This window comes from Pleuronectes platessa, chromosome 19 (assembly GCF_947347685.1).
Source record: "Pleuronectes platessa chromosome 19, fPlePla1.1, whole genome shotgun sequence".
NCBI lineage: Eukaryota > Metazoa > Chordata > Actinopteri > Pleuronectiformes > Pleuronectidae > Pleuronectes > Pleuronectes platessa.
In genome coordinates, this window is record NC_070644.1 from 1,713,874 (window position 1) to 1,785,962 (window position 72,089).

Consider the following 72,089-nt stretch of genomic DNA (forward strand, 5'->3'; position numbering starts at 1 on the left):
CTTGCTTCATTCAATATTCAAGGCACACGACAAATTAATTAACACATGTAAATGACCGAAACGGGGGTTTCCCAAATTTCCTCAGTGGTGAAAATTCCATGCTACACCAAAGCCATCAAGATATATCTGCATATCATTAATTAGCCTTACAATTTCAACATCCAATTAGCGTGACTGCAAAGATATAAGATAAACAGAGAAAAAGTTTTGGCCTCATACATTACATACCCATAACACCACATGAAGTATCGATGGATGTTTCAGCTGGAGGTTAAAATAATTTGGTAAATATGTTATCTTCATCTCTTTATGCTTCAGTTACACCAAGGTAAAATTTACTTTTCAAGATGACCTTTTCACAAATTATTGATAAAACACAAGTAAGAACCATTACATATAGCCATCTTGTTTTGCTAATAATCTCACTTCTGATGAGTAAAGGAAATTATACAGTAACCATCTATATGTCTACATAGATCGTAAAGTAAGGCTTTTATTGGCAAAAGCCTTGGTATGTTTAGTAATGGACAGGTATTAATCTGCTATGTTAAAAAGTTAAGGACTACTAAAGTTCTTCTTCTATTCTTATATGAACTATGTGTAATGTGAAGTGCGTCTTTCTAATTCTCTGTGAATGATAATTTTTACTCAACTCAGTTTCTTCTTCTTACAACTCATGTATTATTTTATTTTAAAGTGCCATGCTAACACATTCATGTTCTGATAAAAATGAAGGCAGTACACTTCAAAACTCAATTCTAGCATCTTTATGGTACGTTTTTGATATCATTGTTTTCTAAATGAGAACAGTATAGTGGCAGACAGGGGCTTGATGTGCCAATTTAAAATTAGAATCACACACAAATAAATAAATCATTTGTTTTACAAACCACAAATACTGGATAAATTGAAAAGAAATGATATCTCAATATTAAAGTCTTTGAATCTTCTAATTAATTAAGAAACTAAACCTGGAAACCATGTATCTGAGCAAATTGTCATCTCCATCCATTCATCCAAACTACAAAGCAATTTAGTTTCGAGATACTGAATGAGGTGGACCAGATGATATTTCCATCTGTAGAACCTAACTGTGCAAATTGAGAATGTCACTGCTCAGGTGAGTATCTGGCCTTAGTTGAATATAATGCAAAAGCATCTTTTTCTGCAACAGAAATTACTGCCGACAAAAACTCAACAGAAAAATATCCAGACTATGAGAAAATATTTGTGATTAAGCCTTAAAAATACTCTAAAACTGGAACCTGTTATTTTCATTCATTGTTTATTTTGTAAAACCTTTACCAGTGGTCTAATGCCACAGCCTGGTGAACTAAAAAAAACAAAAGCCTTGAAGGGGAAATGGTGTGACTCAGGTTCTGTGTCCTCACTGAAAAACCAGAGGAATGTCCTCACCCTCCATCATTATAAAAGGGCACTTTGAAAGACAACCATTAAAAGCTTCATCGTTGCCGTGAATGTGAAGCTAATTGGACTAACCCTGTGAGAGGAGCTGCTGAGTTCTCCAGGCCTATTCATTTGAAGAGTCACAGCTGGCTACTCATGTGTGCCTCTACCCATCCTGCATTTCACTTATGCCTTTGACTCTGCTGAGTAGAAAGCCACACAAACAATATGGAAAAGGAGGGACCCTATAATTAGCGTGGAGATGATCTCATAGTTTCCATGCCAAATATCCATGTAAAAAAAAGGGGGGCAAATTTAAAGTTGCATTTCAGGACAAAAAGCAAACATAACAAACCAGAGCAGAGACCTTAGCAAGACCAGACACCAGCATACTTGTTAAAAATGTCAAGTTGAATGTTTTAATTTAAAAAGACGCATATGATTGAAAACAAAAAAAGCATATTCTCTCTTGTACGTTTGCCCCTCAGTAAGCTAGAGAGCACGAACTGCTGCATGCTCATAGGAAAGCGCTCCCTACCTTTTAATTGGACCACCTCACCAGATTAGGCCTCATTAGGCTGAAAAACTGGAGTGCAGCTAAAGTCGTTGCAGGCCTCCAGCGCATCCAACTTTAATTGCGTCTGTAATGGCCTCGGCCCAGGCCTTTGAAATCCCATTCCTGTGGGTAATCAGCCATGTTTGTCTGAGAACCCAAAGCCTTCCTTACTTACTCCTCAGTCTGAAGCATTTATCTGTAACTCTCACTGTAACTTTAGTCAAATCATCCTTATCACTCACAAGACAGCTCTTCTGAGAGGTCTCATTTTCTTTCCAAGTTTGGAGCAATCCATTTTGACTTGATTGAAAAAGAAAACACATCATATATGTTTCATATACTGTAGCACACAACTCAGCAGGATATTAGTGCACTCAAACATTTCATCTCAACCCTCCTTCACTCGTACAGTAGTTTTCAAAGTAAAGACATGATTTGCACAGCAATGAACATTTAGAGTATACAGCACATGTCACTGCTGCTAAATCTCTTGTGGAACAGTCTTTCAAAACACAATTATAAACACTGTTAAACCTTAAATGCATAAATGACGAACTTTCATCAACATCTGAAGAAAAGCATGTACATAATAATGAAAAGAAAGTATTTTTTCTTATGGTGAGACAGCCTTGATTTTCTTAGCCCTGTATTTCTGTAGTTGATTTGCAACCACACTGTATCACACCTGAATAAATGTGTACAAATGTAAGATCATTTTCCCAAAAGCCTTAAGTATTGAGATCACAGGCTTTGGTAAATAAAGCATAAAACAATAACATACAAAATAGAGCTAATGTTACCTTGGAGTTCGCTGGCTTCAGATTACTGACATATGAATTCATGTAAATTTGAGGCTTAATATTTGACCTGACGATGTGAAAAGCCAGAACATGAAAGCTTTGACAATTCATCCTTAGGGGAACACGGGTGTCTGATCTAGATTTCATGTTAATCCATCCATGTAAAAGCAAATATTCCAAAATTAGACTCCAGTTTGTACCTTCCAGTAATTGTTTAATTATTGATTGGGATGAATAACCTACTATGTTCCAGCTTCATCTCTCTCAATTCAGCTTCATATTGTTTTGAACTCGTTAAAAAATTCAATGTTCAACTGAAAGATAGTAAATCCATCTAAAATCCAATGACACACTTTGGAAAAGGATTGTTGATAATATTATCATAAATAATAATATAGAATTTGGTGTTTTATTAATTAACATGTTTCAAATAGTAGTGGCCAACACAAACAAATAAAGCCAGCTGAGTAAAATACAATGAGGGGGGAAATAAATACCTGGAGCCTACTACAGTGATAATTAACTATTTCAGATATAAAGAGCTGTCTCTAATGAAGACATTTTTCTGTCCATCATGTTCGTAAATAAAGGCCCCAGCCACAATGTGAGAATTTCCAATATAAACAAACTATAACATATTGTTATTTTAATGAGGTGATTCTGGGTAAAAAGGCTACTTCTGTCTATGGTAAGAAAAGCAGTTACCAAAACCTACGTTTTTTTAATTAATATAAGATCCGGAGTTCATGTCTGACAGCCTTGCTTGTGTATGGAGGGAAACATAAAGTAGTTGGAATCACACCTCAAGAATCAAAATAATACAAAAACTGTTCCAAGTACAAGTGTGGTCTGTTATTTTGGATTAAAAAAATTCACCTCCTACAGGAGTCACATTGAGTTATAAGGCTTCAATGTCTCCCCCATTTGCAATGATAGTTCTTGACACTCACAGTTCACAATAAACAACAGCCAAAAGAATAAATAATTTCCAACTGCCAAGAGCACACAGTACGTGTCCAGATTCACAGTCCACCTACACAGACAAGTTGCTGTTGGAAAGTTGAAGCCTAAACCAGTCCAGACTGTGAAGTAAATGTCCATCAGGATGGAGGAAGGTCTGTCAACGGCAGGATACACAGTGTGAAGGAGGGTGAAGAAGTGACGGAGGAGGAAGGTGGAGGAGAAGGCACACATTTGGTTTTTCCATTGCCTCTCTCAGCACACCTGTCAACAGTGGACAGAGATCATTATAAACCAGGAAATAAAACAAAAATCGTGACATCCTGAAACATCCGCAATATGTTTCCATTCCTCTGACTGTATCATATCCTTTCAGCCACTCTGTTATTAGTAACACATGTGCCAGTGCATTTACATCCAGCAACATGGCTGTAACAACTATATCATGTTGTAGTTTAAGTGTCTCCCCAATATCAAATTAGGCATTCCCATTTTTCAAATCTATTTTGGGAAATGTATCCCTTCATTCTAATGGAAACAAGGTGAGAGAGACTCACAGTAAATGGTCCAGCTGGTCAGGAGTCAAACAGGCGACCAGCTGCTAATGTGCTCCAACCATTCGGTCAAAGGCTAGCTCCATATTCAAATCAAATCAAATCAAATTTGATCTGTATAGCCCATATTCAAAAATCACGATTTGTCTCATAGGACTTTAACAAGCTGTGACATCCTCTGCCCTTAGCCCTCAACAAGAGTAAGGAAAAACGACCCAAAAAATAGTGCTTCCAGGATTTCTGACACCTTTAAGTAATCATCTCGTTGCTCTGGATAGCTGTTATCTTGATGTTGTTTATCTCAACATTTATCTTTTACATAAAAGTATTAGATGGAAACACAATCCTTCTGGACAGCTTTATCAAATCAATGTTGCTCCTGACTAAGAAAAGGAATGTTTCTATTTTACGTTTTGTTGTTTAAGTCCCCAGTGAATTAGATTGATATAGATATGCCTAATAGTACACACAACCTCTCACCTTCTGATCAGACATCATGCTGTTGCTCTGCAGTGAAGTTGGGTGTCCACTGTGTCCTCCTGGTCGGTCATGCTCACAGAAGATAGTCCCATTGACGTAGTGAAAATGATCACCTGGGACCAGGCGGTTCCTACAAGTCGCACAGGTAAAACACTAGAAGAAAAAAAATTGTAATTATATGGTATCAAGTTACTATCAACATTAAAACACTGATAACAATGTTAATGATGTGGTAATATCAAGTGTCACCCTCACTTTAAGGTGGTAAACGTTGCCTTGAACTCGCATCACCATCTCACTGGCAGGTATAGACAGTCCACAAGCACTACAGGCCCCACTGTGTCCGAACAGCCTGCAAACCAGAAAAGCAGAAAGCCAATTCAACCATTTGAAAACCTGTACATCAACAACATTCATCAGCCACTCATAACTTCAATCCAACCGTAACCTCCCAAACCCCTTCAACTCTAAAAATAAGTTGTGCCATTTCCCCGGCCTTTGACTGAAAAAAAGCCATCACACCTTCCGACAGCATTAAAATTCTGCCTCATTGAGTCCTAACCAGATCACTCATGTATCTGTGACACAAAGCGGCCTCCCACTGGTACCTGAAATAACAAGCCAACACAGGCCTTTGGGTTGTTTTCTCACAGTGCTGTTCTGTTTATAGTTTGACTTCCTTGTAACGTGTAACTCGCTGCCTGAAGTACACACACAAGCGTGATATACAGAGGTTTTTCAGTACAGGCTACACAAAGACACGCTTCTTTCTCAGGTTTAATGATCCAGTTTCTTTGTTTCCTTAACAGCTGTATGTCATGGTTCATGTATGTCATGGTTCATGTGTTGCCATAGCAACCTCGCCCATGTGGATTTGCTGTTGTGTGGTGCCTTGAGGCCATACACATTATTGACATGGCCCACTCTGTACAGCACATCACACATGTCGTGCAGATGATGGCAATTAAAAAAATAGAGGGTAATGTTTACTGTGCAGTTTAACTTGCTGGGTAAGAATTAGTGACATCAAACACAGCTGATGGGAATGTCATTCTATGTTTTTAGATACTTTGGCATAAAAAAAACAACCTTTTTAACAAGAAGTTCAAAACAGAGAACATGTTTAACAAATACCAACAAGTCCAAACTTGTCTGTGTTCTTTGAATGCAGCAGCACACGTCAGCATTTCAGCACCTGAGCTGCAGGAGGCTGATGACTTTAATTAGAAGCTTCTGTCATCATTACAGCTTCCTGTGAAACAAATGCACTGTGTCACTTACTTACACTCACAGCCTGTCCTTCAGTGAGGGCACAGGGTAATGATTTTTTCATCTTAATCCAAACATTTAATTAGTGCCCCTGAGACCTGAGATACATATCTACCTACCAATTCTGTGGGCCGATTTGAAAAGGTCTTCTTCTATGTGTTTGGATATACTACAGCAGTAGTAACTGGGTCAACATTGTTGGCAGATACTTTTCATAATTTGCTGTGTCAGTTAAGTTTTCATAGCAGTGCTCACATGACCAAGTAGTGTCTCTTATTACAGATTGTGCTGTAATTTCAGTTGACAGTGAGAGCTTTATTTCACAAGTCAGGTCCTAACAGCCACTGTATTTTTACTGGACTGACATACAAAGTCTGCTGTGTCTTGAGTTCCACCTCAGCCTCTAGCTGTAGCTTTCCACGTTCAACTTTTTGCCCTAGAGATGTGGGCACCCACAGTATCCCTATCTGTGTAAGTCTGATCATAGACACTTCTAACTACTGGCAGACTAAGTTCTAAGAACAAAACACAGACACATGGTAACCCACATGACGCAATTTTATTCCTGGACCGGTCTTGATGAATCTTTTTTCGTTTCCCACTTCCCCGCTCAGTTTATCAAGAATAGTGAAATAAAAAATGGAGTTACTTAACTTGACCGATTAGGCAAATCAGAGGGATCGACAACATTTTTAATTTCAACTGTAGTTGCCAGTTAGTGTACAGTGTAACTAAATTAAAGTAAAGCAGGTAGAATCATTAGTTCGTGCACAGATAATTTTGACATGCAGTAAATGAGGAAAGGCGGAACAGGTTTTTAGCTGAATGAGGTTGTTCATGCCCGGTGGTGTTGTGTCCATTGTGTTCCAGTTATATATCCCAAATATAAACTGTCACCCACCTTTTCGTTTTTTAAGGTTGAGCTTTTTGGATCAAGGTTTCATGAATATATCGAATCTTAAATGAATGTAATGCAAGTTAGTCTCACAAACATATAGACTAATTTATTTTAATTCCGTTAAGTCCGTCACCCTACCCCTAGAGGAAGATCAAAAGGAATATTCAGTAAGACTTTGCAGCTCCTTGTTGGCACTACAACACACTGCACTGTTCTTATTAGGGCCTAAGGTCACTTGTATTTGTCAGGATTTTTTTTCACAATGACCATTTCCTTTGACTACAAACATCTAATCAGTTAATGTTTAAATCTTCATCATTTGAGAAGGAAAAGAAAAAATCCCTTATTTGCGTTTTCAAAACCAAATGTTTTGTATGATCAAAGCAACATTGACCTTTGACCACCAAATACCAAGCAGTTCATTGAGTCCAAGTGAAAGTCTTTACCAAATTTGAGGAAATTCCCTTGAAATATCATGTTCACAAAAACAGGAGGTCACCGTGACTTTAACCTTTGACAAGTCAAAATCTAATCAGTTCTCAGTTGAATCCAAGTGAACTTCTGTTGCAAATGTGAAGAAATTCCCTGCATGTGTTCCTGAGATGTCCTTGGCCTTTGACAACAACATTTCAATCCTCGAGTCCAACTAAACATTTTTATGACATTTCCTCAAAGCTTTCTTGAGATGTATCATGTTCATAAAAATGGAATGGGTGGACGGACAGGCAACTTGGAATATTATGCTATTAGCCAATATTTTCTGTTTACCTGGATTTAAAATGACTGTGTTTTGATACATGAGCTTTTGCATCTCACCGGCAGTCCATATGAAAGATTGTACTGTTTACTCATGACTCTGTCAATTGCCTTAGTTTCATTAGAGCAACCTGTTGCCAAAAAAATACAATTTGTAAGATCTTTTGAACTTTTCGTATGTGTATTAGTTTATAGTGTGAATATTATCAATATACCTCAAATAATACTTAAAATAACCTTTCCAACTCACACACCTAGCAGTTTCACAGAAAGACTCCATCTCATCAACAAAATCGTTCTCAAGATATTTTAACACTTTAGTTGCCATTTTGAAATACCTCCAACACGAACATTTTTTACAGGATAGTAGATAAGAAAGTATTAAGATTGTATATAACCATGCTCGTATTCTAGATCAATTTAAACATATGCGGATGGATTTAAGAAGTTTCTGTTTCAATCCATTATGCTCTGCTACTTATCTTAGTTACTAAAACTAAAGTCTTAGTTTCACGATGTAATCATTTACTGCTGCGGCGGTGCTCAAAGTTCTGAGTGACTTCTGCTGGGTGACTTCTGGGTTTTCCGCCAATCTAAAGACTCTTGAGCTAATATTTTGAGGGGATGCAAAAAAGATAGTTTTAGATAAAGACTTTTTTAAAACTCTAAATCATATTACATTTACTGTTACTGTAGATACAAATGTAGAGCAGGGAATTTATATAATGATTCCCTCTAAAATAAATCACAAACGTATTTATGGAAATTCCCTACGTAGGGGTAGGTGACAACCAAGTTAAAGCCTCATGTCCCATAGCAATTACACTATTTTTTGGGGCGAATAAGTGAGATTACTGAGTTAAAGTCTTACGAGTGGATGCTCTGGGCCTCTTACTTTGATCCAGAGATCTTGTAGATGTGATGTGACAGGGAGAGACTTACAATATAAGGACCCTATGATTGATAAAAAAGGGAAGGGATACTGTGGTTCACATTCAGACAGAGGGAAGCACCCATTCTTGTGTTTGTCAAATGAAAGTAAAATAAGACGATGTTACTTTGGTCATAGACCACTGCTTAAGGCATTAAATGAGATGGTAGCTATATAACTTATTTTCCCTGAAGCCACCTCAGAGTGGATTCATTTCACAAGCTCTCTATCCAGTCTATTGCTAATATTTTTGGTAAGTTCTTAAACAGTGTGTTTGGATTAGCACACTGGTCTATAATATTTTAATTCACACAGATTCTTATCATGTTATATATTAAGATTAAGATTAAGATGCATTTATTTATCCCAAACACATGCACAGACATGCACAGGCACACTCATGCAGGTAGGGAAATTTAACCTCTGCTTTTGACCCATCTGGTGCAGGACACACAGAGCAGTGAGCGACCATGTACGGCGCCCGGGGAGCAGATATTGGGGGAGTAAGGTGCCTTGCTCAGGGGCACTAGACAGGGTAGGGAGAATCCTCTTGGATTTTTGGACAGATCAATCCAGGTTCGTCTTTTTGTTGTTTCTCCGTGGAGTCGAACCAGAGACGAACCAGAGACCTTTTCTGCCCATAGTCCAAGTTTCTGCCACTAGTCCAGTAGTTACCTTATGAATAACTGGTAGAACCTGAACAGGTTAGCAAACATAAACACACGTCAGTGGTTTCCCCCTCAGTCCCTCCAGTCCACAAGCCAATGACAAAACATTAATTTGTGAATTTAGTGTTGTATCAATGTTTGTGACTGGGCGAAAAGCCTATTCAGACTATTAACGACTCACTTTAAATGAGTTGACCTGAGTTACATTACTTGTCCTTACAACCTAAACAGTTTCTCAGTAGGGCTCACCTGATGTAGTCATTCTTACAGAGGATCATTCCTCCTTTGCTGTAACAGGTGCTGCTGTACTCTCCCAGCTGAGCGTGGCAGCATGAGCACTTGAGGCAGCGCGTGTGCCAGTATCGCTCCATGGAGAAAAGCAGGAAGCGGTCAGCGATTCGATTTCCACATCCTGCACACGTCCTGCCTGCTGTTCCGATGCCGATGCCCATTACAGCAACAGCAGGCGCATCCACTCTATTGTTCACCATAGCGACCTGAGGACATGGCAGCAGGTAAAGAGAAAGTAGATCACTAGTCAATAAAAAAACGGAGGCAAGACAACGAAAATATGAGCAAAATATATATGATGAAAAAACGTAAAATAATATAGAATCTTTCAATGAAAAACTTCAGATTGATCTGAAACTAATGTCACACAACTAAAGCATATGCACGAAGTTGCAACCTGAGATCAGCCAGCCTGTCCTTGTTAGCTGTCCCTAGGTCAAAGCTGACTACCCAAGGTAACCAGGCTTTCTCTATCAGGGCCCCAAGGCTCTGGAACTCCCTGCTTGACAAGATTAGGCTCGCCAACTTACTACCGATCTTTAAATCACTGCTCAAAACATATTTTTACAAGAAGGCCTTTTTTTAACATGCGATTTGTAATTCTGCTACTCCTCTGTCGTTTTTAACTCATTTATTCCGTTTATCTTACCTTTATTGCAACCACATTTTATGTAATTTCTTAAATAGGACAGGATTTAACTCTGCTGCTTATGAGAGTAGGTATTCAGTTTATTTTCAAAAAGGCATAGAGATAATGATGTTTGAGCTACTGAGCGATCAGATTTCCCTTTAGCCTCAGCAAACCCTCTGGTTCGGCTTTTAACGTTATTATGATTGAAAGGCTGAAACACGCTGAAGATTATTATTATTATTTTTATTATAACAACCAGTCTGACAGAGGTCAAAAGTCATGGTCACACAACCGTTCCATTTCAAGTGGAATTGTGGCTAATCTGGTGATTTCTTTACAAAAACACCCTTGGTCCATTTACAGATTCAGCCCCTAATGATATCTTCTTGAAGTGATGAAGACACGCTTACACCTGGGGCTCTTCCTGTTCTTGTTATGAGAAACAGAGGTGACTAACTGGATGTGGTGTAAGTCATATTTTTTGACAGAATGTCCTCACTCCATAGGTTCATCCTACTGTCACAAGCAACAGAGAAAGAGAAATAGAGAAATAGAGAAAAAGAGAAAAAGAGAAAAAGAGAAAAAGAGAAAAAGTGAAAAAGAGAAAAAGAGAAAACTAGAAAAAGAGAACTATAAAGGACAGCTTATACTTGCATTTAATTCAAATTCCCTTCATTACCTTTACTTGGAATGGGGTTAGGGCTCGGGTTAGCCCTAACATACAGGAGACAGAAACACAGCCCTGTGTCCCCAGATTTGGCTCTTGGCAGCAGATGCCATCAACTGGAGTTGCAACTTGCTTGTTAAAAAGCCTGATGCTATTTACCTTTTGGTAATGGGAATGTGAAACCTCTGAAGGAAAACACACACGTACACACGTATATAAGCACCCTCCCATCACAGTGTTGTGTCAAACTCAAACCAAACCACACACAATCTTCTTTGGGCCCACAATGAACTCTTATCTGAACTTGATAATATGTCCCCAGAGGAAGCTCTTTGAAGTTGTGCAGGATTGGGTCCTCCAATAAAATGTTTGCCTGATGTATGACCCTTTGCTGAGGCAACACTTTCTGGAGACATAGTTCAAGTACTTCAAATAAATCCAAAGTTATGGGGAAAATAAATAGTTGGAGGTTACAGTCAAAGCAACAGTGCACATGTGCCATCATGCAACATTTACTGTATTTCTTCAGCTCTCATTTTTCCATTACAAAACTGAATGGATTTCATGCCCAGCTGGGAATAATACTTCTATTGAATCACACCTAGTACAACATAGCAGTATGTGCTACTCAGTAATGAGTCAGCTACACTGGCTCTTCAGCAGCTTCCCAAATTCATAATTAGTGCCAACAACAGCATCAAATAATTGCAGTGCCAGATTTCATTTTTCAAATGCGCAACAGTAACATCATTTGTGCTCTTGAGTGTGTTTAATTTCAGTAAGGGCTTGTTTAGCTTTAAAGCAAAGCCTTCCCACAAGTATATTTGAGACGGCAGCAGCTGGTGCGCTGTAGTGAAGCAGGCTGCCCTCAATACCCTCATTTTCTGAGTAGACACCTGGCTCTAATCAGCCAAAGGAACGCCATGTTAAGCCCAAGGCTACATTAAAACCACAAACAGCCTCATTCATGGGACCAAACCTTCCTATTAATGAAAACATATTCAAAAACTAGCAGATCTTTTGAAAGACTGGAAAAAGCGAGTTCTGTTATATAACTTACAAATTAGTTTTCAATGCTGAGGTTCCCAACAATAGAATTAACTTCTCTTTTTAGAGGCTGCAGATCATTTCAAGGTGTTTATTGTATTATCCTCTTTGCCTTCCTTTTCACTCATGCGCTCTGACACAACAGTTTTGCATTAGAGAAAAGTACAATCTTTGAAACTGTGTTTATTCTACTGTGTAATGGACCATTTGGATTGAGGCTGATGCTTTGTCTCAGTGTCATGTTTACATATAATCGATCTAAAAAATTGAGGTTTGCAGATCAAGTTCAAGAGATATTGTTAGGTTTAATATTGTTATGAAATGTACGTCTGACTTCATGATTGGTAAAGCACAAGTTATATACTTACTGTGACATATTTTAGCCAGAGCCATAAAATAATACTTAGTTTGCCAACGATCACAGTGAAAATAACAGGCCGGCATAAATGAGACAATGTGTTTCTCAAAATTTAACATGGAGTCAGATATGAACCTGAGGATTCTGGGAGCTGGTTTTTACTTGGCAGAATGGTGACAAACGGGCTGGAGTGAAATTTCAAAGGTCTAGTTGGGGACAAAAACAAGAAACTCGGTTTTATTGGGAGCTGCAGGAAACCGAGATATCCAGACACTGTTCTCCCTAGTACATTTGTGCAAAGAAGAGAGATTCCTTTGGCCCTCAGCTGTTTCACAAATTGGCAACATATAACAGTATCAGTATAACAGCCATAAGAGACACAATTTTAAGCTGAGGATATATCACCAAATCATTTTGAGAGACAACAGTGAAGCAGATGATGATCAATGGTTTTAAAAATAACCTTTGGTTATTCTGATTAGCAGCAGTTAGATGGGTATGGTATTTGGTATGTGTTTCTTTAATCTTTCGAAACACCAACAACTTCCTCTGAGTTCAGTGAAGCATGGTGCCCTTCCATCTGCATTAAGCTTGTCTTCATTACATTTTATTTGATAAAATATAATCATTATCAGATCTTTGCATGAGTGGGGCTGAAATATCCAAACAACATTACTAGCATTATTCAAACAACTAACAAAGTACTCAGCTAAAGAATGCACAGAAAGACAAGGCAACAAAGCAGCAGTGGGGCTCAATTCCGTCCGTATTGTGTAGCACAAATGATAGAGACACAGAGAGGAGCAGTAAATAACTGAAACAGCCGGTAAAAACTGTAATATCAATTACCCTTGTTCTGATGGCTCAGTACCACCCGCTTGTCAACTTGCCAAATACAGTGCTATGATAAAAATGAACATATTTATTGACGATATTACATCATTATGTCATTAGTAAAGGTGATATGCTTACAGTTCATGTTACCAAAAAAACATACAAATTATTTAGTTGTATGCTTAAACTATGACACAGGGTTAACACCTGATGACCTCGTAGACTCACTCATATTCATACTCATTAAACTTTGCCAACATGTTACTTTATTTATGAAATGTCAGGGACCATCATTCAACCAGATGTGTTAATTCAATTAGTGGCTCTTAAAGGAAACATCAGTGATTGTGGATGAAATACAGAGAACAGGGAAGGTCAGTTGTCTGCTCCATGCTTTGGAGAGAGCAGAAGTAAAGACAGCTTATAATCACATTGTTTGAAGGCAGGCGATTCATCAGTTAATTTGGCCCAGTAGGTTTATGACTACACAGCCTGACTCCAGAGCCGAGTGATGGGTCAAAACACCATGAAACAGGACTACTGAGCTGACATAGAAATACTCATCCAACTTTTGGCTCATTTTCCTGCTGTGAGACTGTGTTCACACTTTTCTGTTTTCATTTTAAAACAGTATTTTGATCCATCCAGTCAACTGTTCAACTCCATATAAGAGGTAATTTCTGTTCATTTCCAACACACCTTAAAAGCTATCACATGACCAATACATACTAGTCATGCTCATGCCAATAAACAGCAAACAGAATACTATTAATGTGGAACAAAATACTATAAATAAGGAACAGCAAAGGCAAAATTAAGAGATGGGATTTGACTGATAGAGCCAATTAGGGAGCAAATGTGATTGCTTCCTTGTTTATCTTTTTCTTTTTCTTAAGTATGTATTTTTGAGCACCCAGGTGGAGAAGCCCTAAACAGACATGTGATCCCACACTTTATTTCCTCTGTTTTCCAATGATAACAACTTAATTCTAGCTGTTATCTAATGATAAATAACTTGGTATCACAAGATAATTCTATATAAAGCCTATCATTACAGGAACTGTTGCATTCAGTGTAGCGATGAGCAAGATCTTGATCATCACATCATATTTTTCTTCAATCAAGGACTTAGACAGGCCAAGATTGCTTTATCTGCCAGGTAGAGCTGCATAATTACATTTAACTATCTTCCCCCCTCAAAAAAGAAGAAGCCAGTGATCCACAATGTGTGCAGTGCCTAAACACACTGTCTGACCTTCTCAATCTTTACTCTGTATGTCTCCCCCCAACCTTTCCAGGGCAGTATATTGACAAGCAGGGACGTGCAGAGCCTACTTCCCCTGCAGGAGAAGCAGCAGCGGCCAAAGAGTACTTCAATGTCGGCCTGCAAGTGACCCTTTCAATGTCTACCTCAGACATGCCACGTTCTGCTCTGGTTAAAGAAGTCATTTTTGAACGTCAACAAACATTTGCAAAATGCACAAAACAAAGTGAATGGCAATATTGACATCACTGACATAAGCAAGAGTTATTGGTAGATAAATATAGGCCTGATAAACGCAGAATATTTTATGACAGCTCAGTGAGAAATGGTGACACTCTTTCACGACTCTGTCTCTTTTAAACTAACACTGTGGCAGATACTGACTGTTCACTGCAGGAAGGAGCTGCAGCTGCAGTCAACTGATACAGATGTGTTGTGAACACATGGAAAGCGAAGAAGGGACGAGAAAACCAACAATGTGTTATTTAAAAAAAAACATGGGAAGTCAACAAACATCTGCAGCAGCATGAAGAGAGCAGCCACTAACTAACTAACTAACTGACTAACTTACTTACTATCTAGTTACTAATAATACTAATAATAACACTCATCATAATAATGTACCTTTGGATTTATGGTGCTGGATTAAATGTCGTGCTCGCCTCAGCTGAAGCCCGGGAAAGGGCCAGATGTTGCAAAAATAGCCGTAAACTTTGCAGCTGCTGTATTCCACGCGCCAGTGTCGGTGACTGACAGACAGTCTCTTCTCTGAGAAGTCCCTGGTGTCGCCCCTGTCTCCTGTTCGGTCTCCTCTGCTGTCTGCTGCTCAGAGCTGTTCCTGTGAGGACAACCTCTCAGCGATCAGGACGCGCTCAGGACGAAGTGGCAACCCACAGTGACGTCGCCCATTGGTTTGTGAACTGCCGTTTTGAAGCAAAGACTAGAGGCAAGTATAAAGATGGACGACATGACTGCTCCACAAAAATTAAGCCAAAGCGTATCAATCGCCATCTGGTGGTTGGCTACAAGTGCTGCAGGTCATATATGCTTATGTTATTATAACTATAATATATTTTACTTATATGCGCCTTAGTAGCACTCAAGGTCATCTTACAAGGCAGGGATAAAACAGAACAAAAAAAAACAATCTATCAAAAATATCAATAGCTTTAACAGTGAATAAAACATTATGATGGGTTTGAGACTGGATTGGAAAATGGACAGAGAGTCAATGTTACGGGTGTCTGGAGATCTAGAGGCTGGGACCAGAGTCGCTAAATGCTTTAGATCAGGGGTCCCCAACGTTTTACAGGTTAAGGACCCCCAACTGATGGAGAGATGGAGCAGGGACCCCCTTATATATTATATAATCTTGTACTTTTTATATTAAACTGGGCCTAGTGCCATGTATACACATAGCTACCCTGTTATTGTGCATTCAATACCAAGTTATTCATATAAATCACAGGTTCATATATTGATTTTTGTTATTATTAGTGTGTGTTGCTGAATATTTGCATTGCTGACTGAAAAATAACGTCTTCTGCCTCTATTTATCCGTTTGCTACAATATGTTGGATTCATGTTAATGTATATTTAAATTTGTGGAACAAAAATCGGTTGGAATTTATTTTTTTTATTTAAAAAACAAAAAAAATTGACTAATATACCGGTGGTACAGTGAGGTGGATATAATGTTATGATATGTTAATGGATGGCAGTTGGACCAAAATAAACGACTGTAGCTGCTCATTCAGTTAGATTCTGTGATTGGAGATAGGCTTTATAGCTAAGAATGAAAGTGATCTAAATAGTTGTGTTAATTTCCACATTATATTTGATTCATTGTTTTGGTTTTGGTCAATTGAGAAAACTGTATTCAACTAGAGCAGGCAGCTCAGTAAGAAACCCACTGCACACTATCAGCCCTGCGACAAAGCGAACAGAGACACAGTTGGTGACAAACTGGTGACCCTAGTGAAGCATTTCGAAACCAAAAAGTCGGAATCCTCTCACACAAGTTGGTGGAGACCGGAGTAAAACCAAACAGAGAGAGAATAATTGAGTCAGATTTGTCAAGGGAGTAGATAAACTACCCCAAATGAATTGAAATATTGCTCCATGTTTTCTAAATGTGTAAACAGGCAGATGTTGGCTAACTGTCAAATCAAATATAAGGTGATAATATATGGACATCATGTTTTTCTGCCTAGAGTAGTAAACAATAAAAACAATACTGATGGTTCAAAGAAAACTGTAGATTTTTTTGTGATGCCATAATATGAAAAATAAGTTAACGACAACCTGCCTATTTATAAACCTATACTGAATAGTTAGTTATTATATCGACATGCAGGAACTTTGAATGTATATCTTCCACACTTGATTGCAACAAAAATGTGTAAAGTGTGACCTCTGGTGGATAAACTACTAAACTACAAAGTTGATTGTCACGCTAGTGCAGACATGTGAAACAGAAACGGCTTAATCTGTGGTAGTTTAATGCACTCTGCAGTGGTCTCATATCCCAAAAAAATCCCCCCTTCATCTTTGTCAATTTTGGTCATGCTTTGGACATTGCTATATCTCTTTATTTATGTTAGACACTGTCTTTTTATGTCATCGGTTATATCTATTGCAATTTTGTTCGGCCTGGGAGAGGGATCCCTCCCATCAATGGCGGTTTTGGGCACGGGCGAACCAGGCAGCCGCCCGGGGCGGCACCTTCTCATGTCACGTGGGGGGCGAGCACTTCAGGATGATGATGAGGCACATCATCCTGCGGCGCATATCATCCTGCTGCACACATCATCGCCGCACATCATCCTGCGGCGCACATCATCCTGCGGCGCACATCATCCTGCAGTGCACATCATCCTGCAGTGCACATAATCCTGCAGCGCACATCATCCTGGGGCGCACATCGGCGCACATCGTCCTGCAGAGCACATCATCCTGCAGTGCACATCATCCTGCGGCGCACATAATCCTGCGGCGCACATAATCATGCAGCGCACATCGGCGCACATCGTCCTGCAGTGCACATCATCCTGTGGCGCACTTCATCCTGCGGCGCACATCATCCTGGGGCGCACATCGGTGCACATCGTCCTGCGGAGCACATCTTCCTGCGGCACACTTCATCGTGGCACATCATCCTGCAGCGCACTTCATCCTGCGGCGCACTTCATCGTGCGTCATCCTGCGGCGCACATCATCTGAGGGGGTCTCGCCCGGGACGCAATTCCATGTAGAACCGCCACTGCCTCCCATGTACCTCTCTCTGACGTTTCTAAATGTCCCTCCTTTTAAAAGGTTTTTTTGGTAGTTGTCCCTCTAGTTGATGGTTAAGAACAGACTGTGTTGCAGCTTCTTAAGCCCTATGAGGCAAATTGTGATTTGTTAATATGGGCTATACATATACCATTTGAGTGGTTGGTTGGTTGGTTGATGGATTGAAAATAATACAATTTTATCAAGGCAGGGCTATTCATTCTCAAATCACTGGGGGTTCATTGGCCACCCAGAATATTTGTCAACTGGTGGCTACAAATAACTTTGTAGATTATTATGAAATAAACAGCAACCAGTTTCAGACAGCAACCAGTCTATACATATAAGAAAGTTGTGGTTATAAGGCATAGATTTGGTTACAAAGTTGGCCATAAAAGCCTCAATTTGTTGCCTCTGGTATATTATTATGTCAACGTTCCCTCATAAACACTAATCTTGATTATTGCATATTTTTAGTTTTCTACCTGATTGTTGACATGCACTGAATTACTTAAAAGGAAAATTTGGAATTAGAAGATTAAGAATGAACTTTCATTTTATTTCACACAAAGCAGGAGCAAATAATTCAGTGACAACATAAACCACAAATGTAATCCAGAGAAAACATATTGAGTATATATAGGGGTATCTTAGTACCCAACTTTAAACTGTATTTTAAGGCTGTTACCTTTTGTCACTTATTGAATTGATTTGATAGTAATACCTCTGCCCCATGGCTCACTATTGAGAGGAATGTGATTGACCCAAGTCCATTAAAAACATTTGTTAACAGATCTTTCTGCTAGGGAATGTCAACTTAAATATGGACAACCACAGAAGAAGTAGTTTCCAGGAAGCTGCCCATGAAATCAAAGTGGCGTTTGAATCAGTTTGTTTCGATGAAAACAAAAGGAAGCTAGAATACAGTTTTACCCTCATTATTTTTCTGGTGAATACGGCTGAGACATGTATTAGATAGCGTTACTGCACACTCCGTACAGCAGAGGGCGAAGTGCAGTTTATAGCTAACATTAGCTACAGTCGACTAACAACTAAAGAAGACATCAGCCTTCTTATAAAAAAGTGATCAGATGTTCACAGTCTGTACACAGCTCACACGGGACGCACTGCTGTCTGTAGCTTTCTGTCCATTACAGTAACCAGGAAGAAACCTTTCGATTTCCCTTCTGCTCTACTCAGCCAATCAGTAGCTAGGATTAACTGTTCGCCCTTAGCGTTAGCACATCACGGACTAACCGTTAACTCATCGGAGTGAGGAGCAGTGGAACAACAACACAAGGCCTGTGAGTATTAGACATTGGTTAGTTTACCTTACCTCCATAGCCAGGTGTAGTGTTGTTTATAGTTAACAATGCAGCGGTGTCATCAGCTGTTTGTCAGACGCAGTCAGTAGAGGAAGATGTCGTCGGGGTGCTAAACATACCATCCCTGTCATTAAGAGAGGATGTTATACGGTGAAAAGTGCATGTGAATAATCTTTTACTAACGTACTGTTTTGTTACGCTGTCAAACATGAACTACGCAATTTGCGGTAATGCTCCACCCCCTGCCCACACCCACAAATACAGCGCCCATGTTGCTTTCAGTAAACAGTGTACAACACAACTGAGGGCACTACTGTACATTATCACTTAAATATCCAGGTAACAGTGTACAACATAACTAACTTAACCTTTTTGTCAATATTTTGACCGTCAGAGCAGAGGGCTCTTGATCCATGGACATTGCGGTATGGACAGAGGTTATTTAAACACCGTAAACATGGCAGTTTGATCCAGGATTAAACAAGAAATCATGATTTCCCCCTGGACTTAGTCATGAAATACATTTTGTTAGCACTATACCCTAAACATGAATTAATTACTACTACTTGCCCCTCCCTGGCAGTGATGTTTTATTATTATTTATATGGTGTAAATCTGAAATCACAGCAGAACTAGGAAAATGGGAAAAGTGAGTTAATAAATTGTATTTTAATATATCGTCACCCTCATAAACTAAGGGCCCAAGTAATTTTTTCAGGTTTTTCAGAAAACAATTTCTTTTGATAAGATATTGAATATATGCTATTTATTAATAATTTCACTCAAAAAGGTTATGACAATAGATGACTTTTGACATACTAATGTCAATTATGTAACATAAGAGGAATAAATGACATTTTTGAGTAAGCCTTTGTAACTTAAGCAATTTTAAACCTTCAACTCTGTCAACAATAAAGCATAACTAACAAACTAACTAAACATAATGCTGAGGAGGCATGTGCACCTCTTCAGTTCTCCCTCCAGCTCTTTGCTGGGTTCTTGACTAATGCCTTAATGTGGCAAATTATCAAAGAAATGTTGACACTCAACAGGCATGACGTGTTTCATTGACTGGAGGTCCTGGAACTTTCTCTCCTTGATTGGCAGAGCACATGGAAACATTCTTATCCTTCTATCGGCTCATTTGGCACCCGTATCCTTTGTCGCAGTGCTTCCATCGCAGAGTCCTCCGAGAAGGACAGCTTGAAATGGACTTCGCATTCACTGCTTACCTGAAGAGCCCGCAAGTGATCGCAGTCAGATCTCCAGCTTTTTGCCTGGTCTGATGCTAACGAAGTAAGATCCATTCATTTTCAGGAACTCATCAAGCTTGAGCACATTCACAAGGTAAAATGATGGCCAGATTCTTTCAGTCTGGAGTTTGATGATGTAGTCTCTCGGGGTGAAGTTATCCGTTACTATTTTGCTTTCAAAAGCACTAAGCATGCTGTCACACTCCATTTGTGTGTGCCCTGCAACAAGGTATTTCTGTGTTTGATTTGGTCTCCTTGAGTTTCTGGATGGACTTGGATCACAACTTCAAAAGACTCATCAGAGGATGGGGTATAGTCTGGATCGCTTAAGACATCATAATCAGATATATCCTCTTCATGTTGTGAATTGTGTCTGCTTGGCATCTTCAACAACATCAACAGGAGTGTTTAAGGAATTGTCTGCTCCATCTGAAACAGAGTCTTGGCCTGGTACATGCTGCTTCATCTCTTCGACTGCTTCATTGTTTTTTTCAGTGGATGAGGCCTGACCGGTGTCAGAATTGTCAAGTGCATCTCCTACCAAAAAGGAAAAACCTTTCAACCCTTTGACGTGTACGATCACAAATGTGTGATCATTCTGAAAAACAATCTTTGCCTTGTGGTCACTTGTATTAAGCTCCATCACGTATTCCCAAAGTGGAGTGCACGCACCCCTAGGGGTGGACAAGCTGTGTAAAGAGGATCCTTTGTAATCTTTTTGTTATACATATCATTTCTAGCTGTCAGATTACAATACGGTAATCAAATCTTTCTTAATTAGATCATTTATTGTTGATTAAATGTGACAAAAACTGTAGATGATATATTGTTTGAAAAGAGTTAACAGAAAGCCTATCACTTGTAACAGCCACAGATTCTGGAGCCTTTCCACTCTTTGCTAAATGCTAGCTTCATGGACCTAGCTATTTTGCGGACTAAATTGCTTACTAAAAAGACTGAATAAAAAGACTAAATATCTATGCAATATTTATAGCCTAGCCTATATTATAGTAATCATCTTATCACTTACCAATAGGGGACGAGCCCTGAATCATGGAGTAACTTCAGCGGCTAGGTCAATTTTCCTTTTTTTTGATACAGCCGCCATCTTGAAAAGTTTGTAAAATCCCCTAAGTCACATGGTCTTTTTACTTACTCAAAATAAAACTGCCTAAGTCTCACTCTTGACATAGGCCATTATTCTACAGGGGTAGAATCCCATGATCTGTTCAACTGAGGATGTAGCTGATTTTACCAGATGTGGCCAGCATCATGAGGAGATGATTTAGGCAAAAAAACAACAACATTTTTGTCAAAAAAATACTTAGGCCATTATTTTAAGAAGGTGACGATATGTAATGAAGAGTTGAGGAGGTCTAAGATTCTACTTCTCAGTGTGCTATGCGATGTCGTCATGTTTTCCTTACTCTCTGTAAATCGACAGAGTATCGACACTGCACCTGTAGTGCAGTGGAGGGGCAGGAGGGAAAGCCAGTGGGCAGAGAGACTGCACAGAGGAGCGAGACGCAGAATAGAATGCCTCTGTTCTTCAGGAAGAAGAAGCCCAGCGATGAGTCCCAAAAGAGGCTGGAATATCAGCTGTGCCGGGTAAGAATAATTTGTCTGCCAGATAACCTCCAGTCACTGCCTCACTTAGCAGCCATTTTTTGTGATTAGTTTTATGAGATTATTTTTTTTTCATCAATGAAAATCTATAACCAAAGGGTAGTGCTTATTTATAACCTTTAAATTCACATAACTATTGCCTTTATCTCTAAATAATAGGACCTATTTCAAACAAACCCAGTAATTCTGATTCCTTGCTCCTCAGTCTAAGGAGGCGGGTGCCGATGACATCCTGGATATCTCAGCTTGTGAGCTCTCAGATGTGAGTATGTGACTGTGAACAGTTGTGAGACAAGCATTACTGATGGCAGTAAAGAACAAACTGTGGTCTGAGATATGGGATCTCTTCGAGCTGTCCACTTGTGATAGGATCACCAAGGATGGATGTTAATAACAGGTCTGAATGGAGTCCGGTCAAACATGTAAAATATAAGTGGCGAACCTTCGCCTCCGGTTCCCTTCCTATCCCTGTGAGCTAAGAGGCAAAATAAAATGTTGCTTCCTGGGGCAAGGCAAACCGCAGCTTGGCTTTGAGTGGATTTGAACTTTAGTGAACTCTGACCGGTAAAATTCACATTTACTAATTTGTGACTGGGCCCTAACATTGTGCATGTATATGTGTCCTGTTGTCTCATTTATAAAACAGTTTGTGGGATTCATACTAAAAGTGTTTGTGCGCACAAAAGCCGGAAATTCAGATTTATAAAAACCTTGTGCACACACACCTGAACGCAATTTTCACTTTATAAATCAAGTCCACCTGGAAACGATCGTAGGTTGATCTGCCTCCAAATCCGCCCTCCACACGCCCACTTTCAACCATAAATGGTCAATGCAAAGCATGTCATGAATATTAAATTGAGCTGCTGGCCAATGGGTTTCCAACGCCAGTCATGACATAGTCACGGCATCAAGCGATGAGAAGAGTAAGCAAAACTTTCTGAAACTGGCATCGAGCTGTTTGTTACTGAGGTGGAGGTGAAGAGCGATCTTATGGAACAGCAGTGATGTCACTAATAAAGAAAATACACTGATACTCTGCTGCTGCTGGTGATAATACAATGTGTGAGAGTGAGTACGATAGAAAGAACGGAGCCTGAAGAAAAAAAAGATCCGATTCAAAGGTTGGGGCATAAAAAATCACCCTCTCTGAATTTGAGGGAACTTGTTGTATTGTCTGTTCGTATTTTAATCACCCAAAACTGCAGGATTATTCAATTCAGAGCCGGCTGTGATGTCTTCAATTTATAGAAGTTAACAGAATTATCATTAAATACTTGTGTTTGTACTGGGATGGTTTGGTTCCGTCGGTCGATCTGTGTGATTCTGGACTCAGTTCAGCTCAGAGATCACAGATCACAGATCAATAGAATCTATATCAGCTGATCAGACATCGCTGAACCCTTGTTTCCTCCTCATCCTTCCATTGGCGTGTATCCGTCACGTAGCATCACGCACCAGTGTCACCACAGTATTTATTTATTTAGAGCATCGGACCAATTCCCTCACATAAGTGGATCCTAACCTCCACTCTGGGATATTATTTGGAAAGTTTCTCCGTTTCTTGTAAGTGATCTCCTGTGCGCTCTGTGCGCCTGATGGCACAGTCACTTATACTGCAGTGATTTGATGATCCACCCACAGTGTTAGAAGATATTGTTAAAAAACTGTTAATGACTCGGCTCTGTAACTCCGCTGTTTAATGGAATCTGAATCTGCTGTAAGTTGTTTTATATATTTTGAATTAAAAGGTTTGTGTGAAACAGATATGTCGCACGAGCACAACTAAAGCTGTTGGTTTGAATGTTAATGATGAAGTGGATCAATAATCTGTTCCAGTTCACCACCTCACGTCTGCGTCGCCACTTTCTCCTCTCCAAAACGTCTGACGCATGGGTCAGAGTTTGTGGGGAAATATGAAAATTTCCTCGTCAAGTCAGTTTTTATAAATCCCAACGTTTGCGTGTGAAGTGGTGTACGTACGTTTCAGGCCCCGTTTTGTGCGTATGCAATGGTTATTAATGAGACCACTGGACATGGTCATGAGATAAATTTCGTTATGTTTTATTTCCTACACATGGTGTTCGAGATGTTCTTTATTTCATGCAAAGTGCCCCAACCTCAGCTGAAAACACAACAGAAGTATGAAAATGGGGAAAAGTGAGAGTAAATTAATTTTATTTTAATATATGCAATGAACAATTGAGGAGGTCTAATATTTGTCTTACTTCGCAGTGTGCATGTTGTGTTGTCATGTTTTCAAACCTGTCAAAAGGACAGCCTAGCTGATGTCTTCTCACCCTAGAGTTGCCTCTAATCACCAAAAGCTCTCTTGATATCTTTGCCAGCGTCTTTACTAGGACGAGATATTTGAGTCTCTTTTTTCTTTTTGTAGCTGTCGCGTGCTAGAAACGACAGCATGCCCTCTTGCTCGCGGTGAATCTTGAGCAGTTTCTCCTACTGTGTTCTTATAGCAGCTGTTTCAGACATTACCCAGAGCTTTGATGAGGAAGCTGGAAGGGGAAACTCAGGAGAAAGATCGGAGCCTTTGACTCAAACATTTGCGTTCTAACAGTATGATGTCACAAGGTTATTTGGAGTTCAATGCAGGTCTAAAGTAGCTGTAGGGAATGGAAAATATTGTTTATCCTTCTAAGTGTTTCACATGAATTGATTTATTTGTGACGGGAGCTGCCTCCACCACATATTGATTATCTCTTCAAAATCTTTTTCATTTAAGTTTATTGTAGAGCTGCATGCAGCACAGTGGTATGCTCAGCCCCGTTTTACCTCTCTCTCTCTTCCTTGATTAATATGAACATAGTATAAATACATATTGGATGTTTTTAATGAATGTAGAGATGTTTGATAGGGTTAAGTGGGTGTGTGACCTTATTAGTATTTGGACAGTGCATACACTGGAAAAAATCAAAAGTCACCAAAGAGCCGTTGAAGCTGACTGACAGCTGATCCAGCTGAAACAAAATGTCAAATCATATGACGGTTCATAGGAGAGAACATAATGTGATTCCTTGCATCTTAGTCCCTCCAACGTAAGATTCCATTTTATACATTATGCTTTATTTGCAGCAGAAACTCTAATAAATTCTGTATTTATTAGTGTGTGGTTAGTTCTACAGATTATGACATTTTAGGTGTGCTCTGTTGCAGGTTCCCTCAAGTGCATTTTCCATGTGCAAGGTTCTACAGAAGAAGGTAAGGATACACTGTGCAGCTGCAAAGTCACTGGCTATGTATTTGTTATTCATTGTATGTAATAAGTACTTTTACTAATATCGGTGTCAGTTTATGTGGTTGACAAGTCAGACAGACATTTCCTCTGTTTTTCTCCTACAGGTCTTTATCCTCCACAACAATGAGCTGAGGTCACTGCTGCCCAAAGGAGGCGACATCTGTTCTCTGGCCACTTTAAAGGTAGTGTAAACTAGACACAAACATGATGAGAAATTAAAGAATATGACAGTGTTGTATGATTTACAAACCCCAAATCTCCTTTTTTATAGTCAACTTTTAAGCAAACATTTAATTTAATATTTTAATACATATAGATTTATATTTAGATGAAAGAATCCCTGACCATGCCAGTCCAAGCATGAGTGACTCAGTCTGTCTGCCTCCAAAGGTTTTGGATCTGCATGAAAATAAGATCACATCACTGCCAGAAGACATTGGGAAGCTGGCTTCACTGCAGGTAACGTCATTCTTAATTTGACTCATGATACAGAGAGAATGAATGTGAACAAATGTTGCTCAATTGCTTGCGGTAATTTTGTGTCCCTTCAGATTCTGAATGTGGAGAAGAATCGTTTAAAGGTATTGCCAGATTCCATCGGGGACCTGCAGCTTCTGCAGACACTCAATTTGAAGGGTATAATTCTAACTGCTTTTTTGTCCACTAGTGAGAGTACACAAGGCCATGTATAAGGGAAATTACATTGGTTATGTTATTTTTTTGTTTAGTTTATTTTGTTATTTCAGTGTAATCCTAACTATTTTACAAAACAAAACCATACACTTTTAAACATTCCCTGAATAAAAAAGGAGCAAGAAGAAGAAACACACTTTTACCTATCCCTTACATACACTCCTGATCAAAATCTTAAGACCAGTTAAAAAATTGCATGAATTTGCATTTTGCACTGTTTTGCACTCAAAATGCAAAAAGAAGAAATGGGAACAAGAGCCCAAAAGTTGTGAGCAGGCAATTTATTGAAAACAACAATTTAACTGAAGTAGGCTGTTCATCAGTTGATCAAAAGTTTAAGACCACAGCCTTTAAAAGCCAAAATCGCGTATTTTGAAGCTCTACTTAGAACCTTCCTAAGATCCAACAGTGCAAAATGCAAATTCATGCAATTTTTTAACTAGTCTTAAGATTTTGATCAGGAGTGTATATAGAATATAACAATACCAATTGCTATCATCATAACATACTTTATCACTTTGTATATAATAGGTAACTTTCTCAGTGAGCTGCCATCATCAGTTGGCTCTTTGAGCAGCCTGCGCTCCCTGGACCTGAGTGATAACAACATTGTCCAGCTCCCCAAACCTCTGGCCCACATCCGCACGCTAGAGGTGTGTGTTCTTGGAGGCACATTTGCAGAAAGATGTAAATCTAGATATGGCTTTACACAAACTGTGTTTGTGTGTGTGTGTGTGGTGTATGTGTGTGTTTGTGTACTTTGACAGAGCTTTACACTTGATGCTGCCATGATGACCTACCCACCTGCATCTGTGTGTACAGAAGGCACAGAGAGCATTCAACGCTTCCTATGCAAAGGTGAGAATTTAAACAAGCACACACACACACACTTCATAGTCTGTGTGGTTTTTGACTTAAGATCATTATTTTCCTTAAGCTATTTTTAGTTGATAAATAACTTAGAATTACAGTTTTAAGATATATCTGTTTTACAATTTTTATTTTTTTTTCATATATAAGCAATACAATATATATATATATATATATATATATATATATATATAATATATATACACTCACTGGCCACTCTATCAGTACACCTTGCTATTAACGGTTTGGACCCCCTTTTGCCTCCAGAACTGCCTTACTTCTTCGTAGAATCGATTCAACAAGGCTTGGCGTTTAAACAATGGTACTAATGGTCCCAAAGTGTGCCAAGAAAATATCCCCCTCACCATTACACCACCATCCAGAACCGTTGATACAAGGCAGGATGGATGGAAGGCAGGATGGATCCATCGAGTCTCATCAGACCAGGCAACATTTATTTCCAATCTTCTATTGTCCAATTTTGGGCAGCCTGTCGAATTGTAGCCTCACATTCCTGTTCTTAGCTGTCAGGACTGGCACCCGGTGTTGTCTTCTGCTGCTGTAGCCCATCTGCTTCAAGGTTCGACGTGTTGTGCGTTCAGAGATGGTATTCTGCATACCTTTGTTGTGCAATAGTAGTAGTAGATTTGACGTTGGCTAATTATTAATAATCATTAGAAATGATTATTAAAATAGAAATTATTTATTAAAAATAGATAATTATTATAAAGCTATTAATTAAGAATAGTAAAATAATTAATTAGAAATGATACGGTTATCCATTAATAATGGTTAAATAATTAATGAAAACAATAAAATGATCAATTAAGAATAATACAATCTGTAATCATTGCTTATCGTAGCGGGGCACCACCCTGGTTACAGGGACCAACTAGTCAAACTATAGTTATCAGTCTCAAGTGATAAAAGTTAAATTAATAATCTCAATATTTAATATTAATGATTATATAATAAACAATGAAGCGTTTTAAGTTCGAGCACAGGCTATAGTAATCCAGCTATATTCACATACACATGTACAAATAATCACAGAAATACAAATACTATAATTACAAAAGTATTTATTAAAGGGAAATAAATTTAATGTTATTCCATGATTCTTCATTTAACAAACTCCAATATTTCAAAGATGGCAACAGCAGCCGCAGCACTTATCACAATGGTCACACATGTAATACTGAGTATCTAATGGTGTGTGTGTGTGGTCGTGTGTGTCTGCCTGTCTGTGTCTCTGTGTGTGTGTGGGCATGTGTGTCTAAAGAGAAAGGGGAGTGGCTATGGCGTAATGACGAGATCACGTGGGGACGTAGTCTGGCCAGGATCAAGATGTTACGTTCACGTACTTTCAAGATGGAGGTTTATGACCCCGGTGACGACATGAGGTCGAAGACAAGATGGCGGTCGGTCGCCTGTTACACAAAGGAACTTTAGACAAAGAGATTTCTTATCTCCTGGTTCTGGCGCCGAATGGCGTCGAGATGTATTAAGGCTCTTTAAATCTAGAATTTTCTATGCCACATGAAATATGTAAGTGTAGGTCGGGACGTGTGTAAGAAACAGGTTTAGGAGAAAAGAGAGAGAGAGAGAGAGACACATCAAAAACATCGTCTGAGACCAGCTACAGTGACGTCACCACTCAGTACACAAATTAGAGTCGTGCACCGATCTTTTAACAGGTTAAGTCTCTGCAAACTTAGTCGGACGATAACAGTGCTGCCGGAGGCTCTCTGTCACGGCGCGAGGCACTTTAAAACATTCGACAAGGTAAACAAGGAACCGGAAGTGACGCATCGTTTCCTCGTGTTACACGGCTTAAAACAGATCAGCGATCTTAAAACAAACATACAATCAAATAAATGACACGCTAAGCATTTAAACTAGTCTCTGCCCAGACAATAAAGCCTCTTACTGTGACCTTCGCGGTGTTGCTTGCGCGTGGCGCGCGGATTTTCGGAAGTCCAGTGAATGATCGTGGCCGCTCAAGCTCGGTGGCGCTGGATCCTCGGTTGCAGCGGCGTCGGCTGGGCCGAATAGGAGCGGATTCATCTTGCTCCTCTACGGGATGAAACATCGTCTCTTCTGCAGGGATGATCAGCTGTGGCGCAGTTGTGGGGATCGTGAAAAAGAAAGTCTGTGATCTCAGCCTGCGAGTGGACTTCCTGTGGCGATCTCTTTCAAGTTAAAATAAAAACAGTCTTTCAAAATAAGATTCAACTTAAGATAAAAGAAAATAACTCAGGTTGCCTCCTTTTAGAGCTGGAACGTCTGAGAGACCCGGAAAGGGCCTGGTCGAAGTCCTTAGCAGGGAGAAATGGCTGATAAAAGTTAAGGTTGCCCCCTTTAGCAACTAAATCATCTGAAGACCCGGAGGGGTCTGTTGACGTCTTCAGAGCAGGGTAAAATGGCAGCGATTTTTGGGGTGTCAGGGCTTTTAAATTACCTGAGAGGTCCTCCTCCTTGAGGAGTTGGTCATAGGACATCGGCCAATTGATTTGTCAGGAATCGATCTGAGTGGGCGGGGCTTGGAACTCAGCGGGGGTTCCAAGGCATTCCCAGAACATTTTCCACTACCAGGGGGAGATTCTTGAGCCTGCAGGAGAATGTTTTCCCGCCAAAAGTTAACAACCCTTTGTTCACCCTCGGCTCCAGTGTCTGGTGATCAGCCTCTGGGCTCTGGCCCAACACCTTGGTTATGACGAGTGGTTATTTGAGTTACTGTTACCTTTCTATCATCTCGAAAAACCACTCTGCCCATTCTCCTCTGACCTCTGACATCAACCGCGCTCACTGGATATTTTTTCTTTTTAGGACCATTCGCTGTAAACCCTAGAGATGGTTGTGCGTGAAAATCACAGTAGAAAAGCCGTTTTTGAATTACTCAGACTAGGGCTGAACGATTTGGGGAAATAATGTAATTGCGATTTTTTCCCCCCCAATATTGCGATTGCGATTTAAAATGCGATTTTTTTCGCCGCAACAAAACATAATGAATGCTTTAAATATGACCAAAACAATATTAAATACATTTAGTGTAAAATATTCTTTCCGACATTTTACATTTTTATTTAACTGCTCATTACAGAAACAAGAACAACAAATCAGGGGCTTTGCCACTGTGAATTTAAGTAATTAAACAAAGTCATTGTAAGTATAAACACAAGGCATGCACTTTTTAAACACTGTGTGCAAATTTACCATCTTAAGAATTTTTGGGGGGAAATTATAGGTGTCTTACTGGTCCCAAGTCAGTAACATTCACACAATTGAAACATAGAATTTGCATATACTACTTTGAAAATATATAAAAAAAAGATATAATATTATATATTATATTATAAATAAAAAACAGAAAATGCACAGCTCACAAAGTCAAACAGTTCAACTTCATTTATGAACAGTTTCCTAAAGCTAATGAAATGATCTCACTCTTCAGCCTTTTTACCCTGTCAAACACAAGTCACCTTACAGACAGAGTGTGTGTGGAGCCACAACACAGCAGACATGAGGCGATGTAAAGACCTTCAGCATCCCGTTCATGTCCGGGTGGTCGAGCAGCGGTATGGAGGCGCCGGGCCTCAGCAGGAACACCCCCATGCTGAACACCTCCGTCTCGCAGATGTGCATGTAGGCGCCCCCTGGAGCTCGGCTTGCTTTTCCGGGGAGCAATTTTCAAGTTCGCCGCCGTCACCGAGGTCACCAGCGAGATGAGCTCGCTCTGTGTGTCCACCCCGTCAGGCGAAGACTTGAAAATCGCTCCCCGGAAAAGCAAGCCGATCTTGTAGGTAATGGAGGTCTGCTTCGCTATCTTCTGGATCAGAGGAGTTTTGTTGTCCCGCGGCATTCTGGCTGCGGGTGAGGACAGCAGCCCAGAGTCCACGTTGTAATCGTGGACGTTGCGGTTAGAAAATCGCGTTTTATCATATCGCGATTTTATCGCAAATGCAATTAATCATTCAGCCCTAACTCAGACCAGCCCGTCTGGCACCAAGAACCGTCCCACGTTCAAAGTCACTTAAATCCCCTTTCTTCCCCATTCTGATGCTCGGTTTGAACTTCAGCAAGTCGTCTTCACCACGTCTAGATGCCTAATTGCATTGAGTTGCTGATTAGCTATTATTGGCTGACTAGCTATTTGTGTTAACAAGCAATTGAACAAGTGTGCCTAATAAAGTGGCCGGTGAGTGTATATACATAATATAATATAAAGTTTTACTTGTATAGCGCCAAATCTGACAGGTTTGACAACATACTTGTGGTGGATTCCTTGGTTGATGTTCTTTTCAGAGCTGGGAGAGGAGTACTGCCCACCATCCCAGTACCTCCTGCCAGTGCTAGAGAATGACTGTGGCAAACAGAACTGTGACCAGTGGGATGGTTTGGAGGAGGCCTGGAAGGTACATAAGTTTACATTTGTATGGCTTACTGTAGAGCTGTTAACATGGACCTATACTTCATTGCTGCTAAACTGCTTTCTGTTGTCAGACTGTTATTTGAACTTTCCTCACTTTCTGTTGCAGAACAAATTCAGTGACTACGAGAAGAGAAAGGTGTGTGACTCCAGTTGCCTCAATAACCATCAGATTTCCATCTGACAGTAGTTTTTCAGGTTGTGAACATGGGTAATTTAGCTTAGTCCCATCCTGTAAACTAAATATAGCCTAGACAAGTCCCCTTCCTCCAGCAAAATAAGCTTTTGGATACCTGATTTTATCCACCAACAAGACATGTCTCATTGCAGACATCAATGCCACACATGCTGGCAATGGTTGTATTAAGTTGACAGAGAAAACATTAAATGAAACTTCACACTTGTGCTTAAACCTGCACCAATCTTGTATATTGTGAGAGTTGACACTTGTGGTGACAGAGCCTCAGAGAATTATAAACAAATGTGCAGTTTCCTCAATCTTAACGCAGCTTTTTAGCATCTTTAAGCCCAGTTTTTGGTTTCAGTCTTGCTGCACTCATCAGCAAGGATTGCAGCATCAGGCACGTGTTTGCATTAAGAACACTGTGATAAACCTTCTACCCCATATCCCAGTATGTATTTACACCTGTAATTACAAGACACATTTTAACACCATGAGATCTGATCTCTGTTCAACTTACATTGAATTCTCATCACAACCTGTCCTCTACTGTATGCATCTAGGGTGCATTCACACCTTTTACTTTCATATGGTCAAGCTCAATAATAACTACCAAAACACCTTTTGCAAGGGAATCACTTGAGGTACCAGCTTGTACAAATGTGGTTGTGTGGTTGACAGGTTGATGCTTTTCAAGCCACATCGAGCCAGTAATGTCAAAGTGATATGAGGTCTGACAGAGATTACCAGCTTGGACATTACTGAAGATACTGTAGGGATTTGAAGTGCAAAGTTGAATTATAATGTAATAATTATATAATTCTCCTCAGAGGGTTCTTGGTTACTTATCGATACAGTGCAGACTGTAACTATTTGGAGAACAATTGTTGGGGTCTTCAGGCTCACAGAAAAACTCAAAAGTAAGAATACATAAAAAAAAACATAACTAAATTAAAACAGTCATAAAATAATTAAATTGCTCAAAGTGAAGCAAGACCAACCATTACAATAATATAACCTAGGATTAGGTTAAATCAGGGAATACTGTGCAATACAAGTACATTATAAGCTCTGATTCAAAGTAAGCTGCCATATTACCATGGTCATGGTGTTCCACAGCCTTTGAGCTCTTATTTCAAAATCTCTGTCCCCCTTAGTATTTAGCCATGAGTCTGGTACAGTAACAGGCCCCTGCCAGAGGATCTCAAAGTGCAAGCAATGTTGTATGGGGATAAAAGATGTGCAAAATACTTTAAGTGCTTTGTAAGTAATCAAAAGAACTCTAAAATCAATTCTAAAACACACTGGAAGCCAGTGTAAAGAGGCTAAAGCCGGAATGATTTGTTCCAACCCGTTTACTCTGGTTAAAGCCTGGCAGCTGAATTCTGTACAGTGTGAAGACAGTCTACAGATTTTCTATTAAAGGTTCAATGTGCAAGATTTAGGTGAAAGGGCTCTATAAGCAGACATTTTATATAGAATAATCCTTGTGATGTTTTCATTTAAATTTTGAGAATTAGTTTTTTTTCTTTACCCTAGAATGGGCCCTTTTATATTTAAATACTTTATATTTACAATAGGAAAGGGTCCTCTCTATGGAGGCCACCATGTTTTTTACAGTAGCCCAGACTGGACCAACTAAACACCTTTTTGAATTTTTATGACAACTGAAGGCTACGACAGGTTCTCTTTCGTGTTTGGAGGGTGAGGTGAGGGGTATCTAAATCTGACTGAACCTTTAAGGCATGTAAAAAGGCTGTTGCAGTATTCCATGCAAGATGAGATAAAAGCATGTCAAATAGCTTCTGTAACACAGAGCAAATTCCAACCATGTTCCTTAGTTGATTAAAAACATGTTGGTATAAGTGTTATATCATGATGATTAAAACTTTAATTAAAATCTAATTTAAGTAGACAGTTCTCCAGTTGATGACAGTACATGACTACTGGGGCAATAACAATAATTTCGGTTTTATTTGAGAAAATGTTCAGACATCCTGATTCTTACATCCACATGGCACTCCTTTAAAGAACTCATCCTACTGATTGGGCTTAGTGGACTTAACAGGAACATAGACCTGCATAAATAAATAAATTATGATTGATCCAATAATTGACGCGGGAGGTATCCCATACTTAACCATAGCAAATGAAGTAATGTGATTATTAACAGGTATGCAGAATTTCTGTCGAATATATATATATATATATATATATATAGGATTTGATTCAGTGCAGTAACAGTCCATCCCACCCATTTCCTCAGTCTATCCAATGAAATGCAATGATCGTCTGTATCATAAGCAGCACTCAAATCAAGGAGTATGAGAATAGAACACATGCCAACATCATTGGTTATTAAAAGGTCATTAGTACCTTTTAAGAAGAACAGTCTCTGTGCTCGGATGCAGATGGAAACCCGACAAGATGAATTAACAAATGCTATTTTCTTCCTCACTGAGAAGGAGCTGCTTAGCCACAGGAATATAAGGTTACTTAGAACTTGGTCTGCGATTTTAAAGAAACATGTGTTTAGGTCCAGGCTTTCCAGGAGTGGTTGAACATGAGCAGTTTTCAAATAGTCTGGGATGCAACCAAGGGATAGAGAGCTGTAAATAAAATAATCAAAGGCAATCGGGGCCCGATTGTTTCAAATACATCAATAAAAAGCTTTGTATGCATTATGTTTAGTGGACATGAGGATACCTTCACTTGAGACATTATTTTCAAAATTTCGGTCAGGTAAACTGGGATGAAATGCAAACAAGGCGTTATATTGACCCTGATGGACTCCACTTTATAAAGTGTGTTAATGATTTGTCACAATCAGCATCAGAATTCAACAGGCATATTTTGAGGTTCTGGATTTATTAATCTGTGGACTTGAATAAAAACCTGGTATTGCGTTAATTAAAGAAAGTTCTTGAGTCTTTCACCAGTGTATTGTGGTGTTGAATAAGTTCCTTCATAGCCACATACTGTAGTGGACTGGAAGACCAGTTGTCTTCCATCTCCTTTCTGCTCTCTTTACTAGCGATGAGTGCTCAATTTATTTAGGGTTCCAGTTTACCATTTCCTTCAATTTCGGTCTTAAGAGGAGAAATAATCACTGAAAGGTCTACTAAATCATTTAGGTGTGGACTTGTTAGGGTTTCTACAGTGTACTGACTCAAAATTGCACAAAACCTTGAGGCGTTTCGTTATAGGTAAAAATAATACATTTGTGGTCAGAAATGGGAATGTCCAAAATCAAATCAATTCTGACCCCTTATATGTATTACAGAAATAAGCTTTACAAAGATAAAAGAGTCAATAACATAAAAAAATAATGGCAAACAAATTGGTGGGGTCAATAATGTTGCTGGTAAAATCTCATAAAAGAATAAGAATAAGGGGGAATGTTAAATTCACACAACCTTAATGATAAAATCTCAAATGAAGAAAACTCTGGGGGGTGTTTGATTGAATTTGAATTTATTACAATTCACAAGTCCACTCCCAAGTCCATAACTCCTAAATCGGTTAAAGCAATCATAAACGGGGGGCAGAGTTCAACGAGGACGCTGCTGTCATACGGGTGTAGCCACAACACAAACAAATTTGATTTGGAAATAAGATTAAATAATTTAAAACTAAAGTTTGACAGGAGAGTGACCTAACATGAAAAATTGCCCATCTAGGGGGTTACACAGGGCAGGTGATGGTGTCCGAATTCTAACCAGATTATTTTCTGTATTCATGTGTGTCCATTTGCCAGATCTATGTGTAAAAATGTGGGTGATAGAGACGGACTGAGCTGATGCTGCTTGTTTCTTGCTTTGTCTGGCCGAGATGTTTCGAATTGTTATTAGATGGTCCAAGCTGGGTAGAGGGTGTATCTTTGTATGTTTCTTGAACAGCTGTTTGTTGTTTCAGTGGCAGTTTACACACATAATAGATCAGAGGAGATTGAGGTAGTATTTTGCTGGTTGAGCCTTTGAGCACCTGCAGTAAAAGATAACAGCAAAGCTACTTTTAAAATGGACATGTCTGAATGCAATATATCAACACTGACATGTTTCTCCATTCTTCAGGATCAGAAGCAGCAGGAGAAACTGGCCTTTGAGCGGCACCTCCTAGAGAGGCAAAACGAACATACCCAGCTTGTGCTCATGAACACCTCCCGCAAGGAGAACATACTCAACTCAGTTCGACAGGTACACTACATAATCTGTGTGCAGTTTATGAGTCATGCTCTCCTGTTCATAGTCTGTGCTGTAATAGAAATTTCCATAACAGGACACAGCATTACAAATATCTTTCTGGTGTTTTAATTCAACCGTCTGCGGACGGAGCTCAAGGGTTAGGTCACGGTGATATACTTTAACTCAATGGCCCAGAGCCTTGGAAATCCACTTAATTTATACTATACAAAACTCCTCCTCACACAGGAGAAGCACGTTATCCAATCAGCTCTCTGGGTGTCGTGGCCAGACTGATCAGACTTACTGTCTCCATCTATGTCCATGAGGCCTTCTTTGAAGTCTACAAGACAATGACATGTGGATTGTGCTCTGACTCAAGGAGAGTCTTTTGGTGTGAAAAACATCTTTCTCAGAGATCCCCTGTCTCTGGCGACTCACACCCAAAAACCCTGCAGCCTCCTGTTGCAGACACTTGAATGGCCCCCTGCTGTGAAACCTTATGTCTAGTTACATCTAGGAGTCTAGAAGCAATACACATCTAAGTAGAGGAAGTCACTAAACATCTTAGTTCCCCTACCAAACCCCCACAAGTTACAAGTCTATCTACAGAAATACATTTGTCATAACATTCTCTATATACTTGTCTGTTCTTTCATTTAACCTATCTAAATACAGAATTTCCCATCACAGTGAGATTCTTGCACAACAAACATGTCACATAATAAAAAGGGTGAAAAACCCAATGCACAACACAAAATAAGGCATACCAAAGTTTATGTTTAAACCCTTTAGTAAGCAAATCCCATGAGAAGATCAAAACCTGTATCACATTTATTCGCACCGAAGTCAATACAAATTGCACTGAATTAGGCTTTTTTTTAGGATATTCACACAATACAAACAACACATTCATTGTTTTTACACGGATATTGTTTTTGGTATGTTTTGTAGTCTATTGTGGAGTTTTTGGTTCTTCTTGTGGCAGTTCTCTGTTGGAACTACCTTAATGGCCTGATATCTGATGCTAAACCAGCTATTGACAGGGAAGAAGAACAAAAAGCTAGTCAGCTAGTCTCAATCTACCCACTGAAGTTATTACCACTTACAGAGGACTTTCTATTCAGACTTTAAACATTAGTGTATTATATGTCTGATATGTAGGAGCAGGAGCGTATGGAGCATGGAGTCAGCCAACAGCAGAGGGCTCAGGAAGCCGAGAGGCTGCTGGTGCTGGAAAAAGTGAGACAAGCTGAAGACGGCATCAGCAGCCGTATCAGCAACATGCTGATGGACAACCAGCGGTAAGACCTGACAGAAGTGGCTGTGTTTACTTACAAAAACAGGGTCCACAGATGCATCTCTGTTGACTACTTTTTATTTATTTTCTGTCTTTCCAGGCAGAAAAAGAGCACAGAGTTTCTTCAAGCCATGGAGGAAGATCGGTAAGTGGACAGATGGATATTACGGCGAAAAGATACAGAAGGAGACAATCGCACACATGGCAGCATTCAATCTCCAGGGAACCGAAAATAAAAAGCAGGGTCAGCACACTGGAAGCTTTAAAATCTTACTCTTAAATAAGACAAACTTTGAAACAACACACAGTGAAAAGATATGAAAACTTTCATATTAATAGATAGTGTGAATCTGAGCTTAGATGGCAGAACTTTTATAAGGTAGTTTGTAAGCAAAGAACTACATCACCTTACAACCACAAGTAACGTTTTTCAGTTCCAACAAATCCAACAGAGTGAGAAAGTGAGAAAAACTTTCTGTTTTTGAACCATGACCTACAGTATTTGAATCAACAAATAAACTGATGTCTTCAATCTTCATGGTAAAACTAAAAGACCAAAGCAGCACTGGGTTGCTTGAAATGTTTATTGGATAGATGAAAATTGTATTTGGTTCAGACATTAATGGCCCCCTTAGGATTAATTATGGTGATGGAAAATTTAAACTTATCCAGCATTTTGGGCTGTACCTTAAGATGAAGAACGTGGTTGTGTTATTCACATGGTTTCATGCTGATGTAAGAATTTGGCTCAGAGCATGTCACAACCTCAGACGTGCTGGTGTAGCTTTCTAAACTGGTGTTTAGGAGTATCATTGTGTATTGCTGTCTGCAACGGTGTCTATTCTGATACTTGTTTCCAAATTTGACACACACACACACACACACACACACACACACACACACACACACACACACACACACACACACACACACACTACATCAGTAGTGGTAAAGGAATTTTATTATCTTATTTCTACATTTCACAACGGTTTTCTTTTCAGCCATCTAGCACCGTGTTTACTAGTAATCTATTAATATAAAAGTGTTGACTCCCCATACAGGATCCGTATGGAGCATCTGACTGCCATCACACAGGAAGAGGCCACTTCACTGAGGAAGAGGGAGGTGGCAGGTGAGCAGCTTGTCTGTCAAACCGTCACTTATATTTGGAGCAGCTTTTTATAAGTGTGTTCATCAACACTCTAAGAAATCTTTGTTGTTGGTAATAATTGATTTCTTATAACAATTTATACACTCAGTTATAGTTACATCTAGCTAAAACGAGTGCAGTCTAATAAACCTGTATGTAGTGTGTTCACTTTCGAATGAAATCGAATAGAGACATGTTTATTCAACTGTATGATCGTATGGACAATGTATGTGTGCCGGACTGTTTTACTCTGCCTTACACAGAGCGGGGATCCTGTTATCAAACATGGACATGATAATAGAAACACTGGTTTGTATTTTTTGTACAACTCAATAGAACCACAAACTGTGTCAGTTTGTGAAGTGAGCACCCGTAATGCTCTCATCTGCACCCTGTGTGACAGGCACACAGACACCACTGGTTATTGTATCTAGGTTATGCACACAACTAGCAGTTGGATTGAATGTCAATACCATTCTCTCCCTTCTCTTTAATTTTCTCTTCATTCTCCCTCCCCCCTTTGGCTTGGTTCCGCAAATTGTCACCACTCCCTGTATCTGTCGTTTCAGCTTAAGAGCCTGCTAAAGATTTGTTTAATTGCAACTTGATTTGCAGCTGCGGCAATCATTTTACAGTGGAAAACAACCTCTTTGTTTAATCAAAAGTGTTAAAATCTAAAAAAGCTTCCTCAAAAAATCTACAAGCGGCAAACTCTTTACAAACTTTTAATGTTACCTTTTTATTCTTTGTCTCGTTGTATTTTCTCCCTATTCTTCCTTCACACAATGTTTTCTCTTCCTCCAAAATCTTAATCTGCTCATCCCTTCTCTTCTCTTTCTGTTTATGAAGTGGCCATGCAGAAGATGCTGTCATACAGCTATGCTATGAACCTCCTTCAAGAAGCCAGTGACTGCCGCAGACGGAGCCTGGTCTCTGAGGCCAATAGAAGGTCAAACACAAAAACAAACCAGATCTAATATAAGAACTGCGCAGATGAATGGTAACATGTGGACCTAACAGATCAAACATGTTGTAAACTTTCTATGTGTTTCATCGTTCCTTGTTCTTTAACAGTATGGAGAATTCGGACAAGAGGTTCGATAAGATGCTGTCCCTCCAAGCTTTGGACAAATCTAAAGCCATTGCCCACATCTTGCAAGAGGTATTTGATGCCTGACATTTTCCTGAATCTAACTTGGTGTGAGTCAGAGTTGTGCCTTGTTTCTGCAACCAGGCCCAATGACCTGTAATGAACTACACTTGTTCTCTGCAGGAGGAGATGCAGAAAGTTGCATTCCAGGCATTGCAGTTACAGAAAGATGCTGTACACGGCTCCATCCGCAACCAGGTCTGTGTGTACGGGAGGAGACGGGTGGTGTCAGGATCGAATCTGTCTGTTTAAAAGTGACAGATCAATAATATTTTACACTAATAGTGTACCTTATTATTACCCTAAAATATTAAATCCATTGTGGGGGGGGGGGGTCATTACATTTCACCTGGAAACTGCAGTGACATCAGTAGATTTAGGGAAACCGAACAACCTCATTTGGACATGATGGTGGCAAACTCTTGTCTGCTGACAATGCCTATTATTATAAATTATTTCTTGGTCTTTTTCCTTGATGCCATCAGCATCCTGCAGATATCTAATACATTTTTACTCACAGTCTTAAATTTCAGATATGCACACACAAAGCCCTGTATACTATTTCAAAAAGGTAGAGGATCATTCCTGACTCTGAATGCAGCTGCATGTCCTTTTCCCTGTAAGCTTGATGTCCGGTTCTCCACTGTTCCCAGATCAAGCTCATTGAGGGTGAATTAATGCAACTGACTAAACTGGAAATTAAACGACGCAACCTGGATGCTGAGAACCTGCAGGTGGGTTTCAACATCCCCTTTCTCTGTCTTCCCACATTTACCAGATTTTTTTCTCTTCCTTCTCTTGATTACTATATAATTTTGGTTATTTCCATGTCATTGCTCCTTTGCAACACTAATGTGTCTGCTGATGTTGAAAAATTAATGAGAAGTTAAGGGATGTCGCAAAGAAAATGTAATTTCAATTGGGTGATAATAGTAAATATGCGAATGATATCAGAGACTGTTTAATTTTTAGACTCTTTAACATCATTTTCTAATGACTGTGTGTTGTTACTTTACCTTACGGGTTGGTGTGTGTTTATGGGTGTGCAGGAGGTTCTGGTGGAACAGCGCACAGCTCTCAGTGATATGTTGCAGCAGCTGCTGAAGCAGAGGGAGCAGAGAGAGCAGGAGCTGCGGCAGATTCTGGTGAGGAAACAGCCTCAGAGGTCACTAATGTAGACTACATATCAACTCAGCTCTGATTATATGGTGCCAAATCATACCAGAGGTTATCAAAGGGAACTTTTCGGAATAGGTCAAGATTGTATTCTTGACAGCATTATTTACAGATACCTGACAATCTCTAGTGGGCAAGAACTTGGTGACAGTGGCGGGGAAAACTTCCCTTTACCAGGGAGAAATCTTAAACAGAACCCTGCTCTGTGTCTGACTCGAGCGATTGATTTGAGAGGGTCACTTTGCCTTTTATGATGATAGCTTCACTAACTAATCTCTTGTAACATTTCCTCATGCTTTTCTCCATTGCATCCTCAGTTGCTCCCAAATTTCTATTTCTTCATTTTACATGAATTTCATATTCATCTTTACCCAGTGGCCATCTGAACTAAAATGTTAATGATCCCATCTCCCCTGTTGTCTCTGCAATTCAGGGGGAGAATGGTTGAAAGAGATCAGTAATCATTGTATGTTTTCTAGGTGGAGCTGGAGCAGAAGTGTGCGTCGAACCAGCAGAACTACTGGATGATCCAATATCAGAGGCTGCTGGATGCCAAGCCCATGTCACTGCGAATGCAGGTGAAGAAAAGAGCAGAACACTACTGACACAAAGAGACATGTGAAGCATGAGCTTACTGTCGTAAAATTGTCATGTTGTTGTAGGAAGCGGGCGTTGAGAAAGAGCTGGTGAACCTGTTGTGTAAACTGGCGGCTCAACATTACCTGCCCATCCTGGCTCATCATCGAGTGACAACTGAGGCCCTTCGCCACATGAGCTCCTCTGACCTCAAGAAGGTCTGTGTGCAACATCATCAGTAACATATTTCCAGCAGTACCCACTCTGACATCAGAGATATTCGACCACATAATAGTCATCAACTTGAACTTATTTAGACATGATTAGTAACAGATCTGTCCAGCCAATGCAAGCTGTAATGGTATTTGTTCAAAGCAGATAACTTAACGTGGCTATAATCTAAATTTATTTGATAAAAATGTATCCTATGACCACAAACTGATTGTCCGTGATGAAAACCCTGCATTGAATCATCACTTAACTGTTGTTCCTTTCTCCCCTATGGAGTTTGTTTCTGAGCTCATTGTTTAGGTTTTCTTTCCTTCAACTTAACGTTAGTGGTTCACTCTAGGTTCTCTGAGCACAGTAGCCAGCTGTCTTCAAGCACAATATTCGCTTATGTTGTGATGCTAGTGTCTGCTGCAAACAGGACAAGGTTAGAGACTAGCTAGGGAGCACAGTGGAGTATTGAGCTGCGAAAGTGCCAGATATTTAAGTCAGGAGTTGACGTAGAGGAAAAACAGAGATTGAATATACTTGGACTAGTAATGTTGCTATGAATCTGCTGATATGTTAATGTGTAGCTGTTTTATATTTGTATATGTTTTATAAATTCAGAAGGTAGTTTAGTCTGTGTTGGGTCCACAGTCACCAAAAAGATGAATTCTAATGAGGATTGTGCAGAATGATCAGTAGTGTACATGTATCTGTTTTCAGCTTGGCATTAATGAGGTAGGAATCCAGAAAGCTCTTCTGAACTGGGCTAAGGAACACCAACCAGAAGGTACTGTACACACATTCTACATCACTATAGATTACAAAACTATTGTTCATTTGGCAACAAAGTTCGACAAAGCTTGACAAATCAAAGAATCAATTAGTGGCTACACTTGTCACAAAACAATCGTAAGAACACACAACATGCTGAATACAAGCGGCCCGAGCAAATAGTCATAGGATGAAATGAGACAACAGGAACATGAGCACAGAGTGTACTAACATTAATGTAGTTTGATGCTGCCACTAAATTTTACAGAAGTGACTTTTTATTCACACAAATTTGTTTATGTCCTGAAACAGGACTTGTGATAAGAGGCCTGGTCTGAAGTTATCTACATGTCAAGATTCAGAAAGAGTCATAGATGAAGATTTTATCAAATGACTGCAACATAACAAAAGGTTAAAAGTCAATGAAGGGGTTCTGAACACTTTGTGAATGGCAGAAATCAAAAACATACATGTTAGGAGTTGGATTTTATTTTGATAATGTGTATCTACCTTGTTTACTCAGGTGTCAAAAATGGTCTGAAAATTGTTCTGAAAAGTTTGAAAATGTGTGGAATTCTTTAATGAGAAATGCGTAGGAACTCTGTCTCTGTTCTGATGTAACGAAACGTGCATATGTCCTCAGTGTATGTACCAACAACACTGCACATCTATAATGGTTTCAAAACACTGCTGTTCTTGAAGGGATAGATCACCCCAAAAAATCAAATTCCCTCATCTACTCACCACTATGCCAATCGAGGGTTTGATGAATTGTTTGAGTCCACAAAATGCTTTTTGAGTTTAAGGGGTAAACAGCGTTGCAGCCAAATCCAATACAGTTGAAGTAAATGGAAACCTACTTCAAACGCATTAAAACAACTGAAAAAAATACATAAAATGCCTCCATACTGCTCCTGTGGTGTCATCCAAGTGTCCATTAGCCCCGACATTCAATTTCGACTCAAAACAGTGTCATTTACACCATGTTTGTAGCCTAAATGTCAGCTGTTATCCGACATTTTACTTCAATTGTATTAGATTTGGCTGCAATGTTGCACATTTGCATAGTGGTGAGTAGATAGCAAGTGAATTATAATTTTTGGACGAACTATCCCTTTAAGTTTGCATTGGCTTTCTGTGTCTTTTAGAACAGATCTAGAATTGTTAACCTCAGTCAGTACACTGATTATGTCCTCCTTCAGCAGGAGCATGTAAGGTGGTCCCTCAGGATGAGGCAGCAGAAGACATCCCCACAGCTCCATCGCCTCCCTCCCCTCCTTCTTTTCCCAATACATCAGCTGCCCAGATCCCCAGCCCCCCACTCACCCCAGGATCCCCTGTCACTCCGGCAGCACCCAGCCCCGTGGAGGGACCGGGGAGCTCCGAGTGTGTGGTCTGCATGGAGAAAGAGGTAAGAAAAAATGAATGCAATTTATTGTATTATTTGGTGCAGTTTGGACACAAATATTAATAGAAATTTAATAAACCAGTGTGCGTTCAGTCTGTTGAGTTAAAATGTCTTCTACGTCCTCAAAAATAGCAGTGTTAGACAACTGGGTCAAACTAAGGATACATTTGTATTTTATTTTAACATAATCGACTGACTCACCATCCACAGCACAGGTGCTGATCTCTGTCATGGCAACAACATTCATAGAATCACTTCATATTTGGAAATTTGTCTTTGAAAAAAAAAGTATTAATTACATTTTTTTTCTGCAGTGCTCTCTAACTGAATTAAAGATCTTTTATTTTGAAAAGTTGTCAATTTGGGACTATAGATTGTCGGTAGTTTAACAGACCACTGATATAGCTTGCATGTTATGTATAAAAAAAATTGCACCAGTGCAGTTAATCATTCAAACTTAAAAATAAAAGCCACACACATGAACAGTTTTTTTTCTTTCTATTTCTGAAAAACATTAATAATAACATCTTCATTGCACATAAATCTGGTAAGTTTTCTAGCATCCTTCTAAACTGTCTATCAAAAGCTCTGCACACAACGTTGAGGGGGGGGGGGGGCACTCAAAACAGGTCAATCTGAGGAGGACTGTTTTAGACAGGGTAAAAAGGGTGCTGTTTTAAATGATCCTTGTGGTATTTTGACCAAAATATGTTACAGACATTTCATTAAGACCCTAAGGAACCATATCAACTGTGGTAAAATGGTCACACGATTAGTCCTTTAAGTTTTGTCAAATCAACCAAATCCAGAAAAAAAGCTGTCAGTCAGTCAAGTTTATTGCAGCATTGGTAAATCTGCTGAGGCTGAGTAGATTTCTGTTAAGGCTGAAAACTCCCAGGTGAAACTGGATCCATTCTCTATCTTAACACTTTTTAAGGGATAAAAAAGAACGGGCCTTAAAATTCATCTGAAACTCCAGAAAAATGCTCTCACTTTGGAAAATCTTTGTAACAAAAGGAGTGGTAATTAAGTACAAATATTAAATGTTAGCAGCCATGTAAAGACTATTGCATGTGACTCACTTGATTATCTTCTCTCTCCAGTCTCAGGTCATCTTCCTGCCCTGTGGTCATGTTTGCTGTTGTCAGGTGTGCAGCAACGCTCTGCAGAACTGCCCTTTGTGTCGTAGCAACATATCGCAGCATGTACGACTCTACCACGGCTAGAACCAGCCACACCACTGCCCTTCACCGACGGCAACACCCTTTATTTAAGCATGGTCATGAAGCAGCTGTGAGCAAACCTCTTCCTATATAGAAAAGCTATTAGCTGGATTGTGAACAGTCAAGCAACTTTCCTGTTTTTATCCAAAACCTCTTGGTCATGTTTATTATGAAACGAATTTGAATAGAATTCTTTAATGGTGTTATTTTACTGTTATTCCAAGCCTGTTTTATTTTTTTAGTTTCTTTTGATTGTATAATTTTTATCTCAACTGATATGTGCCTTTTTCTAAAAATACTAATTGTTTCTGCAACCAAAGTAACATGTGTTGACTAAGGCAACTTATACAGAATCTACTGATAGTTCGTCCAGGTCCCTCTGTACTTATCCTTACTTATCTTGTGTTATTTGGTGGGAGTTATCGAAGCATATAATGATTACTTGACTGAAAATTCATTTTCAAATGAAGTTTCTCCTCTTTTTGATCTATTCTTGACATCCACCAAACTATGGATTGATCAAAGCACCCAAAACTATCTTCTGGGGTCCTATTGACACCCTTATTCACCCTTATCTAATAACTAATACAATGTTTTACCGTATGACTGTGTGGTAATCAGAAACAAAGACATGTATAAATATCCAATATGTACGTACATTTTCAGCTTATTAAAAAGTAGCAGACAATAACAACTGACCATAATAATAACGAGTGAGTTAGTATGAAGAAGAAGCTGAGTTTGCATTTTAAGTGTCGGAAAAAGGGATGAAGAATAAAGAAGTGATTTTAAGTTCACAGAAAATGGCTAAAATAAACATCTTATATTTAAGTATAAATATATAATGTATGTCTATATGTGTGAATTTACTGTATACTGCCTATTTTGGAAGTAAAAATAAAATTCCGTAAAACAGTAAGAAAATACATTTTACCAGAATCCCCCAATTGACATTAACTGCTTAATGTCTCCTGAACATTCTGAAACAGTATGTCCTTGTGTGCTGTACGTAGTTTGGAAACATGGGTGTACACAGCACAGACATCAGAAATACTGTTTTGTGGTACCAGCCTATCTCCATGAAACTTCGAGATTTTACATTTTGAGCCTTTTATTTACAAAGTATGGCCCAATCTTCATGCTCCTGCGATTGAATATGGCACTTTAGCACTTTCGAATGTCATGTAAATGAATGATGTGATAAGAGGTCTCTATATGAGCTCAAATGACCTGCCACCGGTGTCTGGTAACTTCCTTTTTCCTACCCTGATACTTTTACTATTATTTGATATACAGTGTATATATTTATTATACCACAGGATGTCCATGTGAGCGGTTACAGTCAGGGGGGAAACCTAGACGACTAAAAGCTTATGGATGCTCTTAAAATCTAAAGATTTGCTGAAGCTTCTTCTCTCCATTCAATGGGAACAGTGTCATCTCTTCACTGCTCTGACCACGGCAGTGTGACAGTGATAAGTCATTGCAGTGAGTTTAGCAGTTGTCAGTCTACAAAATGCAGAAGTAGACTGTGTAAGATTAGACAGTGTAAATATATGACATTCTACAATATGAAATGGTCTTCTAATGACCCAATAAAACCTAAGATGGACTCGTGTATTCTGGTGGATCACCAACAACCTCAGCAATAAAAGAGGTTTGACATCAGAAAATGTATTAATTTGTTTGGTATCCATCCTTTGCATGTTGTAAAGAAAGCATCAGTGCATATACAGTGCTGTGAAAAAGTATTTGCCCCCTTCCTGATTTTTTTGTTTTTTTGCATATCTGTCACACTTAAATGATTCAGATCAAAAAAATTCTAATATTAGTCAAAGATAACCCAAGTAAATGACAAATGCAGTTTTTAAATGATGATTTAATTTATTAAGGGAAAAACGCTATCCAGTCCTAAAAAGTAATTGCCCCCTAAACCTAATAACTGGTTGTGCCACCCTTGGCGGCAAATCAAACATTTGCGATAACTGGCAATGAGTCTTTCACATCGCTGTGGAGGAATCTTGGCCCACTCTTCTTTGCAGAGTTGTTTTAATTCAGCCACATTAGATAGTTTTCGAGCATGAATGGCTTGTTTGAGGTCATGCCACAGCATCTCAATCGGATTTAAGTCCGGACTTTGACTAGGCCACTCCAAACCCTTCATTTTGCTTTTTTTGAGCCATTCAGAGGTGGACATGCTGGTGTGCTTCGGATCATTGTCCTGCTGCATAACCCAAGTGCGCTTGAGCTTGAGGTCACGAGCTGATGGCCAGACTTTGTCCTTCAGGATTTTCTGGTAGAGAGCAGAATTCATGGTTCCATCAATTATGGCAAGTCGTCCAGGTCCTGAAGCTGCAAAGCAGCCCCAGAACATCACACTACCACCATCATGTTTGACTGTTGGTATGATGTGGTTTTTCTGAAATGCTGTGTTAGTTTTACGCCAGATGTAATGGGATCCACACCTTCCAAAAAGTTCAACTTTTGTTTAGTCAGTCCACAGAATATTTGCTCAAATGTCTTGGGGATCATCAAGATGTTTTTTGGCAAATGTGAGACGAGCCTTAGTGTTCTTTTTGGTCAGCAGTGGCTTTCGCCTTGGAACTCTCCCATGGATGCCATTTTTGCCCACTGTCTTTCTTATCGCTGAATCATGAACACTGACCTTAACTGAGGCAAGTGAGGCCTGCAGTTCCTTAGATGTTGTTCTCAGGTCTTTTATGACCTCCTGGATGAGTCGTTGATGTGCTCTTGGAGTTATTTTGGCAGGCCGGCCACTCCTGGGAAGGTTCACCACTGTTCCAAGTCTTCTCCATATGTGGATAACGGCTCTCACCGTGGTTCGCTTAAGCCCCAAAGCCTCAGAGATGGCTTCGTAACCCTTTTCAGACTGATACATGTCAATTACTTTGTTTCTCATCTGTTTTTGAATTTATTTAGATCGAAGCATCATGTGTTGCTTTTTTAGATCTTTCAGCCTACTTCACTTTGTCAGACAGGTTCTATTAAAGGGATTTCATGATTTAACAGGTCTGGCAGTAATCAGGCTTGGGTGTGGCCAATAAAATTGAATTCAGTTTTCCAAAGAATGTGGTTAATCACAGTTCATTCATGATTTATCAAGGGGGGGCAATTACTTTTTCACATAGGGCCAGGTAGGTTTGGATAGCTTTTTTCCCTTTATAAATGAAACTTTCATTTAAAAACTGTATTTTGTATTAACTTGGGTTATCTTTGTTTAATATTACAATTTGTTTGATGATCTGTAACAATTAAGTGTGACAAATATGCCAAAAAATAAGAAACCAGGAAGGGGGCAAGTACTTTTTCACAGCACTGATGATATATATATAGTAATAATATTTAAATAGTAATGATATAGTAATGATAACAAAAAGTTCAAATGCTGCATAATATCAGTCATTATTTCACTTGGTTTTCACTTAGATAATGTTAGATGGATAAACAAATAAATGCATAATTAATAAATGTTTCAAAAATATATACAAGAGCAACATAAATAGACTCATGTTCATGTTATTTTGAAATATAATGTGCAGGCATTAGAAGCCTTTCTCTGTATGTTTATATTGAAATAGTCCTTATGTTCCTTCCAAAATAGTGACAAAATGTTCAAAAGTGACCAGCCAGAGATCCCCCATGTTACCAAATCCTTCATTGTCCATAAACATGACTAGCTAATTGTAAGTTTTAATGGCTATTTTTCTTCTTGATAAGCTGTAGCTTTAGGCCTAAATAGTGGACAAATCGATCTGCCACTGCAGATTGGATCATATCTTAGCTGAGTATAGAGGAGGAGTTTCCTCAGCTCCTAATATTCCATTGCTGTTTATTAAGGCTCAAATACTGCTGTTGCTAGGGCCGGGGTCCCTTGCACTGAAGGTCTGATGTCTGAGGATTATACTGTATGTAATACAGCATTATACTTCATATATGGCAGGAATAGAAAATGAATTGCACAGGGCCCACAATGGTTCCTTGAGGGACCCATTATGTTAAGGTGGTCTTAGTTGAGTAGTGGTCATCAAGGGAGACTAAATAGTCAGTGCTAGGCAATTAGGTCTTAAGCCGTTTCAAGACAAAGGTCGACAGACCAATAGGTCTGCATTGTTAGAATGAGCATGTCTTCATTATTAGACTATCACTATGAAAACCAGTGTTTAATTTAAAACTGTATCTGGCTCTGTTTCAGTGAAATGTTGAGAGCATAACCCAGACTGAAATGAGCATTAGTGAGGAAAGCATTTAGAAGGTTAAGTTGTCATTTCTGTTAGATAGTACTTCAAATTGGATTTTTTTTTTTTTTTAGAACATAACTAAAGACAGTGAATATCCTGAAGGTCTTCTACACAAAGTTAACGACTACCATTTAGATGCCAGCAGGAGTTAGCAACCACCAGCAGATGTTAGGCCGAACTTGAGGGTACGCTGAGGACTGGCTACTGGCTTGTATGTCAGCATTATGAATGCCATGGGGCCCACTCAGTAGATCAGACATGCATACCTCTTTGCCTTTTTAAACTAAACACTGTAACATTGTAGACCATAGGGTGAGATGGAGAATATCCCTTGTATGTTCTACCGCACTAATTAATGCCTAACTGTTGGACATGAGTATCCGGCAGGTCTTAGGGTGGTGTGATGGGACTGTAAGCCGCTTGCCCATGTCCACCAACATCTCCCAGTCTCTGCCTTTTTCCATCTGACCACTCCAAGGCCCTCTCTGTCCCTGTTCCCGCTCAAGCACAAATTATGTCCTTTGAACTGCTTTTGATGTTTTGGGTGGCAAGGCATTGGAAGCAGTTCTATTTGTTGCTATTGTTGCTGCAAGGCATTTTAGTACCTGGTTGTGACTTCACGTGTACCTACCTCAGGATAGACTTATAAAAAAATATATAGACATGGCCACGGCCTGCTGTTGTAGGAAAGGTTATGATTAGCACAACCTTTCATAGTCTAGGTTGTTTGTTTGCACTGACCGAATTTAAAGTTGATGTGATTAATTATGTAGGATGAGTTCATTAAAGTAGAATGCCTGCAAATAGCAATTGGTGAAACGCAGAGTCCTGCACGGGTCCAATTTTGCAAACCCGCACTGAGGGTCCTCCCTTGGATCCCCAAAATGTTACGACAACTATCAAATACCTGTTGAATAACTAAAGCAACACATGCACAGATTTTCAATAAACACAATTAGCTATATTAATGTTAACTCCTCCAGGCAATCTCACCCTTGAGCATCGTGACTTCCCCCCTCAGCAACTTTGGTACCTAAGAAGCAGTTTAAGAGAGATGAAAACCCGAATGGACAGAATGATATCCTGCAGGGAGTAAAAACACAAATTAACTTAGTCAATGTGAGCTGTGCGAACAGGCAGAGATAATCTTTAAATCATATTCACCCACTCTTTTTGCTTTGGTTCAGGTAAATTATTCAATATTACATCAAGATTGGAAAGTAACTCCGAATTTTTAGGACGCCCTTTCAACATGATTATCTGGTGTATAACACTCTTCCTCCAATTCCCCTCTCGGATCAAGAGGTGGAGCTGAAGGACCCACTGGAACCACGGCAGCAACAGATGAAAACGACAACCCAGAACCCGGGACAGGGGGGCGAGCAAAGTAGGGTTTTAACAAATTAATGTGACAACTCTGCACAAACTTCTTCCGGTCAGGGGTGGAGATTAAATAATTAAGGTCCAACACTTTTCGGGTCACTGTATAAGGGCCAGAGAATTTGGCTTGGAAAGCAGAGCTTCAAAGATGAAGAAACTGTTTTGCTCTATCCTGATGGCTCTAAGATTAAAAATATCCCTGGGACTGACACCCTGATTACCATTGAACACTGCAAAGAGGCCTTTGGAAGAGCTTATCACCCTTGAGGTCAAGAGTAAGTATTGAAATACAGTATTTGTACATGTGTATTTATATGTATATAGTACCTTACATTTGTTATTACTTTTATTGTGCTGTTATGTGTGGTCTTATCAATGCTACAGACCAAGAGTGCAACAAGGCCCCAACAGATGATCACCTCAGTACCTAACCTCAAGTGACTTCAACAAGTCAGTCATAACTCATAACAAAAAAATGTTTCTATTCTGACATCTTCAGTATAGTAACAAGTACAAGGACAGTGACATAGTTTGTCATTGTTTTGGCCCTGTACTCAAGAACACTGGATTTGAAATTAAACATGGACTATTAGGTTAAAGTACTGGACTACAGAGCTTAAACATCTCTGTGTGAGAATATTAGACACAGACTAGATTAAATGTATTTCAAAGTTTTCTTGTAACGTCCTTCCACAGTACATACACCAATATCCATGCACCTGTCATCATTGACAGCAGTTCTTCAGATTCTGAGGAAGTAGAGAAATTGCAAGAGGAACACAGGTACTATCAGATATAAGAAGTACTATCAGCACTTAGTTGTTTACCTTAAGCCTTTCTTCTTTTTCTAACCCTCAGACAAAATATTTATTGTGTCAAATCTACTTTAGTCATTTTGAGTCACTTTCAGTGTCATAGGATTTATTAAACCAAGTAAAATCTTTAAGGAACTGTCAAGTTTGTTCTCCATAGTTGTCCCTCTGCAGAATAAACATGGTAATGCGTAAAAATGTTTGAGTCAGAGTATAAATTATCCACACAACCAAGAAGAGGCAGTCATAATATTTTCTGGAGTTTAACTGACTAACCCTAACCCTAAGCTTATTCTACTGTGATGGACTGACAGCTGAAGACGTGGTCTTAAATCCGTTTCAGAAGCTTAACACAACCTCCTGCAGCAGATTTAACATTAACTGGGCCAATTTCTGGGGTAGTTCCTTAAAGGGCCCATATTGTGTAAAATACATTTTATGGGCTTTTACTTTCCATAATTACATGAAGGGGGTCAGTAGGGACCCTCAAAGTATGAAAACAGTCACTCTGTGGACTTTTTCACTCAGTCCCTTCTAAGAATTCTGTTATTGAAACAGGTCGTTTCCCACTCCATCACGACCCCTCCACACCAAAAACAATCAAAGTCTACATTACTCCTTATTGAAACCCTAGGGGGTCCGCGGAGGTACTGCAGGGGGGTCGCGAAATCTTTTGTTGATTAGACAATTTTTAAAAAAATTTTTTCTTCTAATTTTCAGGACAATTTTTCCCCCACAAATTGAAATGTCTTTGAATAAACATTTACATGCATCCAACATATTGTGAGGGTGATATGACCCTCTGCCTGACAACCTCCATCTGTCCAAGATTAGATAAGTTGTGTGCTACCCATCAGGGTCCGACATCTCACTAATGTGGGCGTATGTGTGCCATCCACAGATGGCTTGAGGATTCACTGTCTCTTCTACATGCATGTTTAAAATAAAAACATCTCATCTCTCATCGTCATCCGCTTATCCGGGGTCGGGTCGCGGGGGGAGCAGCTCAAGCAGGGGGCCCCAGATTTCCCTTTCCCGGGCCACATTGACCAGCTCTGACGGGGGGATCCCGAGGCGTTCCCAGGCCAGTGTTGAGATATAATCTCTCCACCTAGTCCTGGGTCTTCCCCGAGGTCTCCTCCCCACTGGACGTGCCTGAAACACCTCCCAAGGGAGGCGCCCAGTGGGCATCCTTACCAGATGCCCGAACCACCTCAGCTGACTCCTTTCTAAGTAAAGGAGCAGCGGCTCTAATCCGAGTCCCTCACGGATGACTGAGCTTCTCACCCTATCTCTAAGGGAGACGCCAGCCACCCTTCTGAGAAAACTCATCTCGGCCGCTTGTACCCGCGATCTCGTCCTTTCGGTCATCACCCAGCCCTCATGACCATAGGTGAGGATAGGAACGAAGATCGACCGGTAGATCGAGAGCTTTGCCTTGCGGCTCAGCTCTCTTTTCGTTACAACGGTGCGGTAAAGCGAACGCAATACCGCCCCCGCTGCTCCGATTCTCCGGCCAATCTCACGCTCCATAGTACCCTCACTCGCGAACAAGACCCCGAGGTACTTGAACTCCTTCACTTGGGCTAAGGACTCATTTCCTACCCGGAGTAAGCAATCCATCGGTTTCCTGCTAAGAGTCATGGCCTCAGATTTAGCGGTGCTGATCCTCATCCCAGCCGCTTCACACTCGGCCGCCAGCCGATCCAGTGAGTGCTGAAGGTCACAAGCCGATGATCCAATGAGGACCACATCATCCGCAAAAAGCAGTGACGAGATCCTCAGACCACCGAACTGCAACCCCTCCCCACCACGACTACGCCTCGATATCCTGTCCATGTATATCACAAACAGGATTGGTGACAAGGCGCAGCCCTGGCGGAGACCAGCACCCACTGAGAACGAAACTGACTGGCTGCCGAGGACCCGAACACAGCTCTCGCTTTGGGAGTACAGGGATTGGATGGCCCTGAGGAGAGACCCCCTTACCCCATACTCCCGCAGCACCTCCCACAGTTTCTCCCGGGGGACCCGGTCATACGCCTTCTCCAGATCCACAAAACACAAGTGGACCGGATGGGCATACTCCCAGGCCCCCTCCAGGATCCTTGCGAGAGTGAAGAGCTGGTCCGTAGTTCCACGTCCGGGGCGAAAACCGCATTGTTCCTCTTCAATCTGAGGTTCGACGATCGGCCGAACCCTCCTTTCCAGCACCTTGGAGTAGACTTTACCAGGGAGGCTGAGAAGTGTGATACCCCGATAATTGGTACACACTCTCTGGTCCCCCTTTTTGAACAGGGGAACCACCACCCCGGTTTGCCACTCCTTTGGCACTGTACCCGACTCCCACGCGATGTTGAATAGGCGTGTCAACCATGACAGCCCCTCAACACCCAGAGCCTTTAGCATTTCTGGCTGGATCTCATCAATCCCTGGGGCTTTGCCACTGCGGAGATGTTTGACTACCTCAGTGACCTCCACCAGGGAAATTGACGACGAAACACCATCAACCTCGAGCTCTGCCTCCAACATAGAGGGCGTGTTATTCGGATTCAGGAGTTCCTCAAAGTGTTCCTTCCAACGTCCGACGACCTCCTCAGTTGAGGTCAACAGAGTCCCATCCTTACTGTACACAGCTTGGATGGTTCCCCGTTTCCCCCTCCTGAGGTGCCGGATAGTCTTCCAGAAACACTTTGGTGCCGACCGAAAGTCCTTCTCCATGACCTCTCCGAACTTCTCCCACACCCGCTGCTTAGCCTCCGACACGGCAGCAGCTGCAGCCCTTCGGGCCTGTCGGTACCCTGCAACCGAGTCAGGAGTCCTCCAGGATATCATATCCCGGAAGGCCTCCTTCTTCAATCGGACGGCTTCCCTGACCACCGGTGTCCACCACGGTGTCCGAGGGTTACCGCCCCTTGAGGAACCTAAGACCCTGAGGCCACAGCTAGCCGCCGCAGCTTCAGCAATGGAGGCTTTGAACACCGCCCACTCCGGCTCAATGTCCCCAACCTCCAGAGGAATGCCAGAAAAACTCCGCCGGAGGTGTGAGTTGAAGATACCTAGGACGGGGGCCTCCTCCAGACGTTCCCAGTTCACCCGCACTACTCGTTTGGGCTTACCAGGTCTATCCGGAAATTTCCCCCATTCCCTGATCCAACTCACAACCAGATGGTGGTCGGTTGACAGTTCCGCCCCTCTCTTTACCCGAGTGTCCAAAACATGCGGCCTCAGATCAGATGACACGATCACAAAATTGATCATTGATCTTCGGCCTAGGGTACTCTGGTACCAGGTACACTTATGAGCACCCTTATGTTCGAACATGGTGTTTGTTATGGATAATCCATGACTAGCACAGAAGTCCAATAACAAACGACCGCTCGGGTTCAGATCAGGGAGGCCGTTCCTCCCCACCACGCCTCTCCAGGTATCTCCATCGTTGCCCACGTGGGCGTTGAAGTCACCCAGCAGAACTACGGAGTCCCCTACTGGAGCCCCATGCAGGACTCCATTCAGGGTCTCCAAGAAGGCCGAGTACTCTGAGCTGCTGTTTGGTGCATACGCACAAACAACAGTCAGAGTTTTCCCCCCTACAACCCTTAGGCGCAGGGAGGCGACCCTCTCGTCTACCGGGGTAAACTCCAACACCGCGGCGCTCAGCCGGGGATTTATGAGTATCCCCACACCCGCCCGGAGCCTCACGCCCTTGGCAACTCCGGAGAAGAATAGAGTCCAACCCTTATCCAGGAGTACGGTACCAGAGCCGAGACTGTGCGTGGAGGTAAGCCCCACCAGATCTAACTGGTAGCGCTCCACCTCCCTCACAAGCTCCGGTTCCTTTCCCCACAGCGAGGTGACGTTCCACGTCCCCAGAGCCAGCTTCTGCCGCCCGGGTCTGGTCCGTCGAGACCCCTGACCTTCGCTGCCACCCATGTGGCTGCGCACCCGACCCCAACGGGTCTTCCCACAGGTGGTGGGCCCATGAGATGAAGAGAGGGGGGGTGCCACGTAGTTTGTTCGGGCTGTGCCCGACCGGGCTCCGTGGCAAACCCGGCCACCAGGCGCTCGCCATCGAGCCCTTCGTCTGGGCCTAGCTCCAGACGGGGGCCCCGGGCTTCCTCCGGGCTGGGTCCCATCTCCTCTTGTATCGATATTCATTGAGGGTTTTTGAACCATTCTTAGTCTGGCCCCTCACCTGAGACCACTCTACCATGAGAGACCCTACCAGGAGCACAAGGCTCCAGACAACACAGCCCTCAGGTTCACAGGGACACGCAAACCTCTCCACCACGATAAGGTGACGGTTCCAGGAGAGGTAAAATAAAAACATGAATCTGTGAATTACTTTAATAGCTCAGTGTTGTATGCAAGATGTATGTTTATAGATGACAGTGGCATGGCCACCCTGTACCTTGCACATGTTTAAATTACAAACATGAATAAATGAACCCTTGTAATATTTGATAAGCTTAGTATTGATTGCACAATTACAGGGTAGCTATGTTTATACAAGGCACTAGGCCCAGTTTAATATAAAACACAATTTTATACTGTATATATATATATATATAGTAGGGGGTCCCTGCTCCATCTCTTGCCCAGTTTGGGGGTCCTTGGCCTGAAAAACGTTGAAGACCCCTGGTTTAGGGGTAGCTTTTTATTTTCACTTCAGAGGGAGAGAAGGCCAACACAACAAACAAAAACAATCTATTTCCCTACCTTCCTGCTACAAACCAAAAATGTTAACAAAAAGACAAAAGCTTACCTAACTCCTAAACCAGGAAACACAGGAGAAAAAGGGTAAAAGAAAATGATTCTCCCTCCTACAGGGCTACCACACACAGCTTTCTATTTTCATACATACGCAACAAAACAATACTTAAGCCCGACACTGGTCCCAGTTGGATGTGGGAGAATTGGTGGAGAGAAAGACTGCAGTCAGTCAGGGCTTCAAGTAGGCTCCTCTCTTCACTCTGGCCAATCCTGGGGCAGCAATCAGGCGGCTCACGCCAATCAGCAGGTCCAACCTGCTAGCAATCAGGCACCCAAACACACACACTCAAAGAAGACTGCTCACACTCTAGGAGGAGGAACAGAAGAGTAACACATATACACACCCAGGGTCGTAACATTTGGAAATTAATTTAATTGCATGGAGTACTGGATATTTGGGTCAAAATGAGTTCTTTGTCTGTTTATCCATCGTACATATTTGATCTGATGTTAACTTGAGTGAATAATTCAATTTAATACATATTGATTAACCGAATTTATTGTTTGTGATTTATTTTTCTTTGATGTTTTTTGTAGGTAAATGTGCTATCCGGGTTAACTCTTGTACCGGGAGATATTATAAATTTTGACAGGTGAATAATCCCTGTCTGGAGCCCAACTCTTTTATTTTTTTCAATTAAGAAAACCTACGCTACAGAAATGGAGCCCAAAGTGGGGCCTGAACCTAAATTACATTAAACTGAATCAACATTAAGAGAATCAAAAGCTGCAATTTAGTTTTTTTTTCCATATGTATATTCTGTTGGCTCTTTTTGCAGGTTTTGAGGTCAAAACGCTTTGCATATGCTCTGAAATATTCTGATGTTTGTTTCGGATTGCTATTGTTGTTAAATGTATTGATTTCTGAAAATCACTAGTAACCCTACATTTTGTGAAATATAACAATACCACTCATTACATTATGGCTAACCCACAGCCTTTATCAGTGTCCCCGTCAGTTTCTCTGGAAATAGAAGTTCCTGATGTTAATACCCCTACAAGCATTTATGGTGCAAACAATGCATTTAGTGCACATTTACAGACTTACTTCCCCACTCCATATCATCCTCAAGTACAGACCCCTAATGTCTCTGGCCGACCCATATCCTCTGCTCACATGGATAATATGCAATCTGACAATCAGTCCCTTGCTTGGGAAGCTGAAGCTGTGCATTCTTCACCTGAAGAAAGTATTTTGAATCTAACAGCTTCCAAGAGTAATATCTACTCCTGCTCGGGACCTCACTCAACTAGTAATAAAGACGCAAGAGGGTTGGGACAAAATGCATGAAGAAATGGAAGGACAAAGTCTAGCCATCAAAGAGCTTACAGTGTGCCTTGAAAGACACAAAAATTAATCAAAGGAACAAGTTAAAGATCTGGTAGCTCAAATAAGTGCAAATCATCTCCAGATTTTTGAAAAAGCTGCTGCTGGAAGAGGAACTGAGAAATTCTGAAACCTCCATTTTGTCAGGCATCCATTTTATGATAGAACAGCTACAAGTGGAGATTCAACAAGATCTAAAAAGTGTTCACACAGCTTGGGAAAGTAGAGGTGGAAAGTAAAGCACGGTTTCAAACTCTTGAACAGAAAACGTCCTTTCTGGAAGAAAAGCTTGAATCTCTAATGGTAGAAGCCAAAGCTACCCCATCTCCTGCAAGCTCTATTGCTTATCCTTTGGATAAACAATCCTCAGTTGCAGGCATATCCACAGCTATAATAAAAAGTGATCATATCAGGTTGACCTTTCCTACTTATGGAACATCTAATGATGACCCGGATCCCCTCACTTATTTGTCAAAATGCCATGACTTTCTTGCTCTGCATCCATTATCTAATGCTGAGATTCTGGCCACCTTCAGGACTGTACTTCATGGGACTGCTCGTGACTGATGGGAAATTGCCCGATCGACAGTAACCACCTGGAGCAAGGATGAAAATGTTTTTCTAGCAGCTTTCCTTTCAGAAGATTATGAGGATGAGCTAGCTGAACGTGTCAGAACCAGAAGACAACTAGAAAAATAAACTATAAGAGACTTTGCTTTCTCCTATAGAGCTCTCTGTAAAAGATGGAACCCCACTCTAACAGAGGCTAGCATTGTTAAAATGATTCTGAAAAACATTAAGCCTCTTCTTGCTAGTCAGCTCAGGGGCCGAGTTGAAACTGTTGAAGATTTAGTACGCCTTGGTCACCAGCTAGAAAGAGATTATGAGCAACAGCTTGAATACAATCAGAGAATTGGTATTAGACATACTTACCCTTTTCCCCAGAATACCACCTCAGTGCAACCTGAAAATCAAGCCAGACACCTAGTTATGTGCTGGAGATGTCAAGGAAACCACCCTCCTGGTTCCTGTCCACATTGGCACTCACCTGGCGTTTCTACAAATTATCACCAGCAGCAGGTGCATAAGCACCCTCCCGACCTCAAAAAACAAAAGGTCTGCCTGGCAATGGCTCTGTCCAAAATCCAAAAAACCTGTCCAACCGATATTTTAACGAGTACACACAAAGTCAACTGTGTCAAATTCAGAGACAACATGTGAACCTTTTGATACCTCATCCAGTCCCCATCAACTCCTTGAGCCAATTTCCATTGATACTTGGCGTGGAAAAGCCGTAGTTGACACCGGAGCCAGTTACACTCTCATTCATGAGTACCTCTGGGTGGAATTAAAAGGTTCAAAGGCTGATCTCCAGCCATGGACAGAAGGTCCCTTGTATCTGGCCAATGGCGAAGCAGCCACTCCTTTTGGATGGGAAAACCTCTCTGTGGAACTTCAAGGACAAGTGTCCACGCTACCTACAGTTGTACTTGGGTCAGAGGCTCTAGCCTATGGTATGGTTCTTGGACCTGATTTCATTTGTAATGTCGCTATGATCATCAATGTGGCTGACAAAGTATTAGAGATGAGCCGGATACTCGGCTGAAACGAGTATCCGGTACGGATAAAGCACTTTTGCCGAGCACGAGTATTATACGAGTAATACGAGTCAATATCTGTGCTCGGACTGAATGAAAATCCTCACACAGCGTCACAGCGCTCCTCCCCTTCACACACCGCTCTGCTCACTCACTCAAAGAACAGCTCTCTGTCTCTCAGTCACTCAGGTTCGCGGGTCTTTTCCGTTAACGTTTAGGGTTTCTTCAGCTTGAAGTTTGTTTTTATTTCAGTTTGTACTTACTTATTAACCAGTAGAGTTCTGTTAAACGTGGGTTCGTTCAGACGTGGTGCTGGTAGAAAGCGACTCGCGTTGCGTCTCTGCCTGTCGGAGATTTTTTTTTTTTTTTTTAAACAGTTTTTTTTTTTTTTACTTTAACGGTTTAAACTTTTTTTAAACCGTCAGTTGGCTCTAACCAGTTTTATTTTACTTCACGCACTGAGTGTCTGACAAGTTCTAGGTAGTAGTGGTATAAAAAATATTACAAATTAAGCTACACACACACACACACTCCCCCTCTCTCTCTCTGTCTCTCTCTTACTCACTTACACACACACACACACACACACACACACACACACACACACACACACACACACACACACACACACACACACACACACACATACACACACACACACACACACCTGGTGTGTAAATAAATTAAAAAAAATTCAAAGTTAAAAAAGAAAGTTATGTTGAGTATGAAAACACTTGTTATTACATTTCACTTCATAATTGCAACAGCATGTGTTGTATTCATTGTTACAAAACTTGTTCTGTAAATAGTTCGTTTGCTATTGTGATCAAAATCATTGATCTGAAGCTCAATGCTGATGCTGTCCTGTAATAGTTTTCTAATCAGCAATAAATATAACAATTTCTGATCAACCCATATCAATTGCATGCTTAAAATAACATACTGGTTAAAGCCCCGCCCATTTCAAGACAACTCGGCCCACTTCCAGGTTAAATCACACCCACTTCCGGGTTAGGCCCCGCCCACTCCGAGTACGGATACGGATACAGATAATTGATATGGTTAACAGATACAGATACAGATACAGATAATGCTGTACTCGCTCATCCCTACAAAGTATACAGTTTCAAGTCCAACCCCCCTGTTACTTACTTACTTACTCCATTTCAGCCAGGCAGTGCCCATCCCCCAGGGAATAGAGCTCATGAAAATCAATCAACGCCAAAGACCAATCAAGTATGGAATCTTTCATGGATAATTTCTGTTCCACCTCCCATTCTATCTCTGGAACCGGTGCGAATGGAAGTCAAAGATTACATTAACCTTGCTGTCTCACATGCTCACTTGCAAGATGGAGAAAAGAAACAGTTACGACAGCTCCTTGAGTCTAACCCACAGGTCTGCACCAATCAGCTTGGAAAAAATGATATTCTTCAGCACACCATCTATACTTCCAACTGTGTACCTATCAAACAAAGGCCTTACCGAATGAATCCTGTTAAGCAAGCCATTGTGAAAGAACAATTAAGAGATATGATTACTGGAGGAGTTGTTGAACATTCCTATTCTGCATGGGCTTCCCCTGTGGTCCTACTACTGCAAAAAGATGGAGGACATTTTGTGTGTAGATTTTCGGAAAGTCAATGCTGTCACTGAAACAGACGCTTATCCTCTCCCAAACATAAATTAAATACTTGAGTCCCTTTCTGGAGCCTCCCTTTTTTCCACCATTGATTTTAATAGTGGTTACTGGCAAGTACCCATCGATCCTTGCAGTAAAGCAAAAACTGCCTTCGTAACTCATTCTGGATTGTATCATTTCAATGTAATGCCTTTCGGTCTAAAGAATGCCCCAGCGGCCTTTCAACGACTAATGGAGAAAGTCCTGCAAGGCCTGCGGGGAGAAATCTGTTTAGTATATCTAGACGACATAATTGTTTATTCATCATCTGTCACTCAGCATTTTGACCGTCTGCGAACTGTAATAGATCGACTCCACAAAGCTAATCTGACAATAAATCTTAAGAAGTCTAGATTCTATCTGCAAGAAATTAGATTCCTGGGACCTATTGTCTCTGCTCATGGAGTCAGTGCTGATCCCAACAAAGTCGAGGCAATACGGTCCTATCCAGCACCGACTAACCTCAAAGAGGTTCAGAGTTTCTTGGGGCTTGCTGGATAGTATCATAAATTTGTACCGGATTTCTCGAAAATTGCTGAGCCCTTAAATGGTCTAAAGAAAAAAGGAAGATCTTTCTTTTGGAGTCAAGCATGCCAGAATTGTATATGAGTGTAATATTTCTCCAGATCCATTCACTGCAATTTTAGGTGGCTCCCAGCACCTTTCTATGCTCACCAACGAACACCGTAGGACTATACAATACGGCATGGTCATAGCAAAAAGGAACATACTAACTTTATGGAAGAGTGGTGAGGCGCCTTCCTTTAAGGCCTGGCTTTCAGAAACTACCAGTCTGCTGCATATGGAAAGGATCCGACACAATGTCTCTCTCAGCTCTGCAGCCTTTGATAAGATTTGGCAACCTTTCTTTTTATATTTGTCAAGAATGACCCAACAGTGATAGTCATGCTCCACTCACATTCCTTTCTATCATCGTAACTTCATGTTTTTGACTTCTATATAATGACAGGTATGTTCTGTAGATAATTGTATGTACTGTTTCAGAGCAGGTCCCCTTTATTTATTTTTTTTTAATTTATTTATTTATTTATTTTTCTCTGTCTCTCTCTCTCTTTGTACTCTTTTTTTTTTTTTTTTTTTTTTTTTTGCTGTCTGTACAATATGTGTTTGTCCATGAACACTTGTTCAATGTGTCTTTTTTCTGTCACAATATGCTTATTGCCTGTTTTATATATTGAAAATTTATAAATAAAATATTGAAAAAAAAAAAGCATGCCAGAATTCATTTGACAAATTAAAAGCCAGTTTGATTTCACCACCTATCTTAGGACACCCAAATCTCAACTTTCCTCTCTGTGTCTATACAGATGCAAGTAATACAGTTCTTGGAGCGGTGTTGACGCAGAAAGCAGACACTGGAAGCGAAGTTGTTCTTGCTTATGCCAGTCAAACGTTAAACCGACCTGAGATAAATTAATCCGTTACAGAAAAAGAGAGTCTTAATAATAATTAGCAATAATTTGGGCTCTAGAGAGATGGCAACACTATCTGGAACCAAATCTCTTTACTGTCATTACAGACCATTCTGCCTTGAAGTGGGTCCTCTCATCAACCAAAACCACAAGTCGTTTGATCAGATGGGCACTAAGACTGCAACGGTTCATTTTATTGTGGAATACAGGAAGGGCAAACTAAATGGTGCTGCTGATGCTCTTTCGAGGATCCCCCCTTCTAGCCAGTTCTGCCTGTACTCCAAGCAAAGAGATGGGAATATCCCTATTTCCCTGTGTAGCCCTGTATAAAATCATTAGGATACAGTGCATAAAATTAATCTCAAAATAGCATAACAAATGTTGTATTAAAAGAGAAAGTTCATGATAATTAGATAAGTTCATATTATTAAAAATAGTAGTTAAAATAAGGTTAAATACGGGATAAAATGTAACAAATATAATATGTACAGTTAATAAGTTTAGCTATTTACAGTTTAAAAAAGTAAATCAATAAATAGACGTGTGGTTAAAAGGCTCTGTGATTGAGAAGATGAGAGACTTATTGATTTGAGTGCTTTTAATGTGAAATCTAACTTTTTCTCAGTTGAGTGTCAGTCATTCAGTTTCTGCATTTCTCATTGGGTAGTAGCAAATTCACAGCCAATTCAAGTCATCCGTCTGGTATGGGGAGGGACATGAAGGGCAGGTTGTGGTTCAGCATGCTTTGAGCAGGTGAGTTAGAGAGAGACATATTGTCCGGTATCTTGAGGAAAAGTGTAGTGCTGTGGGAAACATTTAAGAGGTGTCGTCGAGGTCGACTACTCGTGGTCCTGATATTACTCTTCTATGTAACCTGCCAAAGGTAAATATAATGTGTATGCCTTAAATTGTGAGCTGTAACTTAATGTTGTAGTGGAAAAAGACCGAAGTGTAATGTATATAGCCACCCGCTAGCATAGCGTCACGTGTTTGGATATCATAGCTTTAGCACTGTTGTTGTTTTCAATGCTAAAACGGGATAACGTTAAGTCAGTACGATTTAGTGCGATGATATTATGGCTCAAAGAGTTCATGTAATTAAAGGAGACGGACGTCTGTGAAGAGAGGGAGAGAGAAACTTTGATGGTGGATGGACCCTGCTGTTTATTCTTCCCCAGATTTTCGTTGCTGTGTGCTGCCTGTGTTTGGATTGTGACTGCCATCACCCCTATCTGTGACTGTCATTGCCCTATTGCTCCTCGTTTGGACCTGTGAGTATTGAACTGATATGACAATGCACGTGCTTTTTATTTTATGCTTTTGACTGAGTGAAGTGGCCATAATAGTTTTCAGGCCTCACCGCACCCGAGCATCACTACAGGCCTGCAACTGAGTCTTGAGTTTATCATTTCTGGTCCACATGTGATGTTTGTGAGTTAATTTAAAGTTGATAGGAATTGTTTTGTTTTGATTCAGAGACCTGTGAAAGATAAAGATTTTATTTAACCTTTTTCAGTGAATTAAAGGGTAAATTGAGAATCCATAGGAACTGTTTAAACAATTTAAAGAGACCCTGTATTTTATTTTGTGCATTTGAGAAAATTCCTCAGTTACATTTCATATAACTGTTGTGCATTTATTTTATTTTGTAAATATTTTACTTCCTGAGAGAGGAGCTCACAACAATTTCATTTATTTCATATTGTCAATAAACACCTGTGAAGGTTTTGACTTTCAAAATACAGTTGTGGTGGTCTTTAATATTAATTAGAGGAATCTAAACAAAAGATAAGATTCGTTTCAAATATTCTTCTGAGATCATATTCATTATTTTGTGTTTACGAACTAACCCTAACCCAATACATCGTCCAGGACTTGAGTAATCGTCACAGGTGTCTCACTAATAGTTGGTAACAGTTTCGTTGAAAGCTATGCCAGTCTCTCTTCCTGTTACTTCTTTTTTTCCATGCCTGCAAAACACACATTTTTCTTCTTTAATGTCAGGCACCGCTTCATCGTCTCTCTGAAACATTTTTTTTACACATCTTTTTATTGTTTTTTTCGTTCACATACAGCAATAATTCACACATACAGTGTATACAAAAATTGTTAGAGGTAGAAAATAGCAGTAGGATGTCCTACACGATGTATGATAACAACAATGAGCTTAAACTGAGCCAGAACGGCCTCCATGAACCACAATTAACCCTTGATCCTTCCCACCCACTGACAAGAAAAAAGCAAAATAATTGCATAATTAAACCATTACATACTTTACATTACATAAAAAAAAAAAAGAAAGAAATCAGTTGTTGAGATAATAGAGAGTAGTAAATAGTACAGAGTTGAGGGAAGGGGGGCATCTAGTCACTTTCTGGGTGAATAGTAGTTCTGTTTAAGTACTCTAAGAAAGGCTGCCAGGTTTTGTTAAAAGCGTTATCAGAACCCGACAGAGAGAATCTAACCTTCTCAAGTTTGATATGAATAAGGACCTCCCTAAGCCAGCTATTATTTGAAGGTGGAGCAACTTGTTTCCATTTAAACAAAATAAGGCGTCTGGCCAGTAGAGTAGTAAAGGCCAGTACCCGGCGTTTCGATGCAGGGAGGCAGGCAAAGTGTCATAAGTGGAGGCAGGCCAAACAGGGCCGTGTAAGGCTCAGGGTTAAGATCCACTTCAAGCACTGTTTTTTTTTATTTGTTATTTTTATTTTTTCTCATAACACAAAACATACAGAACTGCTCAGACACGACAGAAAAGGGAAAAAGACAACAGAATGTGGGCATTTGGGTACAGTAAATAGAAAATAATTAAGAAAATGAAAATAAATGACAGTGGGCACATTTTCCAACCCGCCCCCCCTCCCCCTCAATCCCCCACATCAAGACAAGGCAGAGTCCAGATAGGAGTCAATACAGAGCATACAAACATAGCGAGGCTACAAAGTGCACGTAACCACTTAAGACAAAGTTACAAAGACAGGCTAGGCTGATCTGGGAAATCTACGAAGCAAGGAAGGTTTTGAGCCTACTCTTAAACGAAAAGATGGTGTCTGCCTCCCGAACTGAAAGTGGTAGATTATTCCACAGCCGAGGGGCTTGATGGCTAAAAGCTATGGCTCCTACTCTACTTTTAGAGACTTTAGGGACGACAAGTAGGCCTAAATTCTGGGAGCGGAGTGCTCTAGTGGGTTTATAAGGTACTAACAGCTCTTTAAGGTAAAAAGGCGCTATATTATTAAGGGCCTTGAAGGTGAGGAGGAGAATTTTAAATTCTATTCTAGATTTAACTGGAAGCCAGTGTAGCGATGCTAATACTGGAGAAATGTGCTCTCTTCTCTTTGTTCTGTCTCTCTTTCCACGTCAGCTTTTTTCTGCCGAGAGGCAAACGAGATCGCCTGTCCCCTCAGATAAGCTTTACACGCCTCCCAAGGAGTGCTTCTTGTGACGTCTGGGGTGTCGTTCGCCTGAAAAAAATTAGCTATTTCCTCCTGATTTTTTAAAAAAAAACGTGAGTTATTCAATAAAAAGTGAGAAAGTTTCCACTGAGTATGTGGAGGACTGTGGTTTGGAAAGTTTATGACAGCGGACGTAGGAGCATGGTCCGAGATCACTATACTGTGATACTCGCCAGAGTTGACCCAATGCAGTAGCCTGTTATCGGCAAGAAAAAAATTGATTCTAGAATATGTACGATGGACATGGGATACGAATGAAAAGGCCTTAGTGGTTGGATTAAGAGATCTCCAAGGATCACAAAGACCAAGCTGGTTCATAAAAGATTTCAATGTAGTAGCTGAACTGGAAAAAGTGAGGGGCCTAGCGGAGGACTTATCTAGAAAAGGATCTTGAATAAGGTTGAAATCGCCACCTATAATAATAGGGTAATGACTGTTCATGTCCGGGAGAGAACAGAAAAGATGGGTTATGAATTTGTCATCATCCCACACAGGGGCATAGACACTCACTAAAATAACTGGGATGTCAAACAGCTTGCCTGAAACTGCCACAAAACGGCCATTGGGATCTTCAACTGATTTTGTTGGTTCAAATGTTATATTTTTACTTATGATGATGGCCGCATCTCTCGCCCTCGCAGAAAATTTGGAATGAAACACGTGACTCATCCAAGGTCTTTTAATACGTGAAATCTCAGAGGTCTTAAGGCCAATGTATGCTTCTCCGTTTTGACGGACACGGACAGATAGGACCGCCTTCTCCAACGTGGAACGCCCTCTCCGGGCCTCTCCGCGGCTCCTCAGAGAGCTTTTCGTGCAGCTCTCATTTTTCTAAATGTCGAAATGGCGGAGAGCCCACGGATAGCCCTTGGCTGTGATTGGTCCGCTAACGCCAGCATTTCGGGACCTCAAACTTCCTTTTCCATTCCCTACATCACAATAAACCAAAATCACAACTACGACTCTATGATTAATGTGACAAGTGTGTTAAGCCAGCGGCGTTGTCCGGCTGACGGTTGCTGGTTAGAGCACTTACGGCATGTGTGTACGGTCACATACGGTTATAATGAACTTTCATAACGGGGCTAGCGGGCTAGCCACCATGCTAACTGCGGTGGGAACAGCGCAAAAACCTGCTGACTTTAATCCCACGGCTGTCATGACACTGTTTCTCAAACACCGTCAGGTTAGAAGCAAACACTTTGTAGTAGTTAGTATCGGGTGTCCCTGCTGACTGTGTGTGGAAGCTGGGGGGAAGCTAGCTGCCTCCGTGTAGCTTCAAGCTGTTGCAGCTGTTGAATTAGCAACGCAGTTTGGAAACAAGACCGGGGAACCGCTGCGTTAAGACACGATAACATAAGCATTTTGACCCGCTGGGTGTCACTTTATTTCAGCAAAAACTCTCGCGTCATCAACATCCTTTTTCTGTAAGTTGCCATCGTTCACTGTGTGTGAGGAGCCGGGAGGACGTAAATAAACCAGCGTGGACTTCTTCTATATACCTCATGAGGTAGGCTTCTCTAAGCTCGACTTCCGTTGCGCCATCTACTGTTCTGGCGGTGAATTGTTTTCACAACAAAAAGGCTCGTAGAACTATAAATCAAAAAGGGTCCGTCCGTCCCTCAGTCCGCAACGGACTCGGAGAAGCATACAGAGGCCTTTAAGGTGAGTTTCTTGAAGGAAATCTCCCCTTTGAGCTGTTTCAAGTGTGAGATCACTCTGCCCCTCTTGATTGTTCCATTGACTCCCCTAACGTTCCATGATACCAACCTGCAGCCATGATTTGGAGGAGTAGTTATGTATTACTCACCCTTTGTCAAGCGGAAATGTACGGTGGTGATGCCCTTGGGAGGGGGGGGAGACACAAAAAACAAAACAAACAAACACAAAAAAAAAAAAGAAGAACATTCAAAACCCCTGTATAGCTTCCAGTTTCTTTATACTCACTTATCCCCATAACTTCCCCACTCCCGCTGGATTAAATGTAACCCAGATAATACAGAGGGTCCAACATTTACTGAAAAAAGTTTCAGTGCCTCCCATGTTATAAGGCATAAAACCAATTTACTCACACGTGAACACGAGCGTTTTAGACAAACGGTCGTTTAGAGAAGGAGAGAGAGAGAGAGAAAACAAAAAAAAACAAAAACACAGTATTTTAGAAAAAAGCCTTGCGAGTTTTCCTGTTGATATAACAGACAACTTCGTATTAAATGTTTAACAGGTATTACCCCTACTGGAAAATGAAAAGTGTAATCAGTGACTAACGGTTGTGACATGGCTAATCAAAACAAACCGAGGTAGACTCCATACTCAGCATCAGGTGGAGATTTACAAATGGTGAAAAAAAGCATCCTAAGACACTAGAAAGAGTTCACAGTCACTGTGTGTTGAATGTTATCGTGTCGAGACACTCTTACCGGCTGGGCGAGTCATCCCGAGGCCTGTGTCGGTAATGTTGTAAGCGTTAGCCGCTAGTGATTAGCCCGTTCAACGATTGCGGAGCCGATCCGGTGATGCAGCCTCAGGAGGCGGACTGGTTCCCCGCGAAGGCAACGGCTTCCTCGGCCGAGGAGAAACGTTTCTTAGAGCCATCTTTCTTGGTGATTTGAAGCTTTGCAGGGTAAAGCAGAGCCGGCCGGAGGCCCATGTTGTACAACTTGGCCATGACCTCGCGGTAGACCGCGCGCTGCTCTAAAACGTCGGGGCAGTAATCCTCGTAGATGCGGACCAGCGAGTCACGGTACTTCAGGTCGTTCCTCCGTTTGCGGGCCTCCCGGACTATTAGCTCCTTGGTCTGGTGCCGGTGAAGGCACACAATCACGGGTCTGGGCCGGTCTCCCTGTCGCGGCTTACCAGCTGGGGAGCGGTGGGCCCGGTCCAGCTCGGGTGGGGTTTGTAGCACCTGGTCTCCGAGTATCTCCATCAGGACGTCCGAGAAGAAGGACACAGGTCAGGGACCTTCTATGGACTCAGGCAGGCTGACAATCCTGATGTTGTTGCGTCTGCTTCGTCCCTCCAGATCGATGTTTTTGTTTTTGAGTTTAGCACAAGCCTCTGATAAGGTGGCGCATGATGCTTCAAGAGCTTGGATGCGTTCCTCAGTTAAATTAACGTTGGACTCCAGACTCTCAATTCTTTCACCAAAGTCAGTCACTGTGGCCTGTATATGCTGATATGGACTGGCGGTGCTCCTCCAGCAAGCTAGTCACAGCAGGTATGCTAATCTGGTTAGCCATGGCGGACGAGTCGTCTTTCGCGGTTTCTCTCTCTTTAGCCAGCCTGGTTCCGGAGGCCATGAAGCGTGGAGGATTGTATTCCCTCTTTACTAGGGATTCGGGTCGGGTTTGGGTAATGAAAAGTTACGTTTTTACAAGTAAGTGCGGGAGAGCGCGACACGCGCGTCTACTCCAATCCCCTCTCCACCGGAAGTTCCCTGAAACATTTTCTACACTGTCCGTATGACCCCTTTTCTTTTCTTGTTTTATTGTCTGTTGGCAACCACCACTCTCTGTTTTATCCATTCAAATCCTAATCATCTCCTCTTATCGGTATCAGAGTTACTCCACACACCATTTACAGTCAACACACAAAAAAAAACGGTGCGAAACCAGAGTCCACATTACATAGACAAAATGCCGGCGTGTCCATATAGGCGAACTAGGCAATTGTCTAGTCCGGCCCCCATTTCATCCGAATAATAATAATAAGTTCATTTTTGGAACCATGAACTTAGTTCAAAATAAAAAAATGTATCGTGCTTCCATCCTGCATAGACGCCCTCTCATCAGTCCAATGGAGGGAGTTGTTGTCCAACTCACAAGGAACCAGGACATCGGGAAATGGCCAGTTCTCATTTTGTCGAGGGGCTGGGTTTGTTAACCAACCCAGGGGTGATTTCTTGACGCATCTGATGGCTGCTGTTTATTCCAGAGACGAAATGTAAAATAATTTCAACATGCTGCATCTCATCATCTCATCTCATTTTCGTCCGCTTATCCGGGGTCGGGTCGCGGGGGGAGCAACTCAAGCAGGGGGCCTCAGACTTCCCTTTCCCGGGCCACATTGACCAACTCTGACGGGGGGATCCCGAGGCGTTCCCAAGCCAGTGTTGAGATATAATCTCTCCACCTAGTCCTGGGTCTTCCCCGAGGTCTCCTCCCCACTGGACGTGCCTGAAACACCTCCCAAGGAAGGCGCCCAGTGGGCATCCTTACCAGATGCCCGAACCACCTCAGCTGACTCCTTTCTAAGTAAAGGAGCAGCGGCTCTAATCCGAGTTCCTCACGGATGGCTGAGCTTCTCACCCTATCCCTGAGGGAGACGCCAGCCACCCTTCTGAGAAAACTCATCTCGGCCGCTTGTACCCGCGATCTCGTCCTTTCGGTCATCACCCAGCCCTCATGACCATAGGTGAGGATAGGAACGAAGATCGACCGGTAGATCGAGAGCTTTGCCTTGCGGCTCAGCTCTCTTTTCGTTACAACGGTGCGGTAAAGCGAACGCAATACCGCCCCCGCTGCTCCGATTCTCCGGCCAATCTCACGCTCCATAGTACCCTCACTCGCGAACAAGACCCCGAGGTACTTGAACTCCTTCACTTGGGCTAAGGACTCATTTCCTACCCGGAGTAAGCAATCCATCGGTTTCCTGCTAAGAGTCATGGCCTCAGATTTAGCGGTGCTGATCCTCATCCCAGCCGCTTCACACTCGGCCGCCAGCCGATCCAGTGAGTGCTGAAGGTCACAGGCCATCAACCTCGAGCTCTGCCTCCAACATAGAGGGCGTGTTATTCGGATTCAGGAGTTCCTCAAAATGTTCCTTCCAACGTCCGACGACCTCCTCAGTTGAGGTCAACAGAGTCCCATCCTCACTGTACACAGCTTGGATGGTTCCCCATTTCCCCCTCCTGAGGTGCCGGATAGTCTTCCAGAAACACTTTGGTGCCGACCGAAAGTCCTTCTCCATGGCCTCTCCGAACTTCTCCCACACCCGCTGCTTAGCCTCCGTGGGGCGTTGAAGTCACCCAGCAGAACTACGGAGTCCCCTACTGGAGCCCCATACAGGACTCCATTCAGGGTCTCCAAGAAGGCCGAATACTCTGAGCTGCTGTTTGGTGCATACGCACAAACAACAGTCAGAGTTTCCCCCCCTACAACCCTTAGGCGCAGGGAGGCGACCCTCTCGTCTACCGGGGTAAACTCCAACACCGCGGCGCTCAGCCGGGGATTTATGAGTATCCCCACACCCGCCCGGCGCCTCACGCCCTTGGCAACTCCGGAGAAGAATAGAGTCCAACCCTTATCCAGGAGTACGGTACCAGAGCTGAGACTGTGCGTGGAGGTAAGCCCCACCAGATCTAACTGATAGCGCTCCACCTCCCTCACAAGCTCCGGTTCCTTTCCCCACAGCGAGGTGACGTTCCACGTCCCCAGAGCCAGCTTCTGCCGCCCGGGTCTGGTCCGTCGAGACCCCTGACCTTCGCTGCCACCCATGTGGCTGCGCACCCGACCCCAACGGGTCTTCCCACAGGTGGTGGGCCATGAGATGAAGAGAGGGGGGGTGCCACGTAGTTTGTTCGGGCTGTGCCCGACCGGGCTCCGTGGCAAACCCGGCCACCAGGCGCTCACCATCGAGCCCTCCGTCTGGGCCTAGCTCCAGACGGGGGCCCCGGGCTTCCTCCGGGCCGGGTCACATCTCCTCTTCCGTCGATATTCATTGAGGATTTTTGAACCATTCTTAGTCTGGCCCCTCACCTGAGACCACTCTGCCATGAGAGACCCTACCAGGAGCACAAGACTCCAGACAACACAGCCCTCAGGTTCACAGGGACACGCAAACCTCTCCACCACGATAAGGTGACGGTTCCAGGAGAGGTAGGAGGAACATGCTGCATATCGTGTAATAATGCAATGGATGAAGGTGTTTCATTGTCTGATCCACCAGCAACAGCAGATGTCAGAGTAACATACTTTCTAATAAATTGTCAGTATTATTCATTCATATCAGTAACAGAGACTTTAATTTGATTTCCTCCTGTTGCAGAGACAAAATGTAATTATCCAATTCCACTTTTTAACAAAATTGCTAAGAAATTCGAAGATGACGGCGCGTGCACAACGCAAGGCTCAGCGTCTCCCCAGATTTAGCAAAATAGTTATTATCTGCCTACTCGTTTCAAGTCTGTTCACTCAGAACAGTCTTGCGAATACTGTCTACAGCCGACAGGATCTTTTAGACATCGGATCTTGTTCTTTTACCCACTTTTTCGATGGTCCAAGGCTCATTCCCGAGATCGTCTGAGCTACCGAGGCTACCAGCCCGGTGGCGCCGACCGGAAGTGCTCACAGGCGGCAGCAAGATCGTAAAAAAAGACGGGGGAAGAGAGGTGGGCTAAGGGCTAAGCTAAAGCTAACTCCTCACTGGCTATCTCTACCAAGCCTTTTCCTCGCCAATGTTCGGTCTCTGGCGAGCAAAAAGGATGAGCTGCGGCTGCAGATCACCACACACAAATGGATTATGGACTGCAACATCAGGATTTTACAGAAACATGGCTCAACAGCAGCGTTTTCCCGATAGCGCCGTCGAGCTAACGGGGGGCTACCTCCTCCGGGCGGATAGAACAGCTGATTAAGATTAAGATTAAGACACATTTATTTATCCCAAACACATGCACAGACATGCACAGACACACTAATGCAGGTAGGGAAATGTAACCTCTGCTTTTAACCCATCTGGTAAAGGACACACAGACCAGTGAGCAGCCATGGACGGCGCACGGGGAGCAGATGTTGGGGGAGTAAGGTGCCATGCTCAGGGGCACTAGACAGGGTAGGGAGAATCCTCTTGGATTTTTGGACAGATCAATGTCCAGGTTCGTCTTTTTGTTGTTTCTTCGTGGAGTCAAACCAGAGACCTACCAGAGACCTTTTCTGCCCATAGTCCA

At 41.3% G+C, this 72,089-nt stretch overlaps 2 protein-coding genes across 7 annotated transcripts; one reads left to right on the forward strand and one right to left on the reverse strand.

The window, feature by feature from the left end:
- Nucleotides 1–657: 657 nt before the first annotated feature.
- On the reverse strand, nt 658–19,199 carry LOC128425339 (LIM domain transcription factor LMO4.1). Of its 2 annotated transcripts, none has more exons than XM_053411912.1 (5): nt 18,981–19,199; nt 9,529–9,776; nt 5,013–5,109; nt 4,758–4,910; nt 658–3,987 (listed from the first exon to the last, which is right to left on the reverse strand). In XM_053411912.1, exons 1-5 carry the CDS (start codon nt 18,984–18,986, stop codon nt 3,979–3,981), a joined length of 513 nt encoding a protein of 170 aa, XP_053267887.1. In that variant the 5' UTR covers nt 18,987–19,199; the 3' UTR covers nt 658–3,978. The 2 variants fall into 2 exon arrangements, with proteins under 2 accessions (XP_053267887.1, XP_053267888.1); XM_053411913.1 differs by lacking the exon at nt 18,981–19,199 and adding an exon at nt 14,996–15,358.
- Nucleotides 18,686–45,338, forward strand: lrsam1 (leucine rich repeat and sterile alpha motif containing 1). 5 transcript variants are annotated; one of them, XM_053411906.1, is made up of 26 exons: nt 18,686–18,948; nt 20,022–20,265; nt 21,667–21,830; nt 22,054–22,110; nt 25,020–25,064; nt 25,206–25,283; nt 25,492–25,560; nt 25,653–25,737; nt 26,326–26,447; nt 26,562–26,652; nt 30,970–31,079; nt 31,203–31,232; nt 35,348–35,470; nt 36,620–36,759; nt 36,856–36,900; nt 37,817–37,887; nt 38,755–38,854; nt 38,980–39,067; nt 39,179–39,253; nt 39,709–39,789; nt 40,105–40,200; nt 40,711–40,809; nt 40,894–41,025; nt 41,744–41,810; nt 42,997–43,205; nt 44,306–45,338. In XM_053411906.1, the coding sequence occupies exons 3-26, from the start codon at nt 21,759–21,761 to the stop codon at nt 44,426–44,428; spliced, it is 2,208 nt and encodes a 735-aa protein (XP_053267881.1). In that variant the 5' UTR covers nt 18,686–18,948; nt 20,022–20,265; nt 21,667–21,758; the 3' UTR covers nt 44,429–45,338. The 5 variants fall into 5 exon arrangements, with proteins under 5 accessions (XP_053267881.1, XP_053267878.1, XP_053267883.1 ...); XM_053411903.1 differs by having other exon boundaries at nt 20,077–20,265; XM_053411908.1 differs by having other exon boundaries at nt 20,077–20,265; nt 43,000–43,205.
- Nucleotides 45,339–72,089: the final 26,751 nt, after the last annotated feature.

Bases quoted from the DNA above. Each gene is read 5' to 3' on its own strand.
- lrsam1 (XM_053411906.1), top strand. From the start codon at position 21,759: ATGCCTCTGTTCTTCAGGAAGAAGAAGCCCAGCGATGAGTCCCAAAAG. The intron at 25,738-26,325 runs GTATAATTCTAA...TGTATATAATAG, and splicing joins GCAGACACTCAATTTGAAGG to GTAACTTTCTCAGTGAGCTG. The intron at 36,760-36,855 runs GTAAGACCTGAC...CTGTCTTTCCAG, and splicing joins ATGCTGATGGACAACCAGCG to GCAGAAAAAGAGCACAGAGT.
- LOC128425339 (XM_053411912.1), bottom strand. The intron at 5,110-9,528 runs GTGAGCCCTACT...TCTGGTTTGCAG, and splicing joins TGTAAGAATGACTACATCAG to GCTGTTCGGACACAGTGGGG. The intron at 4,911-5,012 runs GTGAGGGTGACA...TTTTTCTTCTAG, and splicing joins GCAACGTTTACCACCTTAAA to TGTTTTACCTGTGCGACTTG.